A 72089-nucleotide genomic window follows, 5' to 3' on the forward strand; every position below is an offset into this window, starting at 1 on the left:
CACACTATGGGGGCGGGAGGAAGAGGGAGTAGGATCAAAACAAAGGGGGTGGGAATTGTGTGGGGACTATAACCAAGATGAAAATGCATACATTGTGCAAAAATGAAAAATGATGTAAAAATGTACAAAATTAAAAAAATCAAATATAAAAATAATTGAATATTAATAATTTAAATCATATAAATATTTACCAAATTTTTTCTACTAAACACTGACATGTCCTGTAATGTAAGTGGAAGCGGATGTGTTAGCATCTGATGGTCACACAGCAATCTATCCATCTCTGCTCAACATAAGTTTTTATTGTACTTAATATGTTGTTTTATGTTAATTACTTCATTATTTAATTTAGATTAAAAATAAAACTGATTGTTTAGAAACACCAAAGAAAACAGACAGAAGCTAAAGACTTAGAAATGTGGGTATAAAAAGTGAACAAGTATAACAGTTCTTGCTTTTTGAAAATAAAAAGGATTTAATGTTTATACATACAGATTAATCTAATTAGTCACTAGTTCCTCACATATCCGTGTCCTCACAAAATGATTCCAACCATCTTTATAGTCATCAGTGAAAACCTGCTTCTCTTATTTCTTTAAAACATGCACAATTTCCACTGAAATATTCAGTCTTCATTTCATCAGTATCCTTAAGTTCCAGGACGGACAGTAGATAATGGAATCTCAATTGTTTCTTGAAGGACCAGTGATAAAATTCAATACATTTTGTGAGATGTACAGAGTTTCTCATTAAATAAATACCTCCCCTTCTTTCTCTACCCATTCTACCTCACAGCTGTGGACAAAATTTATGTACAGTATAAGATTACAAAGTGATCCAACAACTGTAGCCAAAAAGAAAAAAAATTAAAAAAAGTCACCCTGTAGCAAGAGACCAACACAGTATCAGTGAAATTTTCTAGTGAGCACTAATGTTAGATCGGCTGTTGCAGGCAATGAATTCCAGTAACTAGAAAGACTGGAAAATTAACAATAAAACCTTGCGTTTTTAGTATTACACACCTTGCAAAGACTTCTCAAATACCACAGCAGGAGCATTTCACTTTACTGAGGCAGGTCTGCAAGTGATTATCTCTAAAAGATGAAAAGGAGACATAAACAATTTGGCTAGGAAACAATGAATTTCATATTTAAGGTTAAATTTATTTTTATTTCATATTTTCTGATTGAGGGATAAATAGGAATACCTGTGAAATTTCCATCATGACTTTTGAATATGTGATTTGAAAGTGGTAAATGAACTAAATTATTCATAAAATGTTAAAATTGCCACATGGTAGTACATTAGTCTCCCAGTATCTCTAGGTATTTTTTATTTATATGAAGTTCATTTTGATATATTGTAAATTGGAAAATATTTTAATTAGAGGGATTCCATTTTCCTTTGTAAAATCCTTTCAGCTACTGGAAATACAGAGCATAAATGACACTGTCCCAGGGCTTTGTGAGAACATTTATAAATTTTCAGTTTTATGTATTTGGAACCATTTTAAATTCTTACATAGTCAAATGTCCTGAATTTTTACTGAAAGAAATACTATTTTAAAATGAAATTTAAAACATCTAGAAAAGAGTGAGACAAAATTGTTGATTAAATTGTCTACTCGTCAAGGAAACATTAAGCCATTCACCCTTATGTACTAAAATAAAATGTACCGTAGAGAAGCTATTGCCTTTGAAATTATTGGTCAGTCTGATTACAACGACCATGAAAAACGAGGCTTCTATTTGTTGCAAAAACAAATGGGGAGGCAGTGCTTTGCTGCAAAGTCATTTGAGCATCTCAGTTCATAACTATTCATGGTGCCATTAATAGATGCGTAACTTGTATTGTGAGCCGCCTTATGATGCTTTTGCATTCAGTATTACTTTATATCTAAAGTAAACAGAGGAAACTTGTTCTCAGATATAATAAAACAAATCCTGCTACAGAGATCCTGTGGGAAATTATGCACTAATCTTACCAACATAACTAATTTTCTTCTTATGAAATCATGACTCCCAATGCACTTTTAGAGCTATTGAAAGTATTGTTTAATATCACCATTTCTATGTTAAAATCTCAGTAAATCATCTAAATGTAAAACTTAGTATAGGAAGTGACACATCCTGGTGGGAAAATAATTTTACTTATAAATTAAAAGTAATATAAAGTGAATATTAGGCATGTTGTATGTCCGTTGACACTAAAATTACTTCTTTTTTTAACAGAATTAATTTCTCTGAGATAATAACATAGTGTGAGTGACCAGAATGTTATAAGTGAGAGGAATGATTTGAGAAGGAATATAAAGTGGCTGTTGATAATCATCTATTGGTACCAAATTCCTAAGACATACTTAATAATCCCTCTGCAATAACCCCAGGGAAGAAGCATTTGAATAGATACCCATTTGTGTACAATGACCATGAGAATTTGTGTGTACAGTAGAAAACATTTCAACAAAAGTTTGAGTTTAGGCAATTCATTGAATCCCCTAACACTGACTCCTCATTGTGAAATGGGAATCATCACAGTTCCCCCTATTGTAGTGAGGATTTATCTAGAAAGGACTAAAATGTGTCTAGTTCAGTGTTGTATATATATATATATATATATATATATATATATATATATAGTGTACTAAGTATTGGTGATTATACACATAGCTTAAAACTACTATATATATATACTTATAAAAATTTTTGAATGCTTTCCTTTAGGGAAAAAAAATATTTATTTATTTATACAAGCACTGGGTACAGTCAGAAGTGCGGGAGCATGAGAGAATTCACCAGAGCCAGAGCGGAGAGCAGAACAGGCAGACTGTGGAAGTACACTGCTGAGGGGAGCAGGCGCACGCTGCAGGAGAGGTCTGCGCGCCATGTGAGAACCTCGCCTGGCAGCCGGGGATCGAACCAGCGCTGCAGAGGCTGCGGGCAGTTTTGCAACCCAGCGCTCAACTGCTGTGCCACCGGGGAGGCCTATATACTTATAAATTAAAAGTAATATAAAGTGAATATTAGGCATGTATGTCTATTGACACTAAAATTCTTTTCTTGAGAATTAATTTCTCTAAGATAATAACATGGTGTTAGTGAATGTTATAAGTGAGAGGAATGATTTGAGAAGGAATATAAAGTGGCCATTGATAATCATCTGTTGGTACCAAATTCCTAAGACATATTTAATAATCCCTCTGCAATAACCCCAGAGAAGAATATATATATATGGATTCTTGCCATTTGCGACAACATACCAGGAACTGATACCATTAGTGTCACATAAGTGGAATATAAAACAAAACAAGGGGTCAGATAAAACCATACAAATAACAAACCCTAGAAATCTGACTATAGCATTGAAGCTTCCCTGGCAATAAGTGAGTGAACTTGTCTTCATGTGCCTGTTGGTCTCTGTATGTCTTGTTCAGAGAACTACCTATATAGCACTTCTGCTCATTATTTTGATTGTGCAATTTTCTTTTTGATTGCGTGGAATGAATTCTTTGTATGTCTTTAATATCAGCCCTTGTCAGGTGGATGTTGTGCACATATTTTCTCCCATTTAGCGGGCGTCTTTTTGTTTTATTGACAGTTTCTTTCATTGCACTGAAGATTTTTAGTTTGATGTAGTCTGAGTGGTTGATAATCTGTTTTTCTTGCTGTTGGAGATGTATCCACAAAGAAGGCACTGAAGCTTAGTTGTAATGCGTTTTGAGTAGGAAGAAGTGGTCCGAAAGGGATTAGAAGTTGGTAACACTCGGTCTTAGAGATCGCATCTTTGTTCTGCCTGAAATGGCAAACCCTGGGAAATTGGGAGTGGCGAAAAGGAATAATCTGTATTTTATTTATTTATTTAAAGATTTATTTATTTAAAGATTTATTTATTTATTTATTTATACAAGCACTGGGTACAGTCAGAAGCGCGGGAGGGTAAGAGAATTCACCAGAGCCAGAGCGGGGAGCAGAGCAGGCCGACTGATGAAGTACACTGCTGAGGGGAGCAGCGGGCGGCAGGAGAGGCCTGTGCACCATGTGGGACCCTCTGGTGGCCGGGGAGCAGCTGGGATTCGAACCAGGGCTGCAGAGGCTGCAGGCAGCTTCACAACCCAGCGCTCAACCGCTGCACCGCTGGGGAGGCCCATAATCTGTATTTTAAAAGGATAAATCAGGTGGCCAGTTGAAGGAGAAGAGAGTGGAATCTGGAGCACAGGCTGAAAGGCTATTGATAAATTCATATAGCCGAGACTTACATATTATAGTGGAAATAATTTAATTGTGAACCATGAAAAAAAAAAAAATAGATGCCTTAGGAGAAAGAAGGGTATCTGGAATGATTCCAAGTTTTAACATAAGTGACGAGAAAGGTGAAGTTGACCAACTAGTGTGAAGGGGAAACTGCAAGTGAAAGGAACTTGAGGTCTGGGTGGTGCATCATTGGGAACTGAGCTTTCTAGTGGGTCGTGTTAAGAATTGTTCTCCAGGGGTCTCCCTGATAGTGTAGGCGGTTGAACACAGCACTGTGAAGCTGTCCACAGCCTCTGCAGTGCCGATTCAGTCCCCGCCAGCCTTGGAGCAACCCACATGGCGAACAGACCTCTCCTGTTTCTCCCGCTGCTCCCCTCAGCAGTGTATTTTGTCAGTCTGCCTGTTCTGCTCCCTGCTCTGTCTCTGGTGAATCCTCTCACCCTCCCGTGAATCTGGCCTGTACCCCAGCTCTTGTATACTTAAAATAAATCTTTTTTTTTTTTTAAAGAATTGTTTTCCAAAATTCCTACACTGAGCATATTTGCTGATAAAATTTCAGAAGGGAGGCATTAAGTCAGGACTTGCAGATAAAAGTGTGGGAAAATCAACACATAAATTATATTTTAATTGTAGAGACAGAATGAAATCCTAGGGCAGAGGGTAAAGAAATAGCAGAGGGGCTCCCCGGTGGCACAGCGGGTTGAGCACAGCACTGTGAAGCTGTCCGCATGCTCTGCAGCGCGGGTTCAATTCCTGGCTGGCCAGGGAGATACCCACATGGTGCAGCAGACCTCTCTTGCCTGGCCCTCTGCTCCCCTCAGCAGTGCTTTCGGTCCATCTGCTTGTTCTGCTCCCCACTTTGTCTCTGGTGAATCCTCTCACCCTCCTGTGCCTCTGACCTGTACCCCAGCTATTGTATAACTAAATAAGTCTTAAAAGAAATAGTAGAGGAAGAGTGGAGACTGAACGCTGGGATTTTCCTGTCAGCATTTGTGGAGAAACAGGAATGAGGAGACAAAAGAGTGTGGGGTCCGGCAAGTGGACAGAGCCTATAAAGAGTTGGGTGACATGGAACAAACTTGGTGAGGCTGGATGACACAGGATTAGCACAGAACGGGGAAGGGAGCACTGGACACAGAGGAAAGAGCCAGTTCTTACAAGAAGTTGTTAGGGAGAGGGATGAGAAAAGAGAAGGGACTAGAAAATAGCAATTTGGTTTAAGTTTTCTGTTAAAATAGCAGAACATATGGGTGTTCTTATCTCACACACATAAGGATGGAAAGAATGTAATGGAAAGGAAGTAAGTTATGTAGAAAGAACTGTGAGGCTGATGGTCTTAAGTAAATGAAAAAAAAAAAAAGACTTTAGTGTCTTTAGTCCCCAGAAGGACCTGGCAAATGGTAACATCACAGCAAGCCTGTTGTGACAAGGGAGGAAGCAGAAACTGAAGGTGCAACAGGAGAGTTAATATGGAGTCCCAGTTCTCATTATACTACATGTTTTTAGATGAACATGCAGAAAGTCTGCAAAATAAGAAGGGGGACAGAGAAAGGGTGGGGATTTGAGTAGAAAGAAGGTGTGACGTGTATGTCCAGGAAAAGCGAAGGAAGTAGTATAATTGCTCAGTAAGTGAATAACTTTCATGATAATAAATTTAAAAGGTAAGTTTCATATCTGATATTCCTTCTTTGGGGTTGTTCACTCAAAATATTCAATGTTGCAACGTGTTTGGCATTTAATAATCTAAGGCACGTAGCATTTGCTTTCTCTTATATGAAGTGCCTGTCACAATGTCCGTCATGTTAGTTGCTTTTTAATATAAAGCAAAGATGTCCCTTCCTTTAGGGAGGACAACCAGGAATTGAAACAAATTGTTTTCTTTCAGTGAAATTTAAGACCTGCTTATAGGTGACTGAGCACTTGCCCAAATGCTGCATATTAACTAATTGGCATTTAAAAATATATATACACATTTAACGAGTAGATTTTTTATTGAGATAGCATTGTATTAAGTTGTGTAAGTTTTGGGAGTGGATCACTGAAAATCAGCTTGTGTGTATATTACACTAAGTTCACCTCTAAATGTCCCCGTACCCCTTCTTTTATGGGAACCACCGTTTTAGAAATCAAATGTCAGTTTGAAATTTTTTGTTTTTATAGAGGTAACATTGGTTTACAGTGTTGTAGGATTTGGAGGTACAGGATCACCCTCGAGGTGTATGTTATCACACACACTGACCCCGGAGACACCCAGAGCCGCCCACTCTTGTCCATTGTGCTCAGTCCCCACTGTGCTGCCCTGGCTCGCTGCCCCTCCCAAGGTCACCTCTGTAATCACATTTCTAAGCTCTTACTTCGGTCTGGCTTCATGTGACCCTCTGTTTTGTTTCTCTGTATTCCAATTACAAGTGACACCATCTGCATGAGTCTATTGACTTAATTCAGTTAGCAAAATTCTCTCATGTTCTAATCATTTGTTGCAAATGACAAATTTCTTTGTTATAGCTGACTAATACTCAGACATAGCCCTAATCCATTCATCTGTGACATAATTTTATATTTCATGCAAGTGAAATGATTTTTAGATTTGAAGTGAAAGGATTAAAATACCTCAACCATTTCATTCAAAACTGTTGTATTTTTTCACATATGTTGAAATAGCGTAAATATATGGCAGTGCTTAATTTTATCACAACAGCAGTAAAGATAATTATCCTTGGGTAAATTCCCATCATTAAAGTGAAGTATATAATGGATCATTCTTGCCAAGACTTTGTCTCCCCTCCATACAGTAGCACCCCAAACAATATAGAGATCTTTCCTCTACTCATAAATGACCACCAAGTTCACAGAAGGAAAATACTTATCATTTAAGTATAAAAATTCTAATTCTTTACATTTTGCTAGCACTAATAAAAATTATATTTGGAGAATATTGTAATAATGCTCATTTTATTGAGCAGTATATCTGACAACCATTAAGTTAAAGTAGTAGTTAGCAAAAAAGAATGTCCAATAAATGAAATTCAGAAGCAAGATTAATTTATATTCACATTTGAAATATTGGCTACTGATGTGACATTAATTAATAAGAAAAAATTCTCATCCCTTTATAAGAATAAGGCTTTAAGTCAATGAATACACATGATAGCCAATGTGATATTTGTCTTAGAAAATACATTCCCTTGAGAAGGAAATTAACTGATAATTTAGGTTTTTTTAATATTAAGCAGTGCTGAATTATTAATTTATGAACTATTTTTAAAAATTACCTGAAACATGGAAAGGAAATATTAAGTGTAATGTCATTTTTGTTTTATACTTATATGCTATGCTCTTTTATAGATTATGTAAAATATATGATATCTATAGCATATAATGAACCTTTAAGATAATTAAAAATAGTCTCAGGTAATATCTGAAGTTTTAATAAATTATAAGGACAGTGAGATTTTATTCATATCAAATTAAGTCATCTTCCAATGTACTCTGAAATGCCAGCTTTTAAATAATTCTTTACATGTAAGAAAATACTTCTCTTTAATATTTAAGCTCAGTCAATGTAACACATTTTTCTAGGAAAAAGACCTTTAACCCAAATTTCATTTTTTCCCATTTCTAACATTGAGATAACACTATATAATAGCATAAAAGTTTAAGGTGTGCTTCATTACAAATCAACACCTATAGACACCAGTACGCCCACCACTAAAAAGCCAATTCTGGCCTTCACTGTATAACCGATCCCTTGTATTTGGTCTCCGTGCCCCTCATCCCACTTCCCTCTGGCAACCACTAATCTGCTCTCAATCTATAAGTTTGTTTTTGTGTTGTTAGTGTATTTAACTTCGTTTATGTATATGCCACAAATGAGTGAGAGCATATGATGTTTGTCTTTCTCCGTCTGGTTTATTTCACTTTGCATAATATCCCCTAGGTCCATTTATGGTGCGTCAGATGGCAGGATTTCAGCCTTTTTTTTTTTTTTTTTCCCCAGCAACTGTGGTTTTCCATGGTATTCATCATGCTTTTTTATTAAACCATATGTCTGTGGGCACTTACATTCTTACAAGCTCTTGGCTATTGAGTATAATGTGGTGATCATGGGGGTGCCTATGTCTCTGTTGCAATTAGTGTGTTTGCATTTTTTGGTTTAATATCCAGAAGTGGGATGACTGGATTGTATATAATGTCTGTTGTTAACTTTCCGAAGACTGTCCACACTGCTTTCTGTAATGGCTGCTCCAATTCACATCCCCGCCAGCAGTGTGCAAGGTTTCCCTCTCTCCATATCCTCTTCAACAAGTGTTATGTGTCTTTTGGAAAATGACCGTTCTCGCTGGTGTGAAGTGGCATCACGTTGTTCATTTTAGGATCCAGAAGTTCTAGGTATGTAGCTAACAGGATTGAAAGCAAGTACCAGATCTTTGTACTCTCCTGCCACTTGACGGTATTATCCACAATAGGCAAAAGATGGAAACCACTCAAATATTGACAGATAAGTTGATAAACAAGATATATATGTATATAATGAAACATTATTCAGTTTAAAAATGAAAGAGGTTCTAATACATGGACAACATGAATGAACCCGGACTGCTCAGTGCTAAGTGAAATAAAGGTACCAGGCAGAAAAGCCCAGATATTGTATGACTCTCAAGATGAATGCCTTGGGATCATGAAATTCATAGACAGAACAGTGATGTGCAGGTACTGGGCATAGTGGGGAAGTTGCTGAGGATTTGTTGCTTCTTAGGCACAGAGTTTCAGTGTGGGATGACGAAGTTCTGTAAAAGGATGGTGATGGTTGACACTGTATAAAATGTCACTGAAATGAGGACTGAAAGCATTGAAGATGGGTAATTTGATGCAAGTTTTAACATGAAGCAATTGCATTCTTTTAGTCTGTGTGTATGTGATTTTGTTTGGCTTATTGCTTCAGTTCATTTCTTTACTTAGTTTCCATGCCGAATAACTTTTCCAAATAGCTTATACTATAGAACATACTTTTTGCAACTACCAAACTAAGTTAAATGTTATTAATATTGTGTAGATTCATTGCATTTCATGTAAATCATTGCATTACATTTTTCAGTTTCATGAAGACATTAGAATCTTATCAGTATATTCATTTATTTGGAAATTAAGTCTCATGTAAATGAATGAAAGTTCTGTCTTAAAAGTAATGTGGGAATCCATTTTCAAAACTTTCAGGCATCACACTCTAACCTAAGTAAATCTGAAGTCTCAATTTTCCTATTAACCATTTAATGATTGTATTTAATAGATTGTAAGCATAATAGCAGTTGGCTACTTTGATAAGTTATTTGGTTAATTAATATTTTTCATAAATATTTTAGTTCATATAAATAATGAGTAAATCTGTACTATGATTTAGTTTAGGTCAAATGGGCTTTAATAGAAACCCAAAATAAAATGTCTTTTAAAAGAAGAGTTTAAGTGTTCTATCACAATGTGTTATTAATGTGGTAGTTTTATAAAAAAAAAAAAATTCAATTTTATTCATACAGTTTTAAAGAATAGCAAAATTATATATTTATTATGAAATATTAATGATACAAGGATCACAATGTTAAACTCCACCTAGACAAAATATCACATAGAGGTCTAAGTAGAAAAAAATGTTATCAAAATTATGACTGTGTATTATATTTACTTCATTTTTATTCTTATAGTCTATTAAATGTTCTGTAGCAGTTTATTTTGGTGTATTCCATAATATTCCTAAAGCATCTTTTTCAAAGTTATTTTTCCACTATCTTCCTTTAGCTCATGATGATTATTATTCAGCGAATGCAATATAGAGTTTTTTCATTCTGGAAGTAGGCAATGTAAATCTTGATGTAAGTTTCCCTAATGATAAAAGCAGATTTTTTCCCTAATATACTGAGAAATTATTTAAAAAAATTGAGACTAGAAAACTTGATTTTTGAACTCCCCCTGCTATTAAGATTTATGTATATAAATACTGTGGTTTGTTTACATATGAGTATTCATGTGCAAACATTTGTGCACAGTAATGGAAGGTTACAACTCAACCAGTTATATTTCATCCTCAATGGAATTAGTAGCATTAATATCCCACTAAGCATTGATTAATTGATTAATGGTATAATTAATATCCCTCTAACCCTATCAACCTTAGCATTCACTGTTTACAAAGGCTAAGGGCTGTTACTTCACCTGATCTCTCATAACTTAAGATTTAATTCCATTGAAAATAATAAATAATAATAATAACTAGCATGTATTGCAGTTTTCATTTTTATCAGACAGTACAACTACAACTACTCATTTAATCTCCACAACAACCACAAGAGGTAAATTATTAGTTTCCTAATTTTAAAATGATAGGTTCTTGTATATATTTTTTCTGGTGTGATCTAAGAATGATTTGGGTCAAAATAAGGAGGGGAATTGTATGGGGACTATAACCAAGATGAAAATCCATACATTGTGCAAAAATGAAAAATAATGTAAATATATATATAAAATAAAATAAATACTACTCTGAGAAATGCAATTAATGAAGAAATCTTTACCTTTGAATAATTATATTCCATTTTGTGTTTGTGTCCAGACAACAGACAGAAATCACAGCAGCGGGATGGAAAACATCAAAAACTAAAGGTAAGGACTCATTAAACTACAAAATGAGAGAGAACTGGTTACACAAAGAGATAAACAAAAATCTGAGGCCCACATGGATAACAGATGCAGAGGCAGAAGCTCTATCTAGGTTAGTCAATGAAAAATAAAGACATAGGGCCTCCCCTGGTGGCACAGCTGTTGAGCGCTGGGCTGCGAAGCTGCCTGCAGCCTCTGCAGTGCCGGTTCAATCCCCAGCCACAGGCAAGGGTCCCACATGGCGTGCAGACCTCTCCTGCCGTGTCCGCTACTCCCCTCAGCAGTGTACTTTGTCAGTCTGCCTGCTCTGTTCCCACTCTGGCTCTGGTGAATTCTCTCACCCTCCAGTGCTTCTGACTGTACCCAGTGCTTGTATAAATAAATAATTAAATAAATAAACAAACAAACAAATAAATAAATAAATCTTTTTAAAAAAAAAGACATAAACTGGGAAGACCCCTACCAAGCCTCAGACTCAGAAGTCAGCAGAGTGGGGTTGTGGGAGGAGGGACGTGTTAGAGGGCAGGTGTGTTGTAGTGACCACAGCTGAAGGGGAGATTCTGTAGCACCAAATTATAAACGAGGTTACACACCAGTATTACCACACACACAATTTCTCCTAGTATTAAACCAAAATCTGAGGAGAAGGGATAATAAGACTGCCAGAATTGCTCCCAAAAGCCTGTCAGGCATTTATGACCTCATGGGTGGAACTTGAGGGGATGGTGCTCAGCAAAATAAGTCAGAAGACAGACCATTGCCTGATGGTTTCACTCCTGTGTGGAGTATAAAAGAAAAAAATACCTTGAAAATTAAGTATAAGTCTGAGGCTACCATTGGGGACAGGGAGAAAGCAGAGGGGTGAGGGGGCAGTGGCATGGGGGTGAGGGGGCAGTCTAGGAATGGGTGCTCTGGTGATGGGTGTGCTGTGGTGACATACAATTGTGCAGGTATGAATTGTACCCCTAAAACATGTACCCCTAAAACATGTCAGTAAATGTAAACACACACACACACACACATGAACACACACACAAATGAACACACACACGAAAACACACACAAACATACACATGAACATACACACACATTAGCCTAGTCTAAATGTGCAAAGACTTAGCAGAGTTGCTAGGATATCAGCACTGACTATGGGGAAGAAGCTCAAAAGCACTTGAGAATTTTTTCACCTGAATATATCCCTAGGGGCCTCCCTTGTGACACAGAGGTCCAAGTCTAAGCGCTGTGAAGCTATCACCAGCCACTGTGGCCTGAGTTTGATCCCTAACCAGGGAGCTACCCACATGGCACAGCAGACCTCTTGTGACTTGCCCGCTGCTCCTCTCAGTGGTGTATTTTAGTCGATCTGCCTGGTCTGCTCCCCACTCTGTCTCTGGTGATTACTCTCACCACCGCACCTCTGGCCTATACCCCAGTAGTTGCATGCATAAATAAAAAATCTAAAACAAATCCCTAGGATCTGTGATTATTTCTTATGCTGAAATGTAGGATAGAATAGAAGATCCTGAGATAAGTGGGTCATCCTGAGGTGCTATGGGATAGCTCCTCGCAAGACAAAGGAGAGGGAGACTTACACGGTGAAGAAGACACATAGCAGGGGCAGCAGCCTGTGGCTATGGAGGTCAGCGGGGACTGAGGCAGCCATGGCGGGGTCCGCTGAAGTTGGGGAAAGCAAGGGACCAATTCTGCCCTGGAGCTTGGGGGGGAAACGTGTCCCTACTGACCCTTGGATTTCAGGCTAACATGACTGATTTCAAAGCTGGCATCGGGAAGTGAAGGAGAATGAAATGGCAGCAGTTATGAGCCTTCATGTTTCCCACACTTGTTCACAGTCCCAGGAAATGTTTCTCCAGCCCACGCGAAATGGCAGAGTCGTCCCCAGGACACGGGATCCTGCAGGCCTCCGCCTCGCACAGACCCTGCCAGGGAGCCACTGGGGAAGTGTGACCTTGGCACCGGACCTGCAGCGCCAGGGGCTGTCAGTCACCTGGTCTTCTGGAACAGGACAGCAGAGAGGCATGTTTCCATAGCAACCAGAGCAAAGGTAGATGGTTCATTTATTTTCAAGTTTGGCATGCACATCGTCTTCCTTAGAAATGGTCAGATGCCGTTCTCTTCCAGATAAATGTCACATTTGTGAAATTGGGCCATGTGCCAGGTGAAAGCAGCCAGTTCCAGTCAAAGGGAAAATTACTGGGCCATATACCACTTTTTCTGAGCAGGAATGATACGTCAGACAACGATAAATGTCACATCCCCACTATGTGAAAGCACTCCTAGAAATATAAGGAAAAAGTCACACCTTAATAACCCTTGGTGGAATAGTTCACATCAAAAATTAGACTGTAGCTAAAGTGAGTAGATACTAGAGCATGAATACATCACTGAAGTATGGTCAAGGCTGTCACCATACAACTTGAAAAGTTAAAACCAAATCCATAGGTGGGGCTTCCCTGGTGGCCTACAGGGTAAGTCTCAGCTCTATCACCTGGATGGTCTGAGTTCGATCTGCAGCCAGGGAGTGACCCACATGGCGCAGCAGACCTCTCCTGACTCTCCTGCTGCTCCCCTCAGCAGTGTAGTTCAGTAGATCTGCCTGTTCTGCTCCCCACTCTGTCTCTGGTGAATCCTCTCACCCCCACACCTCTGTCATACACCCCCAGGTCATAAATAAATAAATCTTTTTAGGAAATCCATGGGAGAAAAAAAGGAAAATTAAAAGAAAATGAATGAGAAGCAAACTAGATAATTTTTTAATGTCTCCTTTTAGGAAGTGAAAAAACAAACATCTGGCAATATGATACAATAAAATATTAATAGACATTATTGGGTGTAAGAAAAAAAAATAGCCATTGATGCTGGTGGGTTTAAACCATGATCACATATCTTATGTATAGGATTTTGTTAACCTACTGGAGAGTTTAGTTAAATAACGTGTTAGTGAGAAAATACCACTTAACTAGTCTGACTGAAAATAGAATAAAAGGAAAATACATTATGGCCACTTTAAGTTTATTTAAGGTATAGAGGCTGTTTTATAAATATAAAAATCAAAAATCAATGAATGTAGTAATTGATAAAATGTTGTATAAATTATCTTTTATATCAGAAAGACAAAGTGCCCACTAATGGTTTCTTGTCTCCAACATTAGCCTGCACAGTACTAACCAGTACAAGAAAGGAAAAAGAAAAGGTTTCAGCATTGCAAATTTAAAAACTCTTTGACATAAATATATGCTAAGTAAAATTTCAGGTAAATTTTATTAATCTTTGATAGAAAAATTCACGGTACATATTTTAGGCCACTATATTAAATGATAAGGGTTTAATTAGCACTGTAGAGAGTACGAACTATGCAAATGCAATTTGTTGCCCTGATTTTTGTCATGATCAGTTCAAAATTGTTGCTAAATTTATTTCTAGGGTGAAATACTTCACCAGTATTTTTTTTTTTGATCCTGTCAAATTTCTTCCTCTACATGTGTCTAAAGTTTTATCTTACTAAATGTAATTGAATAGGACATATTTGTGTTGATTTTAATTGTCATAGGATTAGATTGATAGGTTTACCCATATGGAAGCAGAAGCTAAAAATGTGAATTTCATGTTTCAGAGAAATATCTTAGAGCCCCCTAAATCAGTGTTGCAAAGCAGTGTTATCTCCATGAAAAGATAAAAATTTTTAAAAGAGAAAATTCTGCATTATAGGTGTTTATCATTTAAAAAAAAATGTTCACAATGGGAAATGGAGTTTTAAGGTAGCAATTGAATGCTGAATTTCCAAATGGCGGTTGATAAGTGTCAATTTATCTATTATAGTAAACTTATAAGTAACCCACCAGGCTTGATTCATTGTGTAAACTAGGAGGCGGCTCTTGTTTGACATGCCGCTTTTATGCTATTTGGCCCCAAAGGGAGTGTGTTTACGCATCCTACTTATAATCTAAATGTTCCTGTGTCTTGCTTATCTACAGCTAGAAAAAATGTCTCCCTTCCAGCGTTCACTCCCATTTTAAGTCAAGTTTGGCTGCCAAAGGCCAAATGCTAATTTTTCCCAAGCAATTATGAATTAGTGTCACTGACTTGTCAGGAACAGCAGGTGAGGCGGTGACAGGGCAATGGTGACAAGTTTGTCAAACTAAACAAACGGGGAGAAATGTTAATTAGCTTTCCTTCACTTGATTTTATGATGTATAAAACTAGAACAGGCTTGTTAGAACACTGTCAGATACTGGTTTTTTGGTTTATAAATGTGTTTACATAATATCTCTTGAAGGTTAATGAGAGCATTTTCTTTTTTTTTTTTTTTTTTTCAAATTAGACTATGCATAAATCCCCATACAATTGTAACGCCCCATTCTGACCCCATCCTTCCCCTCCCGCCCCCACCCCCCAAAAAGTGTCTCTGGTTCATAGCATTTTTGTTGATTTTGATTTTCACTTTCTTATATTCATTTTCCTGGTCCCTTATTTAAGTTTTCTAGATTCCTGCTATGAGTGAGACCATCCGGTATTTTTCTTTTTTTTTTGGCTTATTTGCTGAGCATGATGTTCCAGTGCCATCCATGTTGCTGCAAATTGCATGTGTTTATCTTTTTTGAATGCTGAGTAATGATTCCATTGAATATGTAGCACATCTTCTTGATCCAGTCATCTATTTTTGGGCATTGGGCTGTTTCCAAAGCTTAGCTATTGTAAACAGTGCTGCTATAAACATAGGGGTGCAGGTGCTCTTTGGAATTGATGTTTCTGTGTCCTTTGGGTAAATACCTAGGAGTGGAATTGCTGGATCATATGGAAGCTCTATGTTTAGTAGGTCCAGAAATCTCCACACAGCTCTCCATAGTGGTTGGACCAGTTGCACTCCCACCAACAGTGCACAAGAGTTCCTTTTTCTCCACATCCTCGCCAACATTTGTTGTTGCTAGTTTTTTTAATATGTGCCATTCTCACTGGTGTGAGATGGTATCTCATGGTAGTTTTGATTTGCATTTCCCTGATTACAAGTGATGTTGAACATTTTTTCATATGTCTGTTGGCCATTTGCATTTCTCTTCAGAGAAGTTTCTTTTTAGCTCTTCTGCCCATTTTTTGACTGGATTATTTTCTTTGTTGTTGCTGAGTCTCATCAGCTCTTTGCAGATTTTTGTGATCAGTCCTTTATCATTAGTGTTGGGTGCAAAAATGTTCTCCCAGTTGGTGGGGTTTCTCTTTGTTTTTGTTATTGTCTCTTTTGCTGTGCAGAAGCTCTTTAATTTGATGTAGTCCCAGCTGTTTATCTTTCTCTTCACTATCACTGCTTTGGGTGATGTGTCTGTAAAGATGTCTTTGATGTGCAAATCCCGTAGTGTTTCGCCTATATTTCCTTCTATGTATTTTATGGTTTCAGGTCTTATGTCTAGTTCTTTAATCCCTTTTGAGTTGATTTTTGTGTTGGTGTGAGGTAGTGGTCAAGCTTCATTCTTTTGCTAATGAGAGCATTTTCATTAACTACATCAGGCTTTTCAAATTAGACTATGCATAAATCCCAAGGAAGACTTGTAACAGAGGTTTTTGTTACTCCGGTCACAAAGGCCAAAAGGGTTTTCTCTGTTGATGCATTTCAGTCAACGTAGATATTAGGGGTGGTCATAAAATGGGTTATAATCACATAAGTGTAAAATATAATTATATATGCTATTTAGATAAGATAATGAGGCTTGAGTATCTTTCTATAGTTAGTCTTTTTTTTTTTTTTTTGGCTCTTATGCAATAAAGAAAATGTTGAATTAGCCAAGCTATTTATTATGAGAAAAGAATGTAAGCTTTAATAACTTTGAATAAATCGAAAGCAAGCAACATGATTGTTTTTGAAGATCTAGCTCATAAGCGACTTGGTATTTAATTTTGTCCAGGCTAATATGACAATGGAAAAGAAGAAAAATTAACAACTGATGAAGATGGGCTTGCTGTCACCTACATAAATATGAGTAAGTATCTAATGCATGGCTAGGCTAGAAATGTATCCCCACAAGCTTTGCCCATTCCACAAATAGTCCTTTGATGGCAATCATTGTATTATCAGCAGACCAATCTATGAAAATAGGAATATAAACAATATGCTTTCAATTTTAAAGGAATTAAGTTCCCAAGTCATTTCTAATATGGTTTCATTTCTTAAATATCTATTGAATGTCTGTCTGTGTGCATGTTACATAAAATGTTCTATATAATGCAGTTTTAGATTTATAATATTGTTCTCTGTAGTATATCACGTTACTTAAAATTTCAGCTTTATTGGGTGGTATAATACTTGAAACACCATCTGTAACAGCCGTTATTCACTGAATTCTGAACACATGTTTCTTTTAAGCAAGTCATGGCTTACGGATCCACAAACACAGGTATGCCACATCCATCACAGCATGCAGCTGCTTCATAATTGTCCCAGGGATTCTTCTGTTGTGTTGCAGTAGCTGAGCCTCAGAAATTATGGAAAGAAGTGGAAAGTGAATAGTCAGTCTGAAATATCCATCGTGGGGAGGGATCAAAAAGCAATTATTGAAATGTTTAACTTATTTATAAGCTGGAGAGATCTGTCAGGGTAACCAATTAGGCAAGCCAGGTATTTGCTGTACGCATTTGTGTATGTGTTTATGTAACCAACTGAGGGAAATAGTTTTAATACTGGAGGCACAATAATGATCTGTGGACTAGTACTGATCTAATTTTATAAAGGATTTCTATCTTGCATAATAGGTGCTAAAATAACTTTAAAATTTACTCCAATTGCATTTGTTTCACTATCTTATGAAAACTTAATACTAAAAGAATACTTGTAGGTTGAGGGATATATCTGTGTTCTTGATGCAAACTTTGAATTCTTTGTTGGTATTTAAAAAGTAACAGAAAAAGTGGTTTAATCTGTCTTGACTTTAGTGTCTGGTGCTATAGGAACTGCATGCCTTTGTAGTATCTAATTCTTTCCCCCAACTTTCTTAAGAAATGCAATTCCAGTTTGTTTGTTTTTTTTTAAGGGGTGTCTTATTTCATGAATCCCTTCCCCTTCATTCCTTGTTCTTCACTTTTGGGGTCATATCAAAAAACCTATTCTAATATTTCTGGTTTTAATAATGTCAGAAGCTCTTTCCAGGCACAAGTTACTAGCAAAGGTCAGTAAATCTGTTTCATTTTTTTTGCATGAATTTTGAGGACATAATTACAATTTCTAAAAAAAAAGTGTCAGTTTTCCTTTTTGCAGCCTCTGAAAACTTTATGTAATCTGTAAAATACAGATATCACTATGTAATGAAATGGCGGATCTGGCAACATTTCAGTAAGGATTCACATTCTTACATTTTTTAAATTGCATTCTTTATTAAAGTAACATTGGTTTAAAATAATGCATAGCATTAAGGGATGCAGGTTCTGACCTCTGGAAATGGTACCCTACCCCACCACACCTGCCACCCAAGCACCCATAATCCTCCACCACAGTCCAGTGTATACTTGACCTGAATTTCACTTGGTGATTTTTGAAGAGTGATTGTAAAGTCACAGTTCCCTTAGTAGGTCAGAATCTCCGGGACCAGGAAGATTTCTAACAAGCATGTGAGAAGATTCTTATTCTTCAGAAAATTGGGGAAATACTAATGTAGGTTTTCTTACTCAAAAACTAAACATTTTTTTGGCATATATATTACAATTGTGTTTCTTAGAGAATTATCCAGTCTTGAATTTTCAAGTATTTTTAAATGTTATTTTTCTCATGGTAAGTTTAGTTTGCTCAGATTAGTGGTTATATCTCTTTACAAAATTTTGTACATTTATAAATAACAGTATGTTACACTATTTGGTATTATAACGCTCAATAGTGCTGATTATATTCTTTCCATTTTATTGAATGCCTCTATTGGACCTTTCTTAGTTTCCCAAAGATTTATTATTTTCATGAGTCAGATGCATGTTGATTGCTATTTTGATCTAATATGAACTTACTCATAAACAGCTTTTAACTTTCAGTCAATATTTTTAGTTTAGCTTTTATATATTTCCCTAAATTATTGTAGCCCCGTGTTTCTCAGATTCATATATATGTATATTATACACATACTCATAAATTTACCTTAATTAATGTGTGCATAGTTAGATGCTTCTTTCAATTAAGTAGCAGGTAAGTTGTCGTACCCGATGAGAACTAATGTTATTTCATGTTTCATATTTGGTTCTGAACATCACCTTATTGCTTACGTAATGTGTCTGAAAATGTGCTTTGAAGACTAAAACAAATTTTGGTTTACATTTTTCCCCCTACCCCTTTCCCTTGTAATGCAGTCCTTTCTTCTCAAACGCAAAAAACTCAAGTCATTTATTGTCAATTTGGGGTTTCTTTTATTTTGTTAAACTAACTGCTATGTAAATACCCAATATTTGTCTTTGCCATTATGAGTTGCTTTACTGCACACTAATCACTTGAACTTGACGTGGTTTGTTAAAAGTAGCGGCCTTTGGTCTTTATTTGTGGCTGAAAAGTGTTCTACTCCATGGATTTACCACATCTTGATCCAGTCATGTAGGAGTAGGCACTTAGGTGGTTTCCACTTTCCAGCTACTGTCAACAGTGTGGCGGTAAACACTGTAGAGCTCTGTTTTTGGGGCGGAGAGGTCATGCTTCACCGCAAACATGTGCTACGTCTAGGTAATCTGTTCTGTTGAGAGACTGTTGCTGAGCAGTGCCTGAGATGGTAGGTTTTCCCTGGATGTGACATGTATGTGGGGAACCGTACCCCATCTAAGAATGAAAATACATATGAAGGTTGGGGGCAGAGTTGAGAGTTGCTGGAAAAGTGGGTGACACCTTGACTTGCTGAACTTCCCAGGTCATCTCTTTAGAAGACAAATTTTTCCAGGTAAGGCCGTTGATCTTTCCCATAGGAGTCGGGGTAGTTTTCTTTTTTTTTTTTTTTTTTTTTTTATAGAGGCATGTTTTATTTATTTATTTGTTTGTTTGTTCGTTTGTTTCGTTTATACATGCACTGGGTACAGTCAGAAGCGCGGGAGGGTGAGAGAATTCACCAGAGCCAGAGCGGGGAGCAGAGCAGGCAGAAGGACCGAAGTACACTGCTGAGGGGAGCAGCGGGTGGCAGGAGAGGTCTGCACGCCTGGTGGGACCCTCCTCTGGTGGCCGGGGAGCAGCCGGGAATTGAACCGGCGCTGCAGAGGCTGCGGGCAGCTTCGCATCCCAGCGCTCAACCGCTGCGCCACCGGGGAGGCCCAGGAGTCGGGGTAGTTTTCTGCTACAAAACAAACAAAGTGAGAATTGGCTTCAGTGTAAATGCACCTTCATTAAGGGAGACAATGAATTAGAAAGGGTCTGCATTTTGTCAGATGATTCAGGACCTATTGTTCAAAAGAACCGTGAGTATTTCAAGATGTGGTCTAACAAACAGACTGCTGTTTCACAATAAATATTAAAACAGAGCATATTTAAAATGCTTCTCTTCCTGAAGAAAAAGATGCCATATAACTCACTTGAGTCTTTTCTAATTATAGGGGAAATAAAGCCAGCGTATAATTTGTCTCATACTCGCAATGTGAAAATGTTGGCCATTTTAAAAATTAACTCTATTTTCTCTAATCTTTTTCTCAGTAAAATTGACTATAGGTTTTGGCATCATGTATTTTAGACAAAGGAAAAAAAAAATCCAGTTACATGATGCCTCACAGCAATGCTATCGTGGTGGTCACTGTAAACCCCAGAGCACAATGTTAGGCCTTAGCGCGCTGGTGTGAACGCCCTCGCCTGGCACCGCGTGCCCCTCAGCAAGGGGAAAAGGAAGGTGACATTGTTCACTAGCTTTATGACTACAGGTGTGCACCCCAAAGCAGAAATAGTTTTTCAAATCAAAACTGGGATAAATAAATTAAAAAATGGGGGCCTCCCCTGGTGGTGCAGTGGTTGAGTGTTGGGCTGCGAGGCTGCCCGCAGCCTCTGCAGCACCGGTTCGATCCCCGGCTGCTCCCCGGCCACCGGAGGAGGGTCCCACATGGTGCACAGACCTCTCCTGCCGCCCGCTGCTCCCCTCAGCAGTGTACTTCGGTCCTTCTGCCTGCTCTGCTCCCCGCTCTGGCTCTGGTGAATTCTCTCACCCTCCCGCGCTTCTGACTGTACCCAGTGCTTGTATAAATAAATAAATACATCTTAAAAAAAAAAAAACTATTAAAAAAATTGCAAAATGGGAAAAAGTGCATGCAGATGGTGTGCCACAAAGTAGGCATCATGTTTTAGGATTTCAGAAAAACCATAGAAAACATCTAAGTTTCTAACGATGAATTAAAGTATAATCAGCTGAATGATAGCGATGGGTAAAAGCTGACCATGATGGGAGACACTTTTGGAAACTGACTCATTTGCCGTGAGAGAGAGAGAACGCTGTTGCTCACGGTGTGAAAATAACCCTTTTTTAAGATTTATTTTTTTAAAGATTTCATGTATTTATGCAAGAACCAGGGTGCAGGCCAGAGAGCTCTCCTCTCTCCTGCCTTCTCTCCAGGGGTTATGATCTCTCCCCCCGCCTCGGCTCCCCCCTTGCTCCTGTCCTTTCTCCTCCCTCTCTCCTCCCCTCACCCCTGCTTTCTCCTCTCTCCCTCTCTCCTCTGCTCTGCTCCCCTCCCCTCTCCCTGCTTTCTCTGTCCTTTCTCCTCTCCATTCTCCTCCGTTTGTCTCTGCTCCCTCATGTCTCCCCTCATCCCCCTCCCCCCTTCATGGCTCACCTCATCTCCTCACCTCTCCCCTCTTACTTCTGTCCTCCCTGCCTGTCTCTTCTCCTTGCCTCCCACCCCTCCCCTTCTGTCTCTCCTCCTTTCCCCTCTCCCTTCTTTCTCCTCTGCTCTCTCATCTCTCCCCTTTCTCCTGTCCTTTCTCACCTCCCTCCTCCTCTCTCCTCTTTGTCTCCTCCCTCAAGTCTCCTCTCTGTGCTCTCCACCTGCATCCTCTCCCCTCCTCTCTCGTCTTGTCTCTTCTGTTCTCTGTCCTCTCCCCTCTTCCCCTCTGTCTGTTCTCTCCCCTCTTTCTTCTCTCCCCCTGCGCTCCCCTCTCTTCTCTAGTCTCCACGCCTTTCTCATCACTCCCCGTTCTCCGCTCGCCTTTCTAGGTTCTCCTCTCCTCCTTCCTGAAAATCTGTATAGATTTTTTTTTAAACTTTTTTTAAAGATTTATTTATTTATTCATACAAGCACTGGGTACAGTCAGAAGCGCGGGAGGGTGAGAGAATTCACCAGAGCCAGAGCGGGGAGCAGAGCAGGCAGAAGGACCGAAGTACACTGCTGAGGGGAGCAGCGGGCAGCAGGAGAGGTCTGCGCGCCATGTGGGACCCGCCTCCGGTGGCCGGGAGCAGCCGGGGATTGAACCGGCGCCGCCGAGGACGCGGGCAGCTTCGCAACCCAGCACTCAACCACTGCGCCACTGGGGAGGCCTGAAAATATGTATAGATTTTAATTGTAACATTTTATTACATAAGAGCACGTAGGAAGGTGTGGGGGATGAGAGGGAAGAGGAGAAGGAACAAGGGAGAGGGAAGAGCAAAGGGCCACCTGCGTCCTTCCCACTTTTCCTCCCTCTCGAAGGTGCAAAGAAAGTGAAAAATAAGACACAGACTGGTAAGAAACTAAAAAGACTGAAACGTGAACCATGAGACACAGATCAGTCCTCGTCTATGGAAGTAGCGAGAAGGGGTTGGGACAAACATGCCACTAGGAAACTCATGAAGGAAACATTATTTTATTTTTATATTCCCCATACAATTGCACACCATTGATTTTGACCCCAACCCCGCCCATACTGTGTCATCTGGTTCATATTCTTTGTTGATTTTGATATTTTCTTTCTTATAGTTATTCTTTTTCCTGGTCCCTTATTTAAGTTTTCTAGATTCCTGCTATGAGTGAGACCATCCGGTATTTTTCTTTTTCTTTCTGGCTTATTTCGCTGAGCATGATCCCTTCCAGCGCCATCCATGTTGCTGCAAATGGCATGTGTTTATCTTTTTTTGAATGCTGAGTAATATTCCATGGTGTGTATGTACCACATCTTCTTGATCCAGTCATCTATTTTTGAGCCTCTGGGTTGTTTCCAAAGCTTAGCTATTGTAAACAGTGCTGCTATCAACATATGGTGCAGGTGCTCTTTGGAGTTAAATGAAGGAAACATTACTCTTGACAGTGACATGAGTCCTGCCATACACACCTCTGCCAAAATAAAGAGCTATTGCTGTTGCATTCATTAATGAAAACACAGTAGATCCAAGACATTCTCAGTGGAAATACCATGTATTTTCCTGAAGTGGCAACAGATTATAGCATAACAGGACAAAACCTAGCAGATCATAGAAGTCCTTTGCATGAGGTTTTATTAAGCAGATAAAAGAATGCAGCCTACATTTTTATATGACCTTCAATGTGCTTTGCAAAGCTTAGAGGGAAATTAAAAGGACGCCTTCTACTCTAATGACTTCCTGTAATGAAAATCTGTTTGCCCATGATTAAAATTCTTCCTGTTTTTTTCTACTTCATTGATTTTCTCCTTGCTAACTGCTATCCATTCATTTCAGTCTGCAGTTAAACTATCAGATGATGATGGCACAGCAATTTTATAAAATAGTACCAACTTTAGAAATCATAAATGTAAAGTATGAAATTGCTTCTGTCTGAAAATAATGTAATGGAAAGAGAGAGATTAGAAGTCATTATATATGCCCAAAATCGCACTTTATTGCTTATGGGACATTTCCCTATCTTAGATGTGATCCATTAAAAAATATTGTCATTTATTATGTACTTTAATATTTGCTAAGCCGTGTTTACATTTGGTTCAAAGTAAGTTCTTCAAGTCATAAAAAAAATGTTCAACACTGTACAGTTCAGGAGAAGTTTCTGTTTTACGTAGCTGTTTCATAGGGGAAAACTGGTTGGAATTGGGACTTAAAATTTCATATTCAAAGACTGAAAGAAAATGTTGGCCTTGGGTTAAAATCAAAGTTTAATTCTTTGGCTGAACACATTCCTTAATTGTTATTAGTTACAAGAAGAAAAAAAAAAAAGATCCACTACATTAAATTTAAGTTTTCTATTAAAAGCCTTCACCATTTCAAACATACTGAAGGGTAAGACGTGTGTGCACAATAAGTGTTTAGTTACTAAGAATTATATAGTTTCCAACATGTATACTGTCATTATGATATGTCAGAGACACACATACTTAGGTCTAGGTCACCTACTACTTTGTTTTGGGGGCTTTTAGCATTTTTATGCTCATCTTTTTTTAAGATTTTCAATTATAATCAATGATGCATTTTTAAGTGTAATGTATGTTTATTCAACTGACACTCTCTGTCCTTTTATACTTTCTCTTTTGTTTAGAGTGTGCTATATTTTCTTTGATTAGCAGTAATTGCTCCAAACCATCATAGAATGTACCTTCCACTTACCTCTTTCGTTTCTCCGTTCCTTCTGTAAGATCTACAGACAACCACAACTCACTGGATGTTTGGTTATTGTATGCACCAGTTACAAAGTGCTCAAATTGACTATAAAGAAGAAAATTATCTTTGCATTGTCAAATATTTGGGAAAGCTATTTAAAAATAATCGTCGTGGTCAGAACTAATGCTAAAATACCTAAGTGGCAGCAGAACTATCAATCATAAATCATACTTGCCTTGACTTTCTCAGTGAACCCATGTGGAAATAAAAATCCTTGCCTCTGCGCCCCCCACAACAAACAATGATCTACCAAATGAATAATTACTTTAAACCAAAACATTCAAGTTATGTCAAGTTTCTGAATTCCTTGACTTAACCTTTTTGGTTAATCTTTTTGTCAATACAGTTCATCCCACGATCTACACTTGGTTTCACTTTCCCTACATGACATTTCTTCTTTAATCTCAGTGACACCTCCACTATGGACACTGGGCTAGAAACTCTCCTGATCTCTCTCTGGGTTGCCCTGCAACTGCAGACTTCTTGAATGGAAATCTGGTCTGATACCGCCATTTCATATACTATATCTCAAGGTTAGCTTTTCCGAATTGCATTCTTGTTCACCTTGCTCCAACGCCACTGCTCTTTTTGTATTTCTTTAATGCTACCTTAGGTGCTGCAGGTCCCCATTATCCATACTGATAAATGCAGGCAGAACAGGCTGGCACATTGTCTTATCTGTCAAAACACTCCATGGAACGATCTGATTAGTGACCACATTGTCAAACATGACTCAGTAGAACGATGATAAATCCCTGAGGTTTGGTCTTTCAGAATTAGGGTGTCTATAAATGCGGGTAACATAAGATGGAAAACAGCAAGAGGAAGTAGAATAAAAGGCAACCTGAAATACCAAGATTTGTATAATAGCCTTATTTTTCACAGAAAAATTCTTTAAAATGGACATGAATCCTTCAATTTATTATGTAAAATGTCTTCAGTCTCAGTATCAATGCTGCTACTAACGATGACTGCTTCTCTATTGATTACATATTTTATCTCAGTTATTGTCTGATCGTTGCCTCCATAATTCCACCATTCTGGTACCTGATCCTTACCAAAGCCTCTGTCATATGTGATTTGTCAATTTGACTCCTGTGCTTTCCATAGCCCCGACAGTTACAGATGCTGACTGTAAATTGATGAACAAGATTGGTAGACAAATGACATTAAATTGCTACAGAAAACTTAACTCAAGCTTATGGCGTCAAGTGCATTTCAATAGGGCAAGAGAGTGGGTTCAACTCCAAGACAGGTGGGAATTTACATTGGATGAGCAGAATGAGGGCAAGACTGGGGGCAAGTGACTAAGAGAAGCTGTCCAAGGGAGGGAGGGGTGTTCTACTTATAACTGTTTAAGACATTTCCTGTTGAAGGCCAACTGAACACAGGGACGAGGTCGCAAAGATGAGGGCTAACAAGCTCACCAAGGAATAAAAGTAGTCATTTCCAGTGTTGGCAAGGCTTGGAGAGTTTCTCGGGGGTTGGGGGTGGTAGCTGAAGTGGGATGCAGTTTTACGTCAGCTAGCAGTTGAGGATGTGATACTTGAGCTGTAATAGTAATGTTCCTATTAACGCGCATCAAGGTAGTTTTGGATCCCTCTATAATAATTTGCCACATATACTATAGAGGCCTCAATGACAGTATTCCAATAGACTAAATTTTAGAAGTGTATTTCCCAGTAGACTGTCTGTGGTCTCTGTCTGTAATGCAGTAATTTTATTTATTACTCTGTCAAATCCAAAAGTGCCTCAAAATGTTTCCGACACTCATTTTTTGAGCAATGAAAGACAAAATGTACTTTTCTAACACTTAAGTCTTAAGTGTTCTTTTAAAATAGAATGCCAATTATATTTCAACATCCTTAGTAATAACCTTCTTTCCCTCAAATATAGCAAGAGAAGGCTTAGGTTATAGTAGGAAAAACAGAACTTCCTGAAAGAATCTATCCAAACTTCAATTTTATCAGAGAAATTTTTCCTCAGAGTTGTCCTGTATTTTATTTTACCTGAGAAAGGAAGATAAAGAGCACTTTGTTCTGACACACGGAACAATACCAATATAGAACACTTTTCTCTGGATATTTGTCCCAGCTAGGTTTTCCTATCTATCTCTATACATTTCAAACTGCCCTTCACCCTGGGAATAAAGCAAGCCCATCTAATAGTCTGCATAGCAAAGGAATAATCAATTATAATAGAGAAACCCAGCAATGCTAAGTCATCCTGACCCATTGTGCTCACTCACCCAAGAAAGGACTCACACAAAATGGTGTGAGGTGAATACCATTATCATCTAGTCATAAGCTAAATATGTCAATTTATCACATGGGCACACAAAGGGGAGAGAGCCCTTAAGCACAATCTAAACTTTGGCCTAGTCAAATACAGGTGCCCCACATGCCCAGCAGTCACTGTTAACAGATTTGTTTTAAAATAAAACCACTTCCTTGTTTCCTCAAGGCATTGATTAGAGCAAATTTTGGATTTTGAAAAACAAGTTTCAAATGACTATATTGAAGTGTAAATGTAAATATTTCAGAAACTTTTCTCACTTAAGCTGCATGTATTGTTCTCCCCAAGACCAAAAAGCTTAGGGTACTAATGAAGATGCCTAAATCCACCTCTGACAGTAATGAAATGTACAGAATATTATTGCTCCAACAGCAGCCTTTTACAATTCAAGTAACACCTGTCCATTTTTCTTTTTTTTTTATTTCAACCTACCTAAGTGATTTCTGAACTTTTGAGGACAGATTCAAAATAACATTAAAAATCGGATGTAGAGTCTCCCTGGTGGTACAAGGGGTAAGACACAACCTATGAAGCTGTCTGCAGCTACTGCAGCACGAGTTCGATCCCCGGCCAGAGAGTCACCCACATGGTGCAGCAGACCTCTCCTGACTCGCCCGCTGCTCCCCTCAGCAGTGTACTTCAGTCAGTTTGCCTGTTCTGTTCCCCGCTCTGGTGAATCTTCTCACATCTCTGACCTGTACCCCAGCTCTTCTATGCCTAAATAAATAAATCTTTAAAAAAGATCTGATTTATGGAAATATGCCTGGATGTGCAAAAGTCTATATACAAAAGATATAAACATATATACACACACTAAGAATGCATGAATTGTGATGAGTACAGTATTATATAATTAAAGAGATTTGTTTTTCAAATGATACTGGATTATTGAGGCCCGCGATAGTTAAACTTTATTTTTGACTTAGATTACTTAATTAAATATTGATTGAATGTGCACCGAGCAGCATGACCATCACTTTTTTGGTTTGTCAGCATAAATTATGTTTCAAATGATGACAGTTTATAAAAATACATTGCATCTATTCTATATAACTAATCAACCAAAATATAATTGATTTCAGTGTTGTCATTATAAATCGTGATACAGTTAAGGTGTATCTACTAGAAAACATTTTGCTCTTCAACTTTTAAAAATTAGAATGACAGTTAAAATTCATGATTTCAAAGTTATCAGAAAAGTCATATGAAAAGTATATGAAAAGTATATGAAAAGAAGTGTGACAATTCTGAAGGACAGAAAGAAAACTATGAAGAACTGATTCCAGTTTGTTTTGACAGTCTACAATTTAGCAACAGGTGTCATTGTGAGAGGTGATAATCTTGATGCTGCTCATTTACAAAAATATTAAGTAGCAAATTACTTATAAAAAATACTATGTCTAGGGCCTCCCCGGTGGCGCAGCGGTTGAGCGCTGGGGTGCGAAGCTGCCCGCAGCCTCCGCGGTGCCGGTTCGATCCCCGGCTGCTCCCCGGTCACCAGAGGAGGGTCCCACATGGCGCGCAGACCTCTCCTGCCGCCCGCTGCTCCCCTCAGCAGTGTACTTCGGTCCTTCTGCCTGCTCTGCTCCCCGCTCTGGTGAATTCTCTCACCCTCCCGCGCTTCTGACTGTACCCAGTGCATGTATAAATAAATAAATAAATAAATCTTTAAAAAAAAAAAAAATACTATGTCTATCTGAAGATCCACACACTGAAAATGTATGCAGTACAAGTGATAATTACAGATGAATACTACAAATTGGACATGCTTTATTCTGATCAGAAGTAATAACCTGATCTTGCTTACCCTTAAAACCTCTTGTGCACATCAGTATAAGTCTGAGATGCTTTCTCAAAAGTGTTATTAAAATAAAACAAATTGTGAGGACTATCAACAAAATTCTGTTGGTTAAACAGAAACTTACCGTCTCACAGTTGTGGAGTCCGTAGGAGTCCAAGCTGAGTGTCACGGTCTAGAACATTCTGTGAAAGCTCTCTTTGGACTTCTTACTGACCCTCTTGATATAGGAAGAGGTAGAAACAAAAAAAAAAAAAAAAAAAAAAAAGCTCTGGTGTCTACAGCAACTAATCCTGATAGATCATGGCCTTAAGAACTTTTATCCTTAATTGGGGATTAAGGCTCAGAAACAACAATTTAGAGGGACACACTCACTTACTCTAACAGATACAATCCTGAGTCATGCTTTCATTAATCAAGCCTGGGTTTCATCATTTAACAAGCAAGCACATGTGTGCCCTTACAAAAATGACATGTATACTACTGGAAAGAAATTTTGGGGGTTGAAGTCAGATGCTTAAATGTACTGCATCTGTGGAACCCATTTGAACCTAACAGACTCCATTTTACTGCTAAGCAGCAGTCTTGAAACTTGAAATAAAAAACAAACAGGATGACTCCATTCCTTGTCACCCCCTATGAAGGAACCCACACTGATTTCTCATCAGTGTCTTAGGCAGACATCCCAAGGCCATCTGTTGAGTACTAGATGAAGACCCCCACACCACAACATGGAAGATTCCAGTGAAATAAACTAGGTCATTTCTTTAAAAAGTGGCATTAGACCACGACCTGCTTAATCCTTTACAAGACACTGGGCTCTGACTCTGGTGGGTCACACCTTGGCACTGCCCTGTGAGTGTGGCTTCTTATTCTCGAATACTTAATTTAAAAAAAGATTTGTACAAGCACTGGGGTACAGGCCAGAGGTGCAGGAGGGCAAGAGGATTCACCAGAGTGGGGAACAGAACAGGCAGACTAATGAAATACACTGTTGAGGGGAGCAGTGGGCACGACAGGAGAGGTCTGCTGTGCCATGTGAGACCCTAGCCGGCCAATCAGGATGGAACCGGTGCTGCAGAGGCTGCAGACATCTTCACATCGCTGCGCTCAACCCGCTGCACCACCAGGGAGGCCCTGAATACTTTACTGATTATAGTTTTTTTCAGCACACACATGCCTCTTAACATCTGAATTCACCAGCAAGGCGAGTAAGTCCACACATGACTCAAGACTCCACTATTACTAGGAGTCAACCTCAAACACTCCAAAGACCAGTACGTATGTGGAGAAATAAGTCCAAATTCCAACAAAGCCGCGACTCTACAGTGTAGTCAGGGAAGAGAGGGTCAGGAGGCGCCGTTTGATTTTTTTTCCCCAAAAAATCACAGGAGGAACCGTTAAAAGTTTGACAATACAATAAGGGAACCCACATCCCGAAAGAAAATGTCCTTGTTACATGAGGACAATGTGACTTGAAAGGCAAGTTCACTGGAATGAAAGGGGAAGCCAAACCAAACTGATTCTGGGGAACAACCCCACAGAAAACGTCCTGCGTGTGTCTCAAAGAATCCATCCCCTCTTCTCCTGCCCAGTGAAGGGCTGCCAGGGAATTCCTGCACTACAGTGGACAAGGAGACACTTGACCATGAAAGGCTGCTTTTCCCTGTTCTCTAAGGCTAATCTCCACACTAATCTAAGGCAACAACAAATTATGCAAGTAATTTCACTTAATGGAAACATCTAGAACAAGAAATTTAAAGCCTAAAGACAAAAATGAAAAATGCATCAAGTGCAGGGGGGAAAAAAAAAAAAACAGAAAACAAACAACTCACCTTAGAAATAAAAAATACTAGAACAGATTAAAAAAAACCTTTGTTTTCCTCCATCCCCATGTCACTTACTAAGTTATATGCAGGCTGTCCACTCAAAGAGCCACTACCAGCATCTTCCATGGAAAATTAAGATTCCCTTCAGTTTCATATTCAATCAACAGCAAGCACAATGTAAAAATAGTGTTTTCCTTTTGCTACATGCAAATTATCAAATGTGATTTCTTGCCTCTCCTAGGGAATAGGAGACTGTCCTTTTTGCACCTTTATTTTTTCTTATAATTTAGTTTTTACCTGACAGTGTATCCATCGACATTATGTTTGGGGGAGATAATCATTACCACAGACTGAGAAGCCTATGGAGTTTATATTACTTAAAATGTATTTGCAGAACATCACTGCATGTTTTTTAAGAAATTCAAAAGTAGAAATGATTAGAATGGTGTGCCAACCTAATGTAATTTACATGCGCCGTATGTTGTCCACATCAGTATATACTTCCACTTTTTATATTATAAGAAATTCTATGATCACACTGTACCTTTTGGCCATTTAATATTCACACAAAATCACTTTTGCATCACACCTTAAAAATCTGTTCCTTCATTTAAGCAGATACACACATGGCGAAAGTAGGATTTCTAGCTACCACTGTGAGTAAAATAATTGATAGTTAAAATCAACCCATGATAAGTGTATACTAAAACCTAAGTAGGGTCCTGTACTAAAAGAAGATGATAAAGTTACAAAATCAACCAAGTCTGACAACCAGAATTGATTCCAGAATATCACAATACTAGTGAGGCTCTTGAGAATCCCTTGCAAGGGATCCAAATCCTTGGTCAACAGCAGCCTTTCTAACAGTCTGTTGTTGTTTTGTTTTGTTTTTTGTTTTGACTTTTGAAGTGCCCGCTAGGTGTCATTTAGTGGGCACTTTTTTATTTATTAAGCTTCACAATAATAAAATATTTTTTTTTTCATTTTTTTACATCATTGTTCATTTTTAAACAGTATTTGCTTCCCCCAACCCCCTGGGTGCAGTCCCCACAGTTTCATCACCCATTTCAGCACACTTGGCCTCTCTGCTTTTGCCTTCTCTTCCACACCCCTTTGAGCAAACAAAAATACAGAGACACTTTCTTTTCATTCTGTGAGATTAGGGCTGGCTCTGCTCTTTCCTTTGGGACCATGCCATTGACTTTGCCCTTGGGTCTCAGCACTCCACCTTGACCTTGAAATTCTGCCACTTTGTCTGTTTTGTCCCCATTTTACCTTTTTAAAACATAACTACTCAGGTACAAAGAGAGCTCTGTGGGGAGCTGGGGAGACCTGGCAGAGCTGTGCTTATTATATCACACGTATGACACAACTTTAGCCTCATAACGTTAAATATTTGAACTAACTATCTTTCTTACAACAAATTAAGAGAAAGTAAGGCCATCCACACTGCCCCTTACATGTTTTGTAGGAAAAGAGATGTCCTGGCCCATACACCTTTTTTTCAGAGATATATTATACATTCTATTGGAAACCTCTAGAAATTATACATTTCATATTATATATTTATATAACTTATAAATCTCTCTCTATGTATGTATATAAATAACTAGCCAACACAATGTTGTAAGGTGGGCACCTGCCTAATGGGTTCCAAAAAAGATAAGGTGCCCCTGAGTCTAGAACTAAGTCAATGAAAGGAGGCAGCTAGAAGGATTTGGGATGGAGGCATAAGCAGGAAAGTACTTCAGCTTTTAGTTTTAGTGACAATAATCCTTGGAGAGCTTTAAACTGGGGATGGACAGACTCAAACTGACATTCTGCATCACACTGACGCTGTTCATCAAACAACAGTAACAAACCAGTAGGTAGTACCAAAAACCTGTGGAAAAGCTAGGTGTAGACCTTGGTGGTAACATACATCTGAAAAGGATTGAGCCCACACTTTTAAATCTCACATATACCGTCTAAACCCACATCACCTCAATGAGGAAAAATAAAGCTAGTTCTAGAATCCCAAACAGAGCAGATTTGGGCGGCAGCAGATTAGGTGCTGCACAGATTCTGAAGTCAGAGACCACAGGACCTTTTCACGTATCTAGTGAGTGGCATGAGAGGAGAGTCAAGAAGGCTGTGCTTGTGTGGGTGATTTTCAAACTGTGGATCCCGACTGAGATGGGTGACGGCATGTGGAATGTGCACAGAGGAGAGAATGGGGTTAGGTTTGAATATGATAAATTTGAATGTCATCGCACATTCTAGAAGAGATGTCAAGTAGTCAGTTTGACAAATGTGTATGCAGTTCTAGAGAGACATCTTGACAGAGGATATAAATTTGAGATTGTCAGCACATGTATTAAAGATATGGGCCAGTTGAGATCAACTGAGTGAATGGAGAAAGCAAAAGGCTGAAGTATGAAAGATCAGGGATAACTAGGGCCTTCCTTCCTGCCATTACCTTGAAAACACAAGAAGAAGGTGGTAAGGGAAACTCTGTCTACAAGTTCATCACCCTCAGCCTGACCCTGTGACATATGTGAGATACAGCACCCATCCCCATGAATATGGTCATGGAGTATTTCTGCAGAAATGCCCTATGCCACAGATGCAACATGTTAGGGTCCTGTGTTGCTCCTCACTTGTCTGGACACAGCAGCTGTGAGAGTTGTACAACTTAACAATGAAGAATATGAAGAGCCAGTCAAATATCATAATGAGAGCTTTATAGCAGAAGTGCATTAATTTGCCAAAGAGAGGTGATACAAAACTGTCTGAACTATTTTACATTTCCCTAAAGATTTCTGCAAATAAAGAGTCACCATAAGACATCCTGAGTGGGCCTCCCTGGCGGTGCACCGCATCATGAAGCAATCCACAGCCTCTGCGGCATGCCAGACAGGGAGAAACCCACATGGTGCGGCAGACCTCTCCTGTCTCGCCTAGCTGCTCCCCTCTGCAGTGTATTTCATCAGTCTGCCTGTTCTGTTCCCCACTCTGTCTCTGGTGTGATCCTCTTACCCCCTGCATCTCTGGCCTGTACCCCAGCTCTTGTATGCATAAATAAATCTTTTTTTTTTTGTAAAGACATCATGAGTAACACATGCAATTGCAATGCAGAAGGAATGTTGCAGCCTTTCAGTAGTGAATTGTGGAAAAATATTTAGAAATAAAGACTTCTAAATTTCTTGACAAGGATCATCTGACTGGAGAATCCTACACTGTTTTTTTCCTAAACAGCTATTAAGATAAAATGAATTTTTACATGAAATTATATAAACGCCAGTAAATAATATTCAGTGGCATATTATGTGTAGGTAATATGAAAATATATTTCCCACTCAAAGTTCTGAGAACTTTATTCTTGGGGAATTGTGGGAAAAGTTATGAATTTGGTAAGAAAAAGCAAAGAACACAAGGCCTACTATATCAATTCAGATCAGTTCATACGGAAATAGCTCTGCATTTCAACCATGCTTTTTATTTGATTAAGTGACTACTACATAAATGAAGCTACTTTGAATAAACCTATAGTTACAATGCTACAAATTTAACTTGTTATTCAGGACAGTGACAGTCACAGAAATTCCTTTCCTAATTTAGCATGCCCTTTCTTCATTAATCTTGACCTTCATTATTTTTTTTGTTCAATAAATGACTATCACTTTTGACATGTTAATTTAAAAGATACAGATAAATATTCACAGTATATTTCATGAAAAATGCCTGAAACTATCATTAGAAAAAATAAGTTATTATGTACTTATTTTTTTAAACTTTTTTTTTAAGTAGAAGATACACAAATAAGCAGCTGGGAGAAGCGCCAACTGAAGAGAGGATTCTGAATCAGTAGCACAGTTGGAGGTGATCAAATGTCCGAAGCTTTAGTGGCCCGGGACCAATATTCAACTGTATTAGTAGGTAGGTGTTCTGATGAAAATAAAGTCAAATGAAAACTCCAAAACTTTAATATTTGACATTTCCTGAAAATCATCAATTTTCTCAAAGTTTTTTGGGGGATTTTTTGATATCCTTGTGTAAAAAAAAAGCTTTGTATTCTGCACAATATGTAATCATGAATTTCCTTATATATGGGAACCCCCAGGGTGACATCCAGAACTGGCACTACTCTCGAACAGCTGCATAAGGGCTTATTTCAAGTTTATGTTTATTAGACAAAGAGCTAAAGTATATAGTGAATTAAAACACATCAACAAAATGACTAAAGTGATACCATACTATGTGCCCAGGAATGGAATTTTCAATTTAATGTTTACTATGACTACATCCTATTTTGTATCTGATGGAAACGCATCCCATTCTATGGCAAGAAAGCAATAATCAGAAACAATCTGTCATTAATTTAAGGCTGCTATGTTCCCTGCTGACGACCAAAGTGGAAGGAGTCTTATTTACTGTCTGTGCAGGTCTCCAGGTCTCCACTGCAGTTACTGTTCTTCATTCTCTCCCAATTGCTTCCGACAGCTGACTACATATCAGTGGAAACCCAGGAAAGTTTAAGGAGAGCAGGATTGGAAAACAATTGGGAACGAACATACACATCACACACACCCTCACTCTGAAGTCCTTTAACCCTTGAAATGTCTCTGTGCATAACAGTAACTTTTTACTAAAGTGCTATATTACCCACTTCACTTCTGGGATCTTCTCTTGAAGCCAGGTGATACATATACCTGAAAAAGCCTGCTGTGGGGCCTCCCTGGTGGCACAGTGGTTGGGCGCTGGGTTGCGAAGCTGCCCGCAGCCTCTGCAGCGCCGGTTTGATCCCCGGCCCCTGGAGAGGGTCCCACATGGTGTAGAGACCTCTCCTGCCACCCGCTGCTCCCCTCAGCAATATATTTCATCAGTCTGCCTGTTCCGTTCCCCACTTTGGTGAATCCTCTCACCTCCCACGCATCTGGCCTGTACCCTGGTTCTTGTATAAATAATTCTTTAAAAAAGAGAGAAGCCCCCAAATCAGCAGAGAGGAGACATTATACATGACACTAGGAATACAAAGGATTCTAAGACACTGATACAAACAATTATATAGCAACAAACTGGGTAATCTGGAAGAAACTGACAAATTCCTAGAAAGAAATAACCTACCAAAACTGACTCCTGAACAAATGGAAAATCTGAATATACCAAGGCTAGAAAGGAGACAGTATCACGAATCAAGAATGTCCCAATATGGAGAGCTGTGTGGAGATTTCTTGACCTACTAAACATAGAGCTTCCATATGATCCAGCAATTCCACTCCTAGGTATTTACCCAAAGGACACAGAAACATCCATTCCAAAGAGCACCTGCACTCCTATGTTTATAGCAGCACTGTTTACAATAGCTAAGCTTTGGAAACAAACCAAATGTCCAAAAATAGATGACTGGATCAAGAAGATGTGGGACATATACACCATGGAATATTACTCAGCATTCAAAAAAGATAAACACATGCAGTTTGCAGCAACATGGATGGAGCTGGAAGGGATCATGCTCAGCGAAATAAGCCAGAAAGAAAAAGAAAAATACTGATGGTCTCACTCATAGCAGGAATCTAGAAAACCTAAATAAGGGACCAGGAAAAAGAATAACTATAAGAAAGTGAAAATCAAAATCAACAAAAAACTATGAACCAGAGACACTCTATGGGGGGATGGGGCGGGGAGGGATTTAGGGTCAAAATAAGGGGGCTACAATTGCATGGGGTATATAAAAAAAAAAAAAAGTCCCAATAAAGAAAATTCCAAGACGAGGTGACTTCACTCTAATGGATTCTACCAAACATTTAAAGAGGAATTAACACCTCTAACAAAAATCAATGAGAGGCAACACTTCCAAACTCATTTTCTGAGGTTAGCACTGCACCCGTACCAAAGCCAGAAAGGACATGAGAAGGGAAGAAAGTTGCAGGTCACTACACCTGATGAACAGGGATGGAAAATTTCTCCACAAAATCCCCGCTTCAACAGAACATATATTTATTTAACGGCAGCAAAAATTCAGGAGACTCATTATCTGATATGGGCTGTGACGTGGGACTAAGAAGAGGGAGCATGGGGCCCTCCCCCCAATCACAGCGGCAGCTTCGCCAGGAGCATTTCCAGCAGAGCTTCACGGAGAGAAGACAAGGAAGGAAACAGAGGGAGAAAAGCAAACCCGCACAGGAAGCGCCAAGGAAGAAACGACAGCACCAGACTAGAGGTCAAAGAGCGAAGCTCAAAGAATACCTCATAAAGGTGCTTTTTGTAGTGGAGAACTCAGTAAAGCACGTTTTAAACACTTTCTAAGAAAACTCGATCCATCTTGCAACACGTGGTCCCTCACTGCCTGTCTCCGCTGCGAAGGGGACTGTGTGAGAATGTTGCACCTCCAGGGAGGTCAACCAGCTGCCGCAAACTTTAGAGTAATAAGCCACATTGTTATTTCATATTTGAGTTGCCAGAGGCCAAGACCATGCTATGAAACTGGGCTTGATCCTGAGGTCAATGGGGAGACACGCTCACTCACACGCTCACTCACACGCTCACTCACACGCTCACTCACACGCTCACTCACACGCTCACTCACACGCTCACTCACACGCTCACTCACACGCTCACTCACACGCTCACTCACACGCTCACTCACACGCTCACTCACACGCTCACTCACACGCTCACTCACACGCTCACTCACACGCTCACTCTCAAACACCTCGGAGGGGGCAGCAGGCAGGGGAGGCCTGCTACGCCCTATGAGGTTAGCTCCCTGCCCGGGGATCGAACTCAGGCCGTGGTGGTGATAGCGCTGAAGCTTAACCCCTAGGGCACCCGGGAAGCCGCTAAACTGCAGCATCAGGATTCCCTCTTCAGAGGCTGGAGAGAGAACCTGATGGAAATACGGCTCACCGGGGCCTAAAGAGCCTCTCCAGGGCCAGATGCACCGAATCAGCCAAATTCACTAAGGAAGCCTCTCACTGTTTACTTCTAACTTTCGGGTTATAAATCACAAACGGGTGCTTCTCACTTTTAATGACTCCATGTAGGCTTAGCTTGGAAAATGCAAGTGCTAGTCCCACCAATTCCTTTTGAACGAATCTGAGATGCCACTTTAAAACACTGTCGCTTTTGTGAACTGAAGATTCATGCTCCTCTCTGTGTACCTGCAAAGCGTGCGGAGAGCAAAGCGAGGATGGGCCGCGTGAACTCTGGCGAAGAGCGACTGACGCCTTGGCGGGATAACGCACAGGTGAGGAGGGGTGACCCTAGAACCCTAAAATGTATACACTGTCACCCAAGGGTCCCTCAAGACTGTATTTAATACTAAACACACCCCTCGCTGCCCACACTGTAGACAGTCCCCTGCAGCGCTGTCATGAAGCAGCAGGAGCACACAAGTCTCACTCAACATGTCACGCCTGTCAAGAGAGTGTTGCTTTGAGCAACCATGAGTTGGGTCATCACCGTCCTGAAGAGTGACCTAGTTCTTGAGACATTTTCCTTGAGCGTTTAATTTGACACTATAGGCTCTTGGTAAAGTATGCATTTCGCGTTTGTAGAGAAAAACCTGAGAGAACCAAGACAGTCCCAGGTGAGCCCGGTTTTCCAAGTGCTTGGAACCCAGCAGGGGAAAGGATCCACCCACACGAGGAGAGCGGGTCACTCCTAGATGGTCTATTTAACTAGAAACAAGACCAAATATGACTCACGGTAGAAACCTCCTAATTTATGAATGACTTGAATACCTATTTAATGTCACCATGCGGGCAAAAAGCAGTGAGTTAAAATAATCTTTTAAAATCCACAATTTAAAAGAATGCTGTTAAGTCCATAAAAATATTAAATTTTAAAACAATGTACTCCCTGTACGTGGACAGCTTCTGGTTTTCAGCAGGCTGGACTCTGAGACCCAGATGTAGATGTTCGCATTTATTCACAAATGACTCAGGACATAAGACCACTGATGCGGACGGAAAAACCCAGGTCTCTTTGGACTTGCAGGCTCTGGTCGTTGTGAACCTCTGGGCTTATCCCATCTACTTGTGGGAAAACATAGCTGGAAAAAGAATTTTCCTGAGTAACTGCCCTAAGCAGGCATTTACCAACCAGTATCTGTAGTCAACAGGCTGTATTATTGTTGAGCAGAGTCCTAGGAAATTGCCATGTTGAAGGTAAAAAACAGTTCAGCACTAAGAGGATCATTTTCACTGTAAAAACGAGTCAGATTTACATGAATAGTTGGATCCTATGTTCGATAAAGGGTGGGGCTGGAATTCAAACTTATTATGTTTAACACTAAATCCATCCTCCATCCACAAAAAGATTTGTAAAATGTGTATTTTCTATAGTTTTAGTTGCTAATTTATGAGGATGAGGGGCAGGCTGGACACGTGTGGACACGAGTGTAAGCCTATAGAAAGGTGTGATGTGATCATAACGTAGAGGCCTGGAGTCATTTCAGTGGCTTCTGAGGCGTGGCGCTGTGGGTAACTACTAAGCTTCCTTCCTCCATCAATTACATGCTCCTTCTATTGTCAACGGTGGTCTAGACAGACACTGTGCATATAGCTGGGGACAGCATCTTTGCCCTGAAGAAACGTCAGTTCTAGAAGAGTAAGAGAGACAGGAAGCCAAGAAGCAAAACCAATTTTTCAGGTAAATGTTGGAAGAGGAAGAAAAGGCAGGACTGGATTTATAGGGACACAATTGAAGAGAGTCATAAAGGAAGAGCTGAACCTTTGATCAGAGACTGAGGAAGAGTAGAAGTTGGAAGTCACGTGGCACCTGCATGGGGACAGATCAGGCAGGAACTGGCAAGTGCGGGATGCGGAGGCAGGTGCGCGGTCGAGTATGTTTCAGGGATGGTGAGGGATACGGAATAAGGCGGCGAGGCCAGATGGCCAAGGGAGACAGAGCTGGAGGCGGCCATGATCACCGAGGGGCTTCTCCCTTCTCCGAGTGGCTTTGACACTCACGGGAGAATACAGAGCAGAAGCAACGTAGGCCTCGCCTCCCTGCATTCCGGGCTGTGAGTCAACGCAAGGCAGGTGATGTGCCGGGATCTTGGAGGAGGGTCATGCAGCTCATGAGTAGGAGCCAGTTTTAAAATCATGCATTGCAGAAGAAGACCTCTTAGGAGCTGCTGGCCGACTGGATGGAGCGTAGAATCAAAATGGAGGAGACAGACAAAACTCTGTAATGATGACCCAGGAGTGTTTAAGTGATGAGAATATTAACAAAGTCACGCCAAAGAGATGTTTGGAACACAAATGAAAAATGCTGGGAGCTGTGCATTAGGAGGAAAGCAATTAGATGGACACACAGTGTCCGTGTGCACTGGCACGTTCCAACAGGATTTCATCTAACTTATGTGACATGCAGTCTTTCTAGAGAATATTGTCATTTGTTTTTAAAGAAAGCACAGTTGAATAGTTTGGGAATGTTCCCACCTCAGTGTATTTAAAAATATTCTGTTGTAAGGAGATCAGACCAGCCATCCAAATGCATTTTCATATTGTAAATTGTTTCTCCGGGTACTGAGGTGCCCACGTGTCTGTCACTTGCGGGATGGTATGATGCAGCAGAGACGTTCATTTTACCACAGTGGAATCAATCACAACAAGCCCAATAACTACAGCAATCTTTTTGTACCACTCAAGAGACTTTTTTGAATATTATGGATTGGCCAATTATGCTGAACAGTAGCCAAGGCAAAATGTTACACTATTCATTTAAAAAAAATAAAAAGATTACCTGATTACCAGATTACCTGAAACATTGTATTCCAGCGGTATGGAAGACTTTTAAGTCTACCTGCACCAGCACATAGAATTTCATTGAGAATGATACTGCCAGACTGAGAACTCCTTGAAGGAAAAACTAAGTCCTTTTCATTTCAACCCTGTCTGTCTGGTGTCTAGCACATAGTAGGTATTCAATCATCTTTTTTTATTAAAAAAAATGCACCTATTTCAAATGAAGGTCATGTGCTTCCCAAATTTTCTAGATTGGCTCATACATATGTTCAATAAAAAATGTTAAGGGAATACATATTATTCCTTGTTTTGGAATTACCTGGTCCTCACCAGAAACAAAGAATGGTTTCTCTTTTCTAGGCTCGATGATGATCGCAGGCAGTGTGGCTGGTGCTGACTTGGCACACTTAAACTCGGGGTTCCCAGTATTTACTGCCCTGCGCTGCAAAGTGACATCTACTATTCCAGATTCCAAAATACAAATCTTTGTTTCTTACTCTCTTCAACTAAACTCCTTCAACCAATAATGCTTTTTCTTCTCTTTGTAATAACTTATTTTTCTTATTTAATACAGGGATTTGAAATTAAATGACCTATAACCTGCCACAATATTAAAAGTGCAGAGGAATAAGATTTTTTTTTTCTTTGACTACTTTAGACCTAATTTTGCCTGAGCTAACCCATACCCCCCCAAAAAAAAATACCATTTCACTGACTTATAAAAATAATTCAGTCACTGATATAGGTATGTAACTTCACATAACTTCTAGGTGTATTTGTTGGTTGAAAATAATACAAACTTATTTACTAAAGCATTTTTCTAATAATTCAGAATGTATAAAATTCATAATTAATAAAAACAACTTCTACAAAGAAATTCATGAGGTCAAACAATGTTAGATATTAAGTACTTTTATACAATAGATACACACACACAGGTAATGTTCAACATTTTCAACTTACTTTATGACATTGATGAGAAGCATACAAATTATGCCACTAATTTATTAAAATAAAATCACTGAAATCAAGAGATTTGGTGAAAACCTTAATCTAACATCTAGACCTCACAGGAAAGGCTTTCATTATCTATGATAAAATAGATGAGCAAGCTACAAAGCCTCGAGTTAGAAAGACGGTTAGTGAGATGCTTGTCCATAAGTAAAGATGTTGGACGTTCTACAGGAAATTATCCCAGGAGACCTGTGCAATATTTGCTGGGAAATCAGAATTCAGCTTGCCTTTTTGAAAAAAAACCAAACAAACAAACAAAAAAAACCCCAAAACTTTAGGTGAAGTATAATCACAACTACTTTCTTCTTAATTACAGTCAATATAATCCGTACTCTAGAGGGGCAAGAATTAATCCTTGCCATGAAAATCTTGTCCACCTCTCTTTCCTTCTTTCTTAGAGCAACTTATAAATATTCCTTTAGGCACTTTTATACAGGTGATCCAAGGAATGGGTTGTACCCAACTCTCATTCTGATTTCAATCGCTCCTTCTCTGAGGGGCGCTGGAAATACCTGAAGTTTATTCTCTTTGCAGTAATCAATATCAATGTCCAACTTGAATGAAATCTTAAGAAAACATCTAGGCTGATGGTCTGTAGGCATAGACCTATTTTTCTCATAGTTTCATGGGATTTTTCTTTGCAATTATATATAGACAATATATATTAGTTCATATATATATATATATACACACACACACATACACACACATAAACACACACACCTATCTATGTTTTAATGAAGAGAGATGGCAGGAAGGAAATACTAGATGAGTCTGGGGAAAACATCCTCTACATTCTCTTTTCACCTTCACTAATCTAAGAGAAAAGTCATTTCAATTTCCATTTTCACATGTGCTCTGGTCATTTAGATGTGTGTGGGTGAAAGAGAATGATTCCTTCCTAACTTTGAAAGTTTTCCTATTATCTCAAACTAAATTTCAAATACTCAGATTCTGTGTAATAAAACATCATTAGTCTTCCAGAAAAGATTCTGACTAGAACACATCAGGGAGAAATGGTCAATTCTAGTAGAACTGCACATTTCTCACATCTATTGAATACAAAATACCACTGTCTCTCCTCAAACAGATAGGTGCTCAGTGAGAGAAATCAGAGACTGCAGATAGTTTCCAGTCCAACAAATGATGTAGATTTCTGCAGTGGATTCTGGAGGCAAAATGCCCAGATTCATACACAACACAACTCTGTTAATCACCTGGTACTGGGCAAATTCCTGTTTTCTGTTCTTGCCTCAATTTCATCATGGCTTGCAGCAGCGACATTGGCATGTTTGTTGGATAGGAGTGGGTGGCCAGGATGAGTAACATGCAGAAGGACCGAGTATTATTGAGCCTCACCCACCTTTGATTTTTGGTTTATGCTCAACATGTTATTCTTTCAGATTTAGAAATGTGAACATGGTGCCTTTTGCTTGACATAAGTCATTCCCATTGCTAGATTCTACTTCTATGTTCATTTAGTGTATTCATAAATGGCATGCTTATTGAAAACCAGTACACTTCTTACATATTCCTAAATTTCCCTTTATTGAAGTACTCCATTAAAATTTTCTATCTTTATGACCTATTAAATGTTAAATCACTTGGACTCAAGTGACATTCCTTCTGCACATGGAGAATATAATCGGTGCCTTCTGGTAGGTCTGCCATGGTTAGGCAAATAGCCAAGACTCGGACTCCAAATTACACCAGCAAATCAGACACTGGCTTAATGCCTTGGTCACAGGCAAATATAAGTGTATCAAAGTCTCTGCCAGCAATCTCTATTGACCTGATCTTTACTCTTAGGCAGTAAGTGCTTTTACTGTTTGATTTTAATGTCTGACTTTGTTTTTTTTTTTTTTTAAATTACAATGTTTATTTACCAGCTATGACTTTTTCTCTATACAAAAAAAAAAAAAATTATACACCATTCACTCTAGCCTATGAGTTTGTTCCCAAAAAAAATAAATAAATAATTCCATTACTTGTCTTCATTTGAAACTTAAATTTAGCAACTTTGTCGAAAGTTAATTGAAAACTTTCTTTCCTTTTGCATATTCATTACATAAACTTTAATTCCTTATCTATGGACATAATTTAATCTAAGGGTATTTTTATTTACTCTTGCAGAAAGGCATCTGTCTTTCATTACTTAAGTAGCTATCTACTGAGGTCAGCTAGATTCATTTCAAGCAACATTCCCTCTATGTACACAAATCCTGTAACAGTTCTTTTATGCTAAGAATAACTTTTGTCTTTATGTGGTGGATGCCAGAACCCCTTTAGAGCATGCACGTCCGGGGGCTATGGGGTGCCCGTTATTCTTCATTTTAACAGGTTATAGCAAGACCGAAGGATATGCTGAAAGTAAAGGAAGGCTATACGGGAGTCATCTCTCCCTTTCTAAGGAACGCACTGCCGAGACCCAGGGCTCGGTACCCAATGTTAAATTTTCTTTATCAGGTCCGTAAGTCACCAGTGGGTGTGCAAAGATTTGCTTTACGTGCAGGCAGTCGCACCTGTAAACACGTTAAGACTGAGGATTGATTTGCTCTCATGAGTGCTAGGCTGCACTGTATTAAATGATCTACAGATATATGAGGGTTGGGCAATTCTGATTTTTCCTCCAAAACACAACTTTGATTTTTCATTTTTCCTATTGTTTGTCCATTTATTTTAGTTATTTGTGCTCTATTTATTTCCTTTCTTCTGCTACCTATGAGTCTAGCTTATTCTTCTTCTTTAAGTCTTTGAGGTGTAAAGCAAGAGTGTTGATTTGTGGATCTTTCCTTTCTTAAAGTAAGCACTTACCACTTTAAAGGTGCCCCTCATGAAATGCTTTTACTGCCTCCCATAAATCTTGTATGTTGTATTTTTATTTTCATTTGTCTTAAGTCAGTCTGTCAGCACCATTTTCCAGCAGTGTATGTTCATTCTTATATGTCTGCAATTTTTGAAGATGTTAACTCCAGTCCCTATGGATTACTTTGAAGGGCTCCAAACTTCAGTGGAGCAAGTAACTGCAGAAGTGGTGGAAATAGCAAGAGAACTAGAATTGGAAGGGATGCCTAAGGATAAGAAATTTGCTGCAATGTCAGGATAAAACTTAGCATGCATGAGGGAATGATTTCCTTAAGGAGTTGAAACTATTCCTGGTTAAGATACTGTGAACATTGTTGAAATGACAACAAAACCTATTACCTAAGTTTTTGTAATATTACAAAAATGACTCATAAGTATAGTGTTTATCATGGTGCTAGCTACCCATGTATCTATACTTCCTGTGCCTCATTCCAGCACTCTCCCAAGTCATCTCTAGTTTGCGCTCACCCTCCACACCACCCTCTTTTTTTTTTAAGATTTATTTTATTTATACAAGTACAGGCTAGATGTGCAGGAAGGTGAAAGGACTCACCAGAGACAGAGCAGGGAACAGAACAGGCAGACTAACAAAATGCACTTCTGAGGGGTGCAGCGGGCGAGACAGGAGAGGTCTGCGGAGCCATGTTGGAATCTTGCCGGCCGGGCTGGGATCGAACCTGCGCTGCAGAAGCTGCGGACAGTTGCACGGTGCTGCGCTCAACCACCTGTACCACCAGGGAGGCCCCACCCTCTTCTTTGTATAGAGATCCCTCTGTAACAATGCCAACTAATGAAAATTTAGAAAAACAGAAGCCCTTCTTAGGAAGAATTGCATTCTTAATGCCCATGACTCACTGTATCAACTGATAAAAACTGAATTCAAACTTTTGTTTACTGGAAAAGTTCTCAGAGAAAAATCTGTAGGTTCAAACTTACTTGAGTGATCTAACAAGCTCCATCTATCACTGAGACTACTTTCTTAGGATGCCTTAGAAATTGCACGAGACTATTAACTTTATGCCAAGAAATTAATAACCTAAAATAGAGAAATTCCTAGAAACTTACTATTAATCTACTAATATTAAATGATGATGAAATAGAAACCATGAACAGACATCACATGTAAGGAGACTGAATCAGTAGTCAAAACCTCCCAATAAAGAGAAGTCTAACAGCAAATGGTTTCTAAGAATTTTACTAAAGAATTAAGAATATTCCTAAATATATTTAAGACAAGACTATTCCTTCTCAAACTTTTCCAAAATCCTGAAGAACATTTCTCAATTCATGTTCATGAGACCATTATTGCTTTTTTTAAAAAAAAAAGGTTGATTCATTTATACAAGAACTGGGGTACAGGGCAGAGGCACAGGAGGGTGGGTGAATTCACCAGAGATCAAGTGGGGAGCAGAACAGGCAGACTGGCTGAAATACACTGCTGAGGGGAGCAGTGGGTGAGACAGGAGAGGTCTGCTGTGCCATGTGGGTATCTCCTTGGCTGGCTGGCCAGGAATTAAACCTGTTCTGCAGAGGCTACAGACAGCTTCACAGCACTGTGCTCAACCTGCTGCACCACTGGGGAGACCCTATTATTGCTTTGATACCAAAACTAGACAAAGACACTGGCAGAATACATATCCATATTCTTAATGAACGCTGGTGCAAATATCTTCCACAAAATAATAGCAAATCAAATTCAACAGTATATTACAAGGGTTAGACACCATGACCGAAAGGAATTTATCCCTGGGCTATGAGGTGATTAAGTATACATGAAATTGATAATCTAACACATGCCAGAATGAAGGACAAAAATCACATGGTCCTTTCTACTGCTGCGGGGAAATGAAAAACACACTTAGAAGATTTCAACATTCTTTCATTACAAAAAAATTCAGCAAAGTAGGAGTTGAAAAAAATTAACCCAACCTAATAAAGGTCACATATGAATACCCCACTGCTAACATCATACTCAATTGTGAAAATCTGAAACGTTTTCTCATAAGTTCATGGAAAAGCCAGGATGTCCTCTCTTGCCACCTGTATTCAACCTATCATGTGAAGTCCTAGCTTGAAAATTAGGCTAGAACTACATATAAAAATTATTGAAATATCAGAGGGTAAAGTAAAATAATCTCTTCACAAATATGATATTGTATGTGGCAAACATTAACAATTTTATACACACACAAGTCAGCCCTAATAAATGTATTCAGCAAAGACACAAGATACTAAAGTCACACCAAAAACCCTGTTTCATTTCTATAAACTGATAATGAACAATCTGAAAGGGAATTAAGACACCCATGCTATTTTTGATGATATCAAAATGAATGGAATATTGGGCCACCCTGAAGGCACAAGGGGTTAAGACGTAACCTATGAAGATATCCATAGCCACTGCAGCATGAGTTCGATCCCCAGCCAGGGGCTACCCACATGGTGCTGCAGACCTCTCCTGCCTTGCTTGCTGCTCCCCACTCTGTTTTCTCTCACCCCCCCACACCTCTGGCCTGTACCCCAGTTCTTGTATGTGGAAATAAAATAAATATTAAAAGAAGAATGGAATATTCTAAAGAAATATAAGAAGGCAAAAAAACCTGTACACTCAAAACAAGTATCAATGATCAAGATTAAAGATGGTACCAAGAAATAGGAAAAATCATGCTAATGCACAAGAAGACAATATTGCTAAAATGCCAATCTGTGCAAAGTAATCTCCAGATTTAAAGCAAATCCTATCAAATCTCTTCCTCCTGATCCTCACTCTCTCACTCAACCACATGCACACACACTACATCTGTCTCCCCAGTCAATGGTCCAGAAAACTCAATTTTTGGTTCAAGATTCTACAAGCAAATCAAAAGCCATATAATTTTTACAGAAAATCACTCCGCAGGCCCCTCCTTTGCTAAATAATTGTAGTGTATATATAATTTTCACCAAATTCCTGTGTAGCATGTGGACTCCTAATACATGCAATCATTAATTATCCCCTATTTTATTTATTTATTTTTAAAGATGCATTTATTTATACAAGAACTGGGGTAGAGGTCTGAGGCGCAAGAGTTGAGAGACTTCACCAGAGACAGAGCAGGGAGCAGAAGAGGCAGACTGACTGAAATACACTTCTGAGGGGAGCAATGGGTGAGACAGGAGTGGTCTGCCATGCCATGTGGGTAGCTCCCTGGCTGGCCAGCCGGGAATTAAACCTGTGCTGCAGAGGCTGTGGACAGCCTCACAGCACTTAACCGGCTGAGCCACCAGGGAGGCCCTGTCCCCTATTTTAGTTGGAGATTCCAAATATATAAAGGATAATATTCTCCCCCAAATTCGGTCTCTGCCAATGATTTTAAGTTGATTATTTTAAGAAAACAGACAACTGTGAAACACTATGTCAGTTACCCTTTGTAAGGGACATTCACGCACCAAGAAGAAAGAAGGAGGACAAACTCCATGAGCTCTCATCATGCAGAAGGCACAGTTATGGCTGCTAAGTATCAGCCACAGCTATGTTTTCTGTTGCTCCTTTGTTTTCTGTTGCTCCATCAAGCCATCCCTCTGCCCCACTCAGTTCTCCTGAGTCTTAAATATATAGTGCAAGATGAAACTTCTGCGTGTTATGCCCCTGTTAATTGTTTTATTATTATAGGGAGTGGGTGAGGAACAGTGGTTCTCAGCCGAAGAATCTAGAATGGGTAGTGTAGACAGACAATTCTTTTTCTCCCCTGTAAGCCCATCAGAGCTTACAGAAAAAAAAAAAAAAGGTTACCATTAGACAGTGCCTTTCACATAGTACTTTCTTGCTATGCAAATAAATATTTAGTTTATTAGGTAACAGCATATTTTTTTCTATTCATTCACTGATCCTCTCCCTACTTTTTGCTATTGATGGGGTGACTAATTTGCTTATTTCATGCATGTGTAACTTCTGCAATGTAGCAGGTGACAAAGTTTAGTTACTGTATCAGCCAGATGCTTTTAGACTTGCATGATGAAAACTCATCAGTTCAACGTGGAAAAAAAGAAAATTCATTTGTTTTGGGGTGAACGTTATAGGGGAAGATGGATATCTTCAGGGAGCCAAGTGAGGTTCCCCTAGAATATCACACCCCCCAAGAGCTCCGTATCCTGGGAGCTGGCACTCTGCTGCTTTCTCAGCAGTCACACACCCTCCTTTCAGACCTACAGCAGTTCAATTTTACAAGCCCAGAGGGGAGGCGGGAGCTGTACCTGCTGTTACACTGAAAGATCTCTACCTGTATGTAGTCAATAGGATCGACTTATTTCACAGGTGTGTTTTTTAATCACCCATCACCACCATCCATAATATGCAATGCACTTACTGCCTAAGGGAATACAAGCTATATTTAAAAAGGTGAAGGAGGAGGTCAACCCACTCCTTGGGAATCCCTAGTAGTAGTGAGGTGTGTTTACCAAAGAAAAATGGTATGTTCTGGAAATCGAAGAGTACACTATTGTTTCAAAAAAAATACAGTGCTTCCCTGCCTAAGGAATGAGGTTTTCTGAGGACAATGTCTGTATTTTAAATTTCTGTCTGTAAGGCACAGGAAAATGCCCAACATAGCAGTGAGAATTGTTTTATATCAGAAGATAAATAACCTAGTTTTAAACCACAGGCTTATTTTTTTTCCTTTTCTCCCATCACTGCCTCTCTCACCCAGTCCAACACTCCAACCACTGCCTTTCCTTCTGTTTTTCAAATATGAGCCTACAAGTTTACTAAATATCTTAGAAACTTTTTTTTAATATTTATTTATATATGCAAGAGCTGGGGTGCCGGCCAGAGATGCTGGGTGTGAGAGGATTCACCAGAGACACAGTGGGGAGCAGAACAGTCAGATCCAATGAAATACACTGCTGAGGGGAGCAGCGGGCGAGTCCAGAGAGGTCTGCTGCACCATGTGGGTAGCTCCCTGGCCAGAGATCAAACTCAAGTTGCAGTGGCCGTGGATAGCTTCATAGAGCTGGGTCTTAATCACTTGAGCCACCAGGGAGGCCCAATTCCTTATAAACTTAAATATCCCTCTTTCTAAAACCCTTTGCTATTGTATCTAAGTTTATTGGCTTCTTGTCAGAAACCACCTCTGCGGTCTGAAGAGACTAAAGTATGGTCCTTCCCAAATATGTCCAGAGCAGGCTTTTTCAGGTATATATCACCTGGCTTTAAGAGAAACTGTTTCCGGTACCTTGAAGAATGCAAACCATCCATTCTTAAGGTCCCTTTCAGATACAGTCTGCTCATCAGAGAAATCTACCCCATGGCAGGGCAAATAAGTAGAGCATCCAGCTTCATCCAATGTCACCCTCTCCTGTTCGTGTCACCCCAGGTTCTGATCCCATTCATTAGCTCTGAAAGAAAAATCCTCAGACCACCTCATTTATAATTCACAGCCATGTGAAATATCCTTATGTTTGTAAGTGAATGTGCCTGCTAATAGTATTTTTGCTCAACCTGCCCACAAAGAATGCAAAGGCACAGGAAATTTTCCCCCTGTGCCAATGAAAGGCCAACCTCAATTGGACCAACTAAGGACTTCCTGTGGTCACTATCTCTCTTTTCTCTGTTTTTCTTTCCTTATTGTTTTTATCCCTATCTGAAATTTTGGCATTTCAATGATGTATTTATGCATTTATATCTTCCCTTTCTGAATTTTAAGTATCATGACCGCTGATGTTCATTGTTCACTATAAACCTTCCAGTTAGAGCAGATATTTTGATATAATATTAATTACTTATTATGAGGGAAATGCAAACTAAAACAATAAGATACTTCACACCTCTCAGAATGCCCACAACACAAAGACCAGAAATAACAAATGTTGGTGGGGACATGGAGAAAAAGGAACCCTCGCAAACCTGTTGGTGGGATTGTAGACAGGCCCAGACTCTAGGTAAACAATATGGACCTTTCTCAAGATCTTAACAATGGTGGGCCTCCCTGGTGGCAAAGGTGGTTGAGCACAGCACTGTGAAGCTGCCCGCAGCCTCTGCAGTGTGGGTTTGATCCCGGCTGGCCAGGGAGATAGCCCCATGGTGCAGCAGACTTCTCCAGTCTCGCCTGCTGCTCCCCTCAGCAGTGTATTTCAGTAGATCTGCCTGTTCTGTTCCCCACTCTGTCTCTGGTGGGTCCTCTCACTCCTCACACCTCTGGCCTGTACCCCAGTTCCTGTATGCATAAATAAATAAATCTTTAAAAAAATAGCCTCTTGCCATTTGCAAAAACATTGTTGGAACTGCAGAAAATTTTGCTAAAAGTATTCATTCAGAGAGAGAAAAGACAAATACCAGATGGTCTCATTTATATGTGGAATATAGAGAAACAAAAAATATATGAATGAGATAAAGCCAGACCAATTCCAAAACCTAGAAATATGACTAAAGAGGTAAGGCGACCAAAATAGGAAGAAGAGGGGTAAAAACAAAAAGAAACCAGACTATGGTCTATGGTATGATAATAATACCTAAATCACATGCAACATTTTAAACAATATAAGCTTGAGGATAAAAAAGCTTCATGCCCGCTCTCAAAAATAATCCCAATAATGAATCACTTATTGTTTGCAATAATTTTAAAGTAGTTTGTCTTGGATTCTCTAGATTTATCTTGTATTGTCTGAAAATAGGGATAATTTTCCATAAAAATTTCTCATGTAATTGCATTGGTGAACATCTGCCATAGAATGCTAAATAAAAAAGTGAAAAAATGCATCACATCATTTTTTGCTCATCTGTTCTATACCTGATAAATGCAACCAAATTTTATGAATCAGGGCAATTTTTAATATGTGGTAAATTTTGGATATAGGAACAATATAGAAACAGTCTGTATTTGAGCAAATAATACTTCAAAATGAAAATGTGAACTTAAAATACTGAGAATTATATATAGAAAATATCAGGAGCTATATAAAGAGAATAAAATGATGTTGAAATACAAAGCAAGATCTTAGCAAGAAGATATGCATTTTCTTGTATTTTGTGTATATGTCTTTCCAAATGTTTTATCAATTAATTGATCCGAATGAGATTTTGTTTTAAAGATTTATTTATTTATGCAAGAACTGGGGTACAGACCAGAGGCACAGGAGGGTGAGAGAATTCACCAGAGACAGAGCAGGCAGCACAACAGGCAGACGACTGAAAACACTGCTGAGGGGAGCAGCAGGCGAGACAGGAGAGGTCTGCCATGCCATGTGGGTATCTACCTGGCCGGCCGGGAATCGAACCTGTGCTGCATAAGCTGCAAAATGCTTCACAGTGCTTGGCTCAACCCGCTGTGCCACTGGGGAGGCCCTAATGACATTTCTACTTTATTTTTTAGTTTGTCTTGTTCTTGATTAAGGGTGGGCCTTACCTTAGCAGGTAGCAGAACATACAATAAAGTCAGTGTCATTGATATGACATAAGAAAACACAAATAAAGCAGGGGTACATAAGGGGGCAGAAATATATGAGAAGTTAAATATCACAGAGACTTATGTTCAATTGAGGGGAAAAGTAAATGGTTTATTTCAAATTAAGTGTTGACACTGTCAGATATCTAATTAGAAGGAAAATGGAAGTGGACCCCCAAGACTGCTTCATATACACAGCTATTAATATATCTGTTTAATTTGGTCTGGCTGACTCCCTGATGCACTCCAAGGGAAGATTCCCCTCCTGCAAACTAGACCATCAAATTTGCTTTTCCATTTTTATTTAGTTGCCCCTCAACCTCCTTCCCTGTTTTCGCCTAGATATAATCCTATGTAGTTTATTTATCTAAAAGGAAGTTACTTTTCCTACAGGCGAAGCTTTTTCTGGCACTTAGATCACAGTATTCCTAGAATATTTGTTGGTGCAAAAATGGAGCAGTGACTTTAGGAAGGAAAACACTAAAAATAGCATGGTAAGGACTTAAGATAAACCCTGTCTGACGTTATTTGAGCTGATGCAAATTTATCTCTGACTTCTGACTTTGGGCCAATTATTTTCTTACCAAGTTTGTCATGTAGTTATGCTGGAGCTGGTGTACACTTTAGTTTCCAGAAAATCAAATGCATTCATCTTTATGATAGCACGCAAACTGGGTGAAGTCAAGGCAATACATTCCTTCTGAATTTGCAGTTGCCACATGAATTGAAATACAGTATATAATCAAAATGCTTTCTTCTGGCAACTGTATCTGAGGAGTCCTTACTCACATTATTGCTAAGATTGCCTAGGTCAGACCTGGTTCTCAATACTGTTTGGTGACAATTTAGCTACCTGATCTTGCCTTCCTCAGATCCCATTTGACAGCATGAAGGAGGCCTGCCCTTTAAAAAAAAAATGTTTTTTTTAAGCTTTATTTATTTATACAAGAGCTGGGGTACAGGCCAGATGCAGGGGAGGGTGAGAGGATTCGACAGAGCAGGGAGCAGAACAGGCAGACGGACCAAAGACACCACTGAGGGGAGCAGCAGACGAGGCAGGAGAGGTCTGCTGTACCATGTGGGCTGCTCTGTGGCCGGCGGGGATCGAACCAGCACTGCAGAGGCTGCGGACAGCTTCACAGTGCAGCGCTTAACCTGCTGCGCCACCAGGGAGCGCCCCCCCCCCCTTTAAAAAATTATCTTTGCTTCTAACAGTTCATCAATACATCTTCAAAATGTAGTTCCTTTCACAGTCATGGAGGTATGCCATTCCAAAGTATTACATAACTGAATGCAAAACTCCAAACTGCTTCATAAAAAGTAAAACTGAAATCAGATATTAAATGAGTGGATATTATAATGCCTTCATATATGAAAATATATCAAACATAAACTACATATGCATTTGGAATGACTGGATCACAATCTAAGTTTCTTTATGAGACACTCCAGTTAGCATCTCTATGGAATAGCTAAAATTTTCACCTATTTCCACACTTTTTTGAACTATTTTTTATGGTTGCCTAGTTTCCTCATTAATGAGTTAACTGCTAGGCCATGATTCTTTTTCTTTCAGACATGTGTGTGTGTACTAATAAATATACACATTTCCCATCAACCTGAATTTATACTTTATTTCTTAAGTTTTTTTTTTTTTTTTTTTTTTTTTTTTTTAATGATAGCTTTAGGGCCTCCCTGATGACGCAAGAGGTTAAGCACTGCAATATGAAGCAATCCTCAGCCTCTGCAGCACGAGTTCGATCCCCGGCCAGCCAGGGAGAAACCCACATGGCGAGGCAGACCTCTCCCTGTCTCGCCCGCTGCTCCCCTCAGCAATGTATTTCAGTCAGTCTTCCTGTTCTGCTCTCCACTCTGTCTCTGGTGGATCCTCTCACCGCCCCCATCTCTGGCCTGTACCCCAGCTCTTGTATGCATAAATAAATATTTAAAAAAATTTTAAAAATGATACCTTTATATTTCTGTACTATTGAAAATAAGTATACCATTAGTGTATGTATTCTCTTTTGCATTTCCAATTTTTTTAAAAGACATTCAGCACTGACATTCAGGTATTAGGAAACACACTAAATTTGTTTTCAGTTTGCAGTTTTGGAAATGATGACTGTCCATTGCCTAAAAAATTGCCAGGTTTAAAAATGCACATTAAAAAAAAAGCTTTTTAAATGCATTCATACCATGAAGAAAAGGAAACCCTTCTATACTGTGGGTTTAAACGTAAAGAGGCATTCACCAGGGACAAGGGTATAGTGATTATAGAAAAAAAAAAATAAGCATACCATGTAAACCAACTATCCAACTTCTGGATATTTACAATAACATGGAAACAGTGATTTAAAGAGATTATGCACCTCTATGTTCACAGCAACATTATTTACAATAGGCAAAGCTTGGATGCACCTAATCGCCTATCAATAGATGATTGCATAAAGAAAGTAGAAAGTATGGTGCATATCCACAATGGACTACTACTCTGCTATATATATATATATATATATATATATATATATATATATATATATATATATATATATTTAAGGATGAAATCCTGACATTTGAACTAAATCAGAAAAAGTGAAACATTGAATACTTGTATAAAGAAATAAAACAAATTAACATGCAAATACAAACATTTATGAATATAAGAACCAAATGGTGGTTATCAGAAGAATGGGGATTGGTAAATCATGTCAAAAGTTTCAGTTACAGGGTTGAGGATGGAAACGAGACTTATGGTGGTGATCATGACATGGCATACACAGATGTGCAACTGTAATGCTATATACCTAAAACCTCTATGTTAATTAAATAGAAATGGGTACACACACACACACACCCATATACACACACACAGATATCTACATAAATACACATATCTATCCATCCAATGTTATTTCAATAAAAATTAAATAAATGACATTTAGAACAAATATTTTAATTGTACGGTTTAATTATAAATCAATCCTGAATTTTAAAATATATGTATGTATCTCAAACAGTAATATAAAATCTCATGTGAAGGCCTCCCTGGTGGCCTAGGGGTTAAGTCTCAGCACTATCACTTCTGTTTCCTGAGTTCGATCCCCTGCCAGGGAGCACCCATATATGGTGCAGCAGACCTCGCCTGACTCACCTTCTGCTCCTCTCAGCAGTGTATTTCAGTAAATCTGCTCCTCACTCTGCCTCTGATGAATCCTCTCAATGCCCTCCCCACCCTGGCCTACACCCCACTTCTTACACACACACACACACACACACACACACACACACACACACGGATTCCTAAAAGAGGTTGGTAAGCCTGGTAGTGGAACACCATCTGCTTCTGATAATCTATTCTGTATGAATCAGAATAGATGATACAATTGATATTTACCACAAATAAGTAACATGGAGGATAACCCCAAACTAAAAAACAAGAATCTGAGGTGCATTAGAAATGTTTCTTTTCAAAGAAAATACAGTTTTGAAAAAGCAGTCTGCTTGGACAGAGCAGCCGATAAAGTTCTCTGCCACTAATGAAGACTCAGTTTAAATGAATTTGCAGTGGGGGGAGACTGGTGAGAACCATCAAGAGCAACTCTGCCTTTCACTCTCCCAACCCAAGCTTTTATTAAAGACATGGACAAAGGAACAAGAAAATAGCATGTAATTGTGTTTTTGCTTATACAGATTAATAAGTTACTTCTGGAAACAAATTTTCTTGGTTAGTAGGAAACATGCACACAAGCCAGCAGGTCCTCAGAGAACAGGAGTCAATTCTGGGAAGAAGTTCTGTTTGCAGAACTTTCAATGTCCTGTAACTCGATATTCTCCTGCACTTCTGGTGTCAGTGCAAACTGGTCCAACCACTATGGAGAGCTGCGTGAAGACTCCTCAACCTGCTAAAGATAGAGCTTCCATATGATCCAGTAAATCCATCCCTAGGTATTTATCCAAAGGACACAGGAACATTAATTCAAAAGGGCACCTGCACCCCTATGTTGATAGCAGCACTATTTACAATAGCTAAGCTTTGGAAACAACCCAAATGCCCAAAAATAGATGACTGGATCAAGAAGATGTGGTACATATACACCATGGAATATTACTCAGCATTCAAAAAAGATAAACTCATGCCATTTACAGCAACATGGATGGAGCTGGAAGGGATCATGCTCAGCGAAATACGCCAGAAAGAAAAAGAAAAATACCGAATGGTCTCTCTCATAGCAGGAATTTAGAAAACCTAAATAAGGGACCAGGAAAAAGACTAATTATAATAAAGTAGAAATCAAAATCAATAAGCAACTACAAACCAGAGATACACTGTGGGGTGCGGGGGGAAGAGGGAGTAGGATCAAAACAAGGGGTGTGGGAATTGTATGGAGACTATAACCAAGATGAAAATGCATATATTGTACAAAAATGAAAAAAAATATAAAAAAATCTAAAAAATATATAAAATTTAAAAAAAATTAAAAAAAGAACCAAACCAAAAATACCATATGCAGAGTAAACAGGTGCTCTCCCAAAACTCCAGCTCCCTTCAGGGCAGAAGGATTGCAGCAGCAGTCTACCATTTGGAAGACAATATGGCTTCTGCATTAAATATTATATTTTTGTTACTCAGAGCCTCATTTGTTACAGAGGTTTTAGTTCGTAATGATGTCCCTGCTCTCCCACTGCCCTTTTTAAGGAGTGTGACTATTTTATATCACTTTAAGAGGAAAAGGAAGTCTCTAACTTGACTTTTGCAGAGAAAAAGTATAAAATGATTGAGCAAATGCAGACATGGATGGGATTCCCTGCCCTTAGTACTCAACTTATTAATTGAGAAATGTAAAATTTAGCCATGAGCATAACCTAATTGATGCCAAACAAACCTTGTACTCTGTTTGTTTTGATATTCTTGAAGCAACTCTTATATTTGATTATCTGTGCACAAAAACTGGAATAGAAATAATTGAAAAGAATGATGCTTACCCATTGTCTTTTTAAAATAACTTCTGAATGGAAAGATTCGTCATAGGAATGAAATATTCAGAAATACTGCTGGATGTTCAAGAGCATTCTCTCCCATTCACCTCTCTGATATCGTCATCCATTTTTATCCCATAGACTCATTTATCTTTCTTAGTCTCTGTTGAGAAGTCAAACCTTTTCTGAACCTATGAGGCCCTATTCATGACAGGTAGATAAGTGATTCAAATAAGGCTGCCTCATGTAGAGAAAGTTACTGCCACGTAATAAACTAACAGCATTTAAGTTCTCAGGGATGATCTCTGTTTCTAAGATGATTTATTTTTCTGACTCTTGTAATATCTTTCTCAACTGAGTATTTCCTCCATATTATTCATTCATTGGGTCTATCGCCTGACATCGTTACTTCCTGGTGAAATCTTACACACCTACAGCAAGACCATGCAACTTTAAGGAAGATATTTTTCTGTTATTTGTTGGTGAAACTGGAAGTGAAGAACTGAAGGTGTGTAGGGAAGGCACTCCCACGATGGTCTCAAGACAAAGAAGCCACTTTCTATGAGATATGAAATACATCACAGTGCCCTGAAATTTGATGACAAAGCACATTTTCCCTAATGCCTTACCTATGTTACCTGCACAAAATCAAAATTAATCTTCTTCGTTGTTCTCAGGACTATGTAATTCAAATAGTGCTGATCATATCATTGTGTACAAGGGGCACGGTACACAAGCACAGAATTGATCAGTACACACGAAGGACCAAAGAAGGAATGCCAACTCTGTCACTCTAACACACACATACACACTCTTCAAAGACATCTGTGAGGGTAGCAACCATGTCAGATGCAGTTTTTAATTTCCTGCATGCACTGCATAATAAATTTATACATGACAAACTCAGTCAGTAATTATTTCATGACTGATAAGTATTAGTTACTTAGCAGCTTCCATTAATAAATTAGGTGCCTTACCTAATTCCTAGCAAAGGAGCTCTAAATGTAAAACTGAGTAGTTCCCTTCTAAAATTATTGCTATAAATGGCAAAGTTTTATGTTTTATAGAGAGTGGTATTTCCATAATGTGTGTGTGATGCATCTTTTTTGCCCATTAATCTATTGATAAGTGTTTCTTATCTTCACTACTGTAAATAGTGCAGTGATGAACGCAGACCTGCATAACTTTTTTTCCAGTTAGTGTTTTTGCATTCTGCTGATAAACACCTGGAAGTTGAAGAACTGCATCATATGGTATTTCTATGCTTGCTGCTTTAGGCATCACCATTCGGTACCACACACTAGCTGCAAGGCTTAACACTGCTGAGAATAATGCACAAAGGTCCTCTCTTCTTGACATCCTGTCCTCAACACTGTTTTCTTCTCTGAAATTAGGGGTGAAACTTGAGGGCCTTATGTTACATGAAACTCATCAGTTGGAGAGAGACAAATCCCACAAGACAATGCTGTGATTCCATTCATATGTGAGATATAAAGAAACACAGCAAACAGACTAAACTAAAAACAGACATGTAGACACAGAAAGCAGATTGGTGGCTGCCACAGGGAGAGGGTGACATGGATAAAGGGAGTCAATTGTCTGATGGGGGGTGAAACCTGTCTTGGTGGTGATCATCATGTAGTATATACACAGAGGCCAAATTACGCCAGAAGTGTACACCAGAAATGTGTTACAATGAGTATTACCTCAATAAAAAATATTTTAATTATTATTGGTGAACAGCTATGATGTATTTTGACATTCATTTATCAAGTCATCATTAATGTTCCTGGAAACTTCAGTGAAATGATTCCATTATTTTAAAATGAAATCAGAGGGCCTCCCTAGTTGAGTGTAGTGGTGTGAAGCTGTCTGCAGCCTCTGCAGCACAGGTTCAATGCCAGCCAGGGAGATACCCACATGGTGCAGCAGACCTCTCCTGTCTCGCCCGCTGTTCCCCTCAGCAGTGTGTTTCACTGAATCTGCCTGTTCTGTTCCCGGCTCTGCCTCTGGTGAGTCCTCTCACCCTCCCACACATCTGCCATGTGCATCCGGTTCTTGTATGCATGAATACATAAATCCTTTTTTAATCTTTTTTTTTTAATTTATTTTTATACAAGAACTGGGGTAACAGGCCAGATGCATAGGAGGGTGAGAGGATATACTGGAAACAGAGCAGAGAACAGAACAGGCAGACTGAAGAAATACACTGCTGAGGGGAGCAGCGGGTGAGACAGGAGAGGTCTGCTTCGCCATGTGGGATTCTTGCGGGCCAGCCGGTATCGAACCTGCACTGCAGACTGCGGACAGCTTCACAGTGAGGTTCTCAACTGCCTGCACCACCAGGGAGGCCCAATAAATAAATCATTAAAAAAATTAAATAAAGTCAGAAATATTCAAAAAGAGGTATGCCTTTGGAAATTGTTCCTTCCTACCTGTAACTGGTGGTTAATACCTTTGATAGTGAACTAAGTCCAGTAGGAGGCAAAAAATTTAATTCTAAATAACACACTCATTAACATTTATCAGATACCTGAAGTATAGTAAGCAATGATTTAATCAGAAATATCTATGCTACAAAGATTAGAGAAATAGGGATTTTACAGTATGGATAATTATAAAATTAAATGCAAGGGTACCCAGCAGTGAGAAAAATAATGTAAATATATTGGACACAGAAATGAAGGCTATAAGGGTAATATTTGGCAATTATGTCAAACTAGATGCCATTCCTCCCCTTAGCAGATCTCAAAACTTACAAGTATGGATTACACTTTTATATTTTATTATAATAACAATAACCAGAAGAAATATTTTATGAGGGCCTCCCCTGGTGGCACAGCTGTTGAGAGCTGGGCTGTGAAGCTGCCCGCAGACTCTGCAGCACTGGTTCAATCCCCAGCCACTGGCGAGGGTCCCACATAGTGCGCAGACCTCTCCTGCCACCTGCTGCTCCCCTCAGCAGTGTATTTCGTCAGTCTGCCTGTTCTGTTCCCTGCTCTGGCTCTGGTGAATTCTCTCACCCTCCTGTGCTTCTGACTGTACCCAGTGCTTGCATAAATAAATAAATAAATATTTAAAAATAATATTTTATGAGTGCCAACATTAGTCTCTTTGGCAACTAAAACCCAACAAAATGTCCTGGGTAAAGGTTCTATTTCAAAAGTGGTCATTTATTTTGAAAACTGCAAACAAACTGAATGTCAATAAACAAATGAAAGGTAAACACTATGGGCTACCAGTACGTACATCCTTTTATTCTACAAAAGCAAACAGAAAAACTAAACACACACACACACACACACACACACACACACACACACACACTTGGACACAGAAAGCAGAATAGTGGCTGCCACAGGTAGAGGGTGACACAGAGAAGGAGGGTGACACAGATAAAGGTATGAACTACAGTTACATCCATTAACATAGTTGAATATCAAATTAACTATGTCAAGCAGAAATAGCACCTATATATATAAATCTAGAACATAAAACCTAACCTACATTGGTAGAAAGCAGATCAATGATTATTTGGGCACTGAATGGGTTAAGGAGGGGATTTGATAGGTATGTACATCTGCTAAATTATATTAATTTAATGTTAAATTATATACTATACATATATACCATAAATATGTGACCTACCATAAATATATCATGAAGTTTGTTGGATGTCAACTACACTTCTAGAAAGAGGTTTTAAACTTCTAAAAGAATGGCACTAAATGTAAGTTCTGTAAGATTGAAATTGATTCTCCTCTACCTAACTGTGATAATACTAACCATAACTGATGGCTGACACACAACACACACCTTAGGAATATTTCATGAATATTTCTTGAATCCAAAATACTAAAAAAATGGCCTGATAGGTAAAGGGAAAATAAGAAGAACAGCCCAAACATTCACTTCCATGATCTGCTATCACTGACTCGGTGCTAATGCAGGGGAACAAGATTTCAACTGTCTGTTCCCATGTATAATGGCATACCAAGCATGTTCCTTTGGATAAATTTGAATGTAACACTTCAAGAAAACAATGTGTGTATTAAATACTAAAATGAACTATACTTTTCTCACACACTTATGGGTTAGTATCATTGAATTCACAGCACCAATGCGTGACACTAAGTATACTTGCAGATTAAATACTAACTTGAGCAACCTAGCTGGAAGTGGTCCATTTATCTTCTTATTGATTTGACTAGGAACTGTAATAAAGTATGCCATTAGTTTGTGCAGTGAAAAGCAACAGCAAATCTTTAAAAAATTCCCTAAATTCATAGATGGCTAGAATATTTCCTGGTAGGTCATTATCAGTCTTATCAATTACATGAATCATTTCAGATTTACCAATCCTCGAAATCATTTCAAGTCATGAACTTAACATAGTTAAAAACAACATATATATTGACAGTGAAGCTGCATGTTAAAGTGATACTGTTTCATAATTCAAGTTAATTAAACATTAAATCTATAAGCAAGGCTGTTAAAGTAAATTTATATTCCAATTTAAGTAAAAATTCTGTATTTCCCCTCATTCATTCTAGTTAACAAAAAATAAAAAAACAACACAAACACACAAGTAACTCCCTACTCCTAGCTAAATAAAAATTAAAGTGATAAATAATTTCAGAGGAAGCTACTGAAGATACAATTTAGCAGCTCCTTTCAACTTTTAATTCAGATTTGAGCCATTTTAAAAAATAACATTAGAGTCATTTAAACATCTTTCAGTATCAGCAGAGTTTTATAAGAAAAGCAACTCCTTCATTAACATTAGAGAAAATATATGATTGAATACTCTCACCACCAATTTAAATAATTTCTTTGAAATTGAACTCTGAAATGAAAGTCAAGCTTCACAAAAATCTAAAAAACAGCACCTATCAATAGTTTCAGTTTTTAATGCTCAGAGTATGTGTTTTTTTTTAATTTTAATTTTGTGTCTTGCTGAATTATGAAGTGATCTCAACAGAGCTGAAACTGTAATTCTTTCTAACTCAGTTCATTACCATCATCAGTGACTTCCATCTTCTCTGTGAAGAAACTATGAGCTTGTATGCTGAGAGTTAAGAGTCCAAGTATTAAGGAGATGGGAATCTAGTAGCTGATGGACACAAGTGAGTTGAACAATGTAAACTAACACAGGACACATTTTTTAGGTGTTATGATTTATAGGAACTATTCAGTCACCTCTGATTTGGCACAGAAAATGAATAGCAGGTACAGGTTCCAATTCCAAGGGATGGAGATTTTCCAGAGAAGTTTAAGCAGGAATTTCAATAACTGACGTTCTTGAAAAGATTTAATGATATTCCTCGGAAGCTTACTGGAATGCTGACAGGACAGAAAAACAGCTCCCCTTATTTTAAATCTGAAAAACTGAACAGTGACAGCACTGGGTTTGTCACTAAGATCAAAGGAGAAAGAGTGGAAATAACAGAATGAGAAACAATTGACCTCAAATGTGGCATCTGAACTGGAACTTCCAAAGATGCAGGAAGAACAGACTGTAATCCTGAAACGATCGTGTAAGGAAGCTGGTGGGGCAGGAGAGAATCATGTCACTGAGAGGCCAGATGTCATTGCATATTTTCGAGGAGAAGTCAGCAAAAATGTTCCAGAGAAATCAAGAATGACATGGTTTTCCAAATCAAAAGGAAGCAAATGTCAGTTTCCTGGCATGTCCCTTCCCTGTTGGATCTGAACAACTTGACATATGAAAGAAGGCCTGATGGTCCAAAGTTTCCCCAGGCCAGATGAGGAGACTGGAGAAGGTGCCTGTAGGGCAGTTGGTCACCTGAGCTGCCGTGACCTGGGGTCAACCAGGCAGACCCAGCACTGTCCCAGCCAGACCAGAGGCCCACCCCACTGGGGGTGGAGAGCACTGTGTGTGGGAGTCTGCAAGTCCTCCCCATGTCTGCAGGGGCTTCCTCCACCCTGTCTGGATTCTCAAACCCCACAGATATGCATGTTGGGGGACACTAGTGTTTCTCGACGGTCCCCGTCACAGTGAGTGTGGAGTGTGCTGGTTAGTTTACAACATGTTGCGGATAATAGATTACGAACAGGGCAACCTCCTGGAAAGACACTAACTCTGATGGAAAGTGAACCAAAATTTTAGCATCAACAGTAAAAAAAAAAAAAAAAAAAAAAAAAAGCAGAATTCTAGCCTTGCTCAAGAGGACCAAGGGACTCTGGTATGCACGTGGGCTCCGCTTTCCAGCCGTGTGCATGATCCATGAAGCCAAAAGCTTCCACTTCAATAAGGTATCAGTTGTCTATTAACACATGCAGCCCATGCCAGCCTGAAGGGAAACATTTCTCATCAAATCCAAATCCATTTTTACAAGCCGCTGATATGTTTTAGATTTGACCCAGCAGTTCATTAACTGCTGGGGAACCGGGTTCTGATCCATAACCACCAGGCATGTGCTGGGTCCCGATCTGAGTGGCCCTATTTCTCTCTCCATTTTGAACCATTTTCAACTGTTTAGTAATATACAAAGAAAAAAAACATGACCTCTCTACACTGGGAACTACATAAAGTGAGTATTGCTAAAATAACTTTTCTGGAAAAGGGATCTAAAAATGTTTTCTCTCACCATTGAATTATGATCCTCCAGGCTTTCTAATGTCATGTTATATAGTTTCAAAAACCTTATGAAATATAATGGTGTTATATTTTAAAGAAATTTTTTGGCTAACTTAGCTCTAAATGGGGTGGACAATGAATATTTTACTGGAAAACAAAGGACACAAAATCTATTATCAACTCAAAGTGAAACTGTGTGAAGGTAAATTACTTTCAAGCTGCAGCATTTTCTCATACTCTTTTGCTGTATTCTTTTGTTAAAGCTTTACTGAAAGCTATTGCTTTCACGTTTTTTTACCTTTACTGCTTATGACTTCTATGCTGACTTTCACTTCACCTCCATTTTAGGTTTATTTGGCTCTGCCGATACAGGTGTCATGATCTCACCTAGTATTTCAAAATCCTGTCCCATGACCTTAATATTCAAAGAATCACCTATTTTTTAAAATTACCTATTTATTGTAAATGAAATAATTCTTAACATTAAAATTCTTGTTCTTTGATGTGTACAAAATAATGTTTACTGCATAAAATTCCTATTAAAAGAAAATATTCAGCTTTTGGGACTATGTCAAACTAAAAAGCTTCTGTACAGTGAAAGAGACAATTGAAACAAAGAGACACCCTACTGAATGGGACACAATATTTGCACAACTCAACAAAAACAAAACAATGAAAAAATGGGGTTAAGAGCTAAACAGACTTCTCTCATGGAGAAAAGCAAATGGCACAGGAAGCAAATGCTCATCATCACTGATAACAGGGAAATGCCACTCAAAAACACAATGAAATACCACCTCACACCTATCACAATGGCCTACACTAAAAAACCAGATACAACAAATGCTGGTGAGGATGTAGACAAAAGAGAAACCTCTTACACTGGTGGTAGGAATGCAAACTGGTCCAGCGACTATGGAAAGCTGTGTGAAGGCTTGTCAAAACACTAAAGATGGATCTACCACTTGATCCAGTGATTCCACCCTAGGTATCTAGCCAAAGAACCCAAAAGCAATAGTTTGAAAGGAAGCCTGTACTCCTATGTTTATTGCAGCACTATTTACAATAGCCAAATATAGAAACAACCTAAATGCCCCCAAACAAATGACTGGGTCAAGAAGATGTGACGTATGCACATAATGGAATATTACTCGGCAATAAAAAAGATAAACTCATACCATTGGTGGTGACATACATAGAGCTAGAAAGGGTCATGCTGAGCAAAACAAGTAGGAAACAAATAAGCATCAAAATGTTTCATTTATATGTGGAATATGAAGAAACTAAACCAAAATAAGAAAAAGACAAAGCTAGCAAGCTGTCCATAGATCTGAGGCATACAGCAGGGGAGGGGGAAAAAAGGAGTGGTCAAAACAGGCAAGAGTCTAAGTGACTATGGTGATGGAGCATGGATAATATGGTCGAGAGCAAAAGGGACTATACCTGGTTTGTATATAGGAGCCGGAAAATTTAAAGAATATATAATGTTACTAATTAATAGAAAATATAGTTTCAATATTCACTTCATTAATGCATTAATAATTAAACACAACTGGGATAAAAGTGTACCTTATAGTGAACCATAAATATGGACTTAAAATAAATATATCAGTGAAATTTTTTAAGCAATGCATATTTTCATCCAGATATCTGTAGAAGACTTAATACTGTAATAGGTTTCTGAGACACATTTTTAAAAATAATGTATCAATAATTCAACTTGAAGTATCCCAAAGTTCATGTAACACAATTTTAACTGTGACTATAACATAAATACAATATTATACAAATACAGTGCATATGTTTAGAAAAATGCTTAATATGATCAATTGCTCAAGAAGGTTGGCTGATACCAATATTTTACTGTTACTATGAATATATAGGTAGATACACTCAATATATGCTTATACTCCCACAAGGGCTTTAGATATCAGTATTACCACATTAAGAGACTAAGCTATACAGTTATATGGTATTATTATTGTTTTTTGTTTTTTTTTGTTTTTTTTTTTTTTAATTTTCTAGAGGCATGTCTTATTTATCTATTTGTTTGTTTGTTTGGTTTATACATGCACTGGGTACAGTCAGAAGCCTGGAGGGCGAGAGAATTCACCAGAGCCAGAGTGGGGAGCAGAGCAGGCAGAAGGACCGAAGTACACTGCTGAGGGGAGCAGCGGGCGGCAGGAGAGGTCTGCGCGCCATGTGGGACCCTCCTTCGGTGGCCGGGGAGCAGCCGGGGATCGAACCGGCACCGCAGAGGCCGCGGGCAGCTTCGCAACCCAGCGCTCAACCGCTGCGCCACCTGGGAGGCCCTGGTATTATTATTAATAAAGGATATAAAAGGTTAGCTCCCTGAGGCCCTATGAAAATGAAAGGCCTCATATTCTCATTTCTCAATTAAACTAATTTAAGCAAAATCACACAATAAACCAATGTAAATCAATTCCATAGGAGATTTGGAACTTAAACTCAAGAAATCAATTCCCTTATAAATGACCCTTGAACAATTTGGGAATATTATGGGTACTGACCCACACGAAGTCAAATAGTTACCTTTAACTTCCAGTCAGTCTTAGACACATGTAGAAGAATGAAACCAAACCATCTCACACCAAACACAAACGTCAACTCAAATGTATACACTTGGACGTAAGACCTGAACCCATAAAACACAGAAAATGGGCAAAACATTCTGTGACACAGGCTTCAGGGACATCTCTGCAGATTCATTCCAGCAACCATGAAAACAAAACAAAAAAATACAACCAGAACTTCATGTAACTAAAAAGCTTCTGCTTAGAGAAAGAAACCATAAGTAAAATGAAACATTCCTAGTTGCTGAATTGGAAAAAAATTTGCCTACCACACCTGACAAAAGGGCTAAAGTATTTTTATGATATTTGACAATAACTGCATTTGAAAATTAAGCTTCACTTCTCTCCAGAATCAATCAATTCTACATTTTCCACATTTTTAAAAGAATGTTCATCACATCTAACAAAATAAAACTTAAGTGGCTATTTTGTGCTTCTTGGAGTTACTGAAATGACCTTCCTGCCCAAAGAAACTTAATGAGCTATCATCTAAATAAGTTAATCGAAACATTAGAATTTTAGGCTACTCTAATGAACAGGCTATAATAGCGTCCAGTGATGTGCTCAGATTCAGAAATGGTAAAAATGAACAAAACAAAGAACAAATCAATGACACAGAAGTTCATGCAACATGATGAGAGTTTTCCATTTCAAATATATTGAGCCTTACACACATTGCAATATCAGAAAACAGGTTGACCCTTATTTATAACTTTGATGTTTTTTTTCCAGCTTGTAAACACATTTGGAGAAATAAGACCCAATTATGGCTTGAACCAGGAGACATCCACAATTATTTTTGTCTTATTGTTCTCAACAATGGGTGCAATTTTTACATGAATTTGTAAAAAAAAAAAATGAAGATCTATATAAATGTATACTGGTAAAACAGTATAATTAGCGCGCACACTGCAGAAATCAGCATGTGAAGCTAACAGAAATTGTTAATTTAATCCTGAAGTTATCTTAAAAATATATAAATGTTGTAAATAAATTTCACACTTCTCATGGCCTGGTAAACACATTAAAAACCTGATGATTTTAGGCCCAGACTCCTGCAGCCACATAATTTCTTGGCACCATTTGTTTTTACCATTTTTTTCCTCCAGTTGGAGTGAGTACCTGAGTTCTTCCACAGCTTATCAAGTTGGCTGTTAGGGAGAAGCGAGTTCAAGACTCAAAAGAAAAGGGAACCACAGACCTGAGATTGGGCTAATTCAACCTGGGGGCTGCAAGCATCAGCCTCCATGACACGCTCACCTTGAGTGGTCACGGGCCCTGCACGCCGCCCAGGTGCCCACAATCAGCCCTAACAAAAGAAGTCCGCCAAGCCCAGTCTCCTTCTGTTGTCAGCCAATCAACCTCAACTCCTTTGTTCTCAAACCCCAGTCTGAAAACCTACATGACCCCCAGTTCTGGCACCCAAGCGATTGTATCTCAGGCCCAGAGAGGTCACCCCAGACTTATCTTTTGCTCATCAGTAAAAGCTGACCCCTTGTCTGCCCTCACTGGTATCCGTGGCGTCCAGAGGGGCTCAAGAGCCCTTTTGTGGGGTGGGAACAGGCCCCTGTCCATGCATTCAACTCCAGGCGGGGAGAGCTACATGTAAATGGGGGTTGTGGCTTACTGCCTGTCGGGGGGCAGCGGCTGGGACTGGGCTGAGTGGCCAGCACGCCTCTCCCTTCCCCAGTGCCAGAATTAGGTCTTTTAATCTAATGGGGATTAGCACTTTTATTTGAACGTGCAAACATACATACTTTCACGATTATTTCTAAGAAAACTGCATAGTAGCAAAGGTGAAATTATATGAAATATGGGTAATACCTGTTCTTTCACCCCAAAAGACCCATTTCCAGGCTGAACTTGCACTTTCTCAGGTTTTCAACTGTTCTTTGCATTCACATGACCTTCTTTCATATTCAAAAGCCAAAAATGGACCGAAAGCTAAATGTTCTGTACCTGAGAATCATAGAGCTCGAAACCAATGGTGCCTCAAAAGAAAACACAAAAAAAGTAAACAGACACCTTCAAGTCAGTGGGTGCACACTTATTAACCCACTCGCTTCCACAATTATTTTTAGCCAAATAAAAATAACAACACCCATAACCTACAGGTCAATACTCAAAGTTATAATCAATTGAACAATCTGCAATGCTGATGTGTCCAGACCGCTTGTAAAACCAGGAGGACGCTCCAGTGAAAATTGGATTTCAACGTGGACGCACCTCACGCCAAACACATACCAAGAAGGTACGAGAACGATGACTTACAGGACTGTGGTCTCCGGGACGGGCAGAGCAGCTTCCAGCGGGTCCAACATGGCTGAGGGGAAAGACAAGCAGGCCCGGGCTTCAAGGCGGTCCCTGGGCCTGGGCGGGACCCAGATCTTGAGTGGCCTGAAAATCTTGCAGCTGCGGAAGGGGGACTCGGCTTCCTCATCAGCTGCCTCAGCTGGAGGCTCCCTCAGGGAGGTCAGATTGGCTTAAGATACTGGACGTGATTCAGATGTAAGTCTCCATCCAGGTCACCCCAAAGCATCAATCACGCTCACTGCAGTTTGACTTTGACCACAAACATCCCCACACACGCCCCCAGGTCCTTCCCGTGTTTGCACCCACTCTTTTCTGAGCTTTTCTTCCCTGCCCACTCTGACTACCCGCCTTTTACTTTAACGAGTTGTCATCTCTGTCTGAATCTCAGAGATACACTTTGAATCATCATACTGGTGGAGGATAAGAATGGAAAAACTGAAAAGGAGCCATCACAGGTCTGGACTGTCTCACACCAGAAGGCGGGGTAGACAGCATAGCCACCAGCCCAGCCATAGAAACTATCAGGCTGCTGCAGGGAGTGTCAGGAGCACAGGCCTGAAGGGAAAGATATGGAGATTAAGGAACAAACCATCCACCCACAAAGCTGAGCCCCTCCCCACCAAAGAAGATGCTAAAACCGAATGCTGCCCCCACAAAGGGGCCACAGTCCTTCTGCCCACCCTTGACTATGCAGGTGCTTCTTTTCACCCGCTCTGTCCCTCTGCAGGGCAGCAGCCTCCTACCTGCATGTGACCTGTGCCACCAGGGGTTCTCTGCACTGACCTCCCTCAGCGGAGGCTGCTCTCCTCAAGGCCGCCCACCTGGGACCATGCAGGCCTCTCTCAGCAAACCTGTCCCTTTTGGGGCAGCTCTTCCTGCCCGCTGGTGTCTGTGCAAGTGTCTTTCACGCTTCTGTCCCCTTTACATAAAAAGGCTCATGGAAAAACTGTCTCGTGGAAAAACTCGCCTGCGAAACTCGCCATGGGAGCTCTGGTGACAGCTTTTCCAGGGTGAACCCAAGGACTCCACACTCCGAACTCACAGACTCCAAGAACACGACATCAGTATCATCGCAGCCTCACGGTCGCATATGAACCTTCACACGTAGTTTCTAGAACGCAGCAATATTACACTTCTTCCCCCACAGCCTTATCTCCTCCAACAATGTTTTGTGCTTAAGTAAACTACACGACAGCTTTCCTCGGCTGATGCAATCTATCAGTCTCTGGTGGTTCTCTGTCGCCCTCAAGAAGCACTTTCAATGGGAGCCAGTTATGACTAAGCATCGTCTCGGGCCACCCTCTGTGGCTGGACCCACTGCTGAAGATCTGAACATTGGGGGATCCCGCCCATCACAGGGCCCCCCTGCTTATGGAACTAATTATCTGGCATTCAAACGTGTGATGTAGAATTAGCAAAAACAATTGTTTCAGTAAATACAAATAAGAATTAGATAAAACCCCGGATAACTGAAATCACAGCTTCTGACTTTGTAATTTAGAAAGCATTTCTGCCTAACGATGAGCAGGTGGTAAGGGGAGTGACACGCGTTCATTTCCTCAAGATGTGTTTGCAGCCCCTCACATGAGTTCAGGGAAAGGCTTCACCTCCAAGGCACAAAGGTAGCATCTACTTTGATCAAAATTAAATTGTCTTTCTGGAATTCCAGTTTAATAACTGTGGATTGTTAGAATAAATGTTCTTTGAAAGTTTAGCACTATGGGCTTCCAGGTGGAGCATCGGGTTGAGCCCACCACTGGGAAGCTGTCCGCAGCCTCTGCAGCGCAGGTTCGATTCCCCGCCGGCCAGGGCACAACCCACATGGCGCAGCAGACCTCTTCTGTCTCGCCTGCTGCTCCCCTTAGCATATTTCAGTCCATCTGCCTGTTCTGCTCCCTGTTCTTTTACTGGTGAATGCTCTCACCCTCCCGTGCCTCTGAATTGTACCCCAGTTCTTGTATAAATAAATCTTTAAAAAAATTAAAAAAAAAAAGAAAATTTAGCACTAGCCTCCTGTGTTTTGAAGGTGTACAGCAAATCTTACAACTCACTTTTTAACTTTGTTCTTAGTTGTATGTGAGAATTATTAATACTTCTTAAAATACTTATTTCTAATTGTAATTTCAGAAAAACAATTACATACTTTACATTTTGTTTCAATGTATAAAGCCAAGTCTCAGGAAAGCAAACAGTTCTCTACTCAGAGTATTTAATAACGTCATTACGTTTCATTCATTTCATTTGTCACTCGATGAGTGGAGTAAGAGGTGGAATTACCGGTACTAAACTCCTGAATTCTGAGACAAATGGAGGTTACGTGACAAACAAAATATTTGACTGCAACTGGTCCCATAGTCATGCAGGCCAAGTTTTAGAAAATATATCAGCATCAAATGATTGCATCACCCAAAATGGATATGAGATAAATTTATTCTGTTAGTTTGAAGCTTATTCTTTTAATCCTGAAACCACTTTCCAATTTTTTTTTTAAAATACATGAACTTTGTTAATATCTTTTTAGCTAGTTCCACAGCTACGCTGGGTGGTATGAATGACTGTTTTGTTTGCACCACTGGGCAGCCTGAAATGTGTACCATTAATTACTGATTTTTGACTCATTAGTGAAAAAGACTAATAAAATGTAAGGAGGGTTTCCTGTAGAGGATAGAAAATGGAGACTCCACAGTTTCTTGCAATTTTAGTTCATCACTGTAGTAAGAAAGCCAATTCTTCAAATTTTAAACAGAACACAAAAATTTAGTATTTTTTTCTCTTTTCTATTGATTATATGATTGTGTTTATTCTTGAATATGAACATATTTAAATAGTCAAAGCAGATGATATAGCATTTAAATATACATTAGAAATAAATGCATTTCTCTAGGAGGTTTCAAATATTTTCTCAAAACTTTGGCTCTTAACTTTATATGTATTGTAATCAGGTTTTAAGTCGTTTTATGGAATCAAATATTCATGTTTGATTTACATCATATAAATAATTAAGCGGAAAATATTACGTTGAAATCTGACTTTGAAATAACTTTAACAATGTAATTTGCCACCAAACTAAGGTAGAAATCCCTATAGAAAATTTGATTTCTTATTATCTTGAGACTCCTTTTACTATTATGATTAGCATTGCAATTATGAAGTACAACAATTATGCAGACTGGTTTAAAAGTAGTCTGTGCTAAAACAGGGATGAATACTCTTTGCATTTTCTTTTGGAATATTTACCAATTCATATTTCCAGTTTATCATGTACTATTAGACATGATTTTTTTTTCTTTAACAAAGAAGAGACAGTCTTGAACATCAGTACTGTGCCTTGAAATTACAACTGCCTTCCCATGATAAAATCACATCCTTCCGATGAAGATAAATCACATGTCAGAACGTAGAAAACTTCAAAATTAAAGGTCTTTATGCATATGAATGTGTGCATTTGGGAAAACAATGCTATTTTTTGCAATAATTGTCTTAGATTTGTTTTTTTTGTAGTATGTGTGAACACAGAATTAAACTACGTAATAACAAAAATAAAATCTGCTAATTGTTTATTATTGAAGATGTGTATGCCTTGGTATGCACATAATTCTAATGCTTCCCTATAAGATTAATAATTCAGAATTTCCCTCTATTTGTTGATTGATACGCTTACATGAATTCTAATATTTACATGTCAGTGAAGAATTCTATTGACTGTTCAGCAGTGATTAAATGGGTCAATAAAATGAGAAGCCATGTATGAATGTAAGAACAAATAAGGGAAGGTTAAAAGCAATCAATCTCAAGTCACTGTGTTTACAGGATGAACATCTACCAGCATCTCTGCTATAGACACTTGAGAAAAAAGATAAATTAAACATTGTGTGTCCTTTAACCCTTAAAATTAATTCTAATACATAAAACTTCATTTAAACAGAATATAGGTTAAAATTGTAATATTTTTGATTTTGACACATTTTTAAATTTATTTTTAACGGAATAATATTGGGTTACCCCCATCAACTATTGGCATTTTTCAGAGTAAATCTGTCTTAAACTGGCATATATATGGGGAAATGCAAATCAAAACTACAATGAGATACTGCATCATACCTGTTAAAATAGTTTAAATCAAAAAGACTAAAAACAACACTTCTTGGAAAGGCTATGGAGAACAAGGGACTCACATATTGGTGGCTATGTAAATTGGTGCAGACACTATGGAAAACA

Source organism: Talpa occidentalis, unplaced genomic scaffold (genome assembly GCF_014898055.3).
Source record: "Talpa occidentalis isolate TD23 unplaced genomic scaffold, MPIMG_talOcc4v2.1 talOcc4.13, whole genome shotgun sequence".
NCBI classification, from domain to species: domain Eukaryota; kingdom Metazoa; phylum Chordata; class Mammalia; order Eulipotyphla; family Talpidae; genus Talpa; species Talpa occidentalis.